This window comes from Saimiri boliviensis, chromosome X (assembly GCF_048565385.1).
Source record: "Saimiri boliviensis isolate mSaiBol1 chromosome X, mSaiBol1.pri, whole genome shotgun sequence".
Classification (NCBI taxonomy): Eukaryota; Metazoa; Chordata; class Mammalia; order Primates; family Cebidae; genus Saimiri; species Saimiri boliviensis.
In genome coordinates, this window is record NC_133470.1 from 90,345,151 (window position 1) to 90,417,239 (window position 72,089).

Sequence of the window (72,089 nt, forward strand, 5' to 3'; positions counted from 1 at the left end):
CTGTTTTGGAAAAAAAAATAGCACATTTCTGAGGTGTATTTAAATGTGCATATCATGCAAAACTTGTAAATAACTTTTTAGTAGTTCTCTAGAAATAAAGAGCAATATATTGGAAATTCACTATTTTATTGTGGCAGAAACTCATAAAATGTGGTTACTAAAAATCCAAAAGCACCGAATTCAGAGGCAGACTGAAGGAAACAAATGAGCAGCCTGTTCAAGGTATGGAGGGGAAGGACTATTTGTGGGAAGGTCAGGAAAGCCTTCCCAGGGAGGGGACACTGAAGCTGAGGTCAGAAGATGGGGGGCCATCCCCATGGAAAGATATAACCGCTATAATTTTGATATAATTTTAAAGAACTTGAAATCAGATCTTGGTTCCAGTCCTAGATTCTCCTCTCATTAACTGTGTGACCTTGAGCTAGTTACTCCCTTTCTCCGTTTTTTGTTTACTTAGCTGTAAAATTCAGAGTTGGACTTGGTGATCTAATGGTATTTACAGACAAAATCCCTGGTACTGGGAAAGATGAAATACAGTTATATATTACTTTCCACTATAGACAACAATATACAGACCATATTCATATTTAGCAATATTCAGAAATAATCAATAAGCTTGAAATCGTTTCATTTTTTGCCTCTTTTCACTCAAAGCTAAATTAATTACCTCAACTTAATTATTCTTTCTTCTATACGTTCTTTACCTCAGTAAATGATACCATCTATTCACCTATGTCTGAAAACTAGGAGTTCCTTTGGACTCCAGCCTGATCCACATCTTCTATATCCAGTTGATCACTGTACCTTGTTAATTCTATCTCTTTTACGTTTTTCATTTTAGAGATGAGGTCTTGCTCATTGCTCACTGCAGCCTTGCCCTCCTGGGCTCAAGTGATCCTCCTGCCTCAGCCTCCCAATTAGCTAGGGCTACAGGAAAACATCACCATGTCTAGATAATTCTATCATTTCAATATATCATGTGAATTAATTTCTCATTCAGCCTCATCAACAACACCATAGTTCAGGCACTCATTTGAGAATGATGTAGCCAATATCTATGTGGCCACCCACTGGAGCTTTATCAAATTTTTGGTATTTTGCCTCTTTTTACTTCATATTTACTATTATTATTTTAGAAAGAAACATTACAAGACATCTAATTCTACTCTACTCCAGAAACAAACATTTTTCAGAGTTTGATGTTTTTCTTTCTTCTACATGTTTTTCTTTCTACTGTCTTTCTTTTAAAATCATATGCGCAAATTACAAATAATACATCTTATGGTTGTAAACATTTTTACATACCTATTCAAGTAATAGAATACTCTACATATTTTTTAACCTGTTACATTCACTTAATATTATGTTCTTGAGATTTTCCTAGGTTGATATGTATAGCTCTTATTTATTAATTTTTATTATATGTAATTCTGTGCTACAATGTATTCCTTTGAAATATATTAGTGTTCTTTGCTAATTTTTTGTGATATTATGGTCTGTGTTGACAAACATTGTCTAGAAAATATTCATGTATATATCTTTTTGTACTCACATATTAGGGATTTTCTTCTAGACAATGTACTTAGAAGTTAACTTGCTGAATTGTAGTGTACAAATCTTTACTAGATGTTTGCTAATTTGTTTTTTAAAGTGGTTACATCAATTTATACTCCTATCAGAAAATAGGAGAATTTCACTTGTTCTGCTTTCTTGCCAACACTAGAAATTGACATAACAGATATTTTTCTCAAATGGTATCTCATTGTAGTTTTAATTTTCATTTTCTCGTTACTCATGGTTTTAAGCACCTTTTCATGTGTTTATTGATCATTTTCCCTCTTATTCTCAGTGTTTGCTTATGTTCTTATTTTTGTAAACATTTCGGTTGCTTGCCGTATTTCTTATTTAGAGCAGACAGTATCTATTCTAAATGCCAAACCTTTGTTGATATTCAGCTGGATGTATTGTAGACATTCTTGCTTATTCTGTGCCCTTTTTATACTCTTTTAAATTATATCTTTTGTTACAGGCTTTTTATTGTCACATTAATAATCTTTTTAAAATTATGTGTACATTCTGTGTCTTGTTCAGAAAATCTTTTCATACACTAAGGTTATAAATATTTTTTGGTAATTACTTATAGATGTTTTAAAACCTTTCCCTTTCTTATTTAGATTTCTAACCCACCTGGAATTGAATGTTGCATGTGGTATGAGGCAGGAACCCAATTTCTTTTTTATTTTATTTCTGAATGCATAACCAATTTTCCAGGACCGTTTTTCCATTGGTCCAACCTTTCCCCATTCATTCATCATTTTCCATTTAGCACAAAAAAACCTTTATTGCACGTTGCTGTAAGTTAGACACCATGTTAAATATGGTGGAATAAAGTTCATTCCTGCCCTAGTGAAGCTTGCATTCTAATGAAGGTGTTATGCCTCTAAAATGAGAAAACAATTCTCTCGTCATTCTTCATCACCTAAGAGATAATATATTTAACATTACAAATGAGTTACTAGCCTCATCCCATGGCACTTACTCCTTCAGCCACAGGGTCCTACTGTAGATTCCCTCCTTTGGTTCATAGGATAGTTTAAGGCAGTGGTTCTTAAATCTTGTTTATCCTAGGAATCACGTAAGACACTTTTAGAAATTCAGATTCTTGAATTCTGTCTTCAGATATTCTGGTACAGAAAGCGGTTCTGATGAAAGTAGCCTGAGGATCACACTTAGAAAATTACATTTTAGGCCTTCTGGAAGAGGATACCTCTATCTTACCAAAATTGTTCAGTTAATTATCCTGTCACTAGTCTGATATTAAAAACTTAACTCTTTCTCTGGACTTTAATGTTTACATTATAAATTGAAAACAAACAAACAAATCCAGAGGCAATAAAGATTTAAGAACTCTAGCAATGAAATAATTGAAAATAACATTTTAAGTCTATGTCAGTCCTGAGAAGGGCAATCCTAAAAGTCTATCAGGGTTTCTGGAATTGATGTGTTTGCATAATTGGAAACTTCTCTGAGTATGTGACACAATTTCTATTTATAGAGAAGTTTAAACATGTTAGCCAAAACTTTAGGACAGATTGTCCTCAAACAGAAGATGCATTTGATGAAAAGGTACATTAGATTAATCTGATTGAAGTGGCAAAGCATAGATTTATGATATTTCTGAGAGGAAAGTATTGTTGATAGTTTAAAAATCCAAATGATATTATAGAAAATGCCCAGAATTCACTTCTTTATAATTGGTAGGCCATTGTAAGGGAAGCCAATGGAGGATTCAAAGCAGGATTCAAACCTTGATGTGAACTACAATGAGATTTGGGGACTGTAGTAGCCGAGGTCACTTCCTTCTTATTTCCCTTCTTCCCAAGTCAGATGAGAGCAGACTACCAGGCCACTTTTATCTGTCTGCTTTTTCCTCAGGATTCCCTGCAGCTTACTGACACTGTAGAGACTTTACACAGTTAGGATGTCTGTTATCTTTTATTTCCATGCAGTCTAAGGATTACTTCCTTTTTTCCTTCCTTGTACAGTTTTTCTTCTACCCTTCAAGTTGTTCATTCTCCACATCCCTTTTCATCTTTCTGATCTCTAAACTTTGAAATTCTCAGGGGTATCCTCCTCTCTCTACTCTCTTAAGATGATCTCAGCTATACCCGTGACTTCTTACAAACTTACATGTAGGTGATTCACATGAGAGGAAAATAAAAGCAGAGAGGAGGAGAAGGGAAGAGAATAGTTAAACAACATTTGAATAATACCTGATAATAATGATTATTGAACAGTCACATTGTGGCAGGTACCGTGTAAGAACCTTCACCATGTTATCTGATTAAGTCATCACAGTAATCCTATACTATGCCATACTGAACTGTACTATCTTGTACTATACTTGGCCTTCTTTTTCGTTGCCCTTCCATTGAGATTCGAGCCTAACCCCTCTACAAGACATTGTATAAGCAATTCACAACCATTATATAACCAATTTTGTCACTATTTAGCTATTTAGCTATTTTGCTAAAATTGTTCTTTTCAAGGTCAGCAAGGAAATTTACATTTCTAAATGCAATGAACAGTTACACACCTTCATATGACTTGACTATAAGTAGTAATTGATAAAGCTGATCACTCATTCTTTGTTGTAACAGTTCCTTGACTTGGATTTCAGTATTTCTCTGGTTTTTCTCCCATCTCCCTGACTGCTCCCTCCCAATCTCTTTTACTGATACTCCTTTTCTTCTTGAACTCTAAAGGTTGCAGTGCTCCAGGATTCAGTTTAGTTCTTGGTCATCTTTTTCCATCCATGCTCATTCATTTGGTTGATGTATTAGTTTGTTATTGTAACAAAGTACTACAGTTCTGGAGGCTGAAAATCTGTGATCAAAGTTTTGACAGGGTTAGTTTCTTCTCAGGGCTATGAGGGAAGATCTGCTCCAAGCCTCTCTCTGTCTTATAGAGGGTATCTTCATGTTGACATGGTATTTGTGTGTGTGTGTGTGTGTGTGTGTGTGTGTGTCCAAATTTCTCCTATCCATAAGGTCACTGGTTATACTAGAATAGGGCCAACCTAATACCTAATTTTAATTCTACCTGCGTAAAGACCCTTTCTTTAAATAAGGTCACATTTTGAGATAGTAGAAATTGAGACTTCAACATATAAATGTTGAAGAGAGCAGAATTCAACTCATAACATTAGATTTTATTAAATATCTTTGCTTTAAATGGCATCCGTATGCTGATGAGTACCCTAATTGTCTCTAGCCTTGGCCCCTGCCTTAAATTCAGCTGCCCATTCTATGAATTCTCTCAGATATCCACTAGACAGCTTAGGTTTAATGTGTCCATACCAAACTCCTGATCTATGCACCTCACCCTCCAAACACGTTCTTGTTCCTTTCAAGCCTTCCTCATTTTAGTAAATGGAAACTTCATGCTTCCAGTTTCTTAGGCCAAAAATATTTGTGTCATCCTTAATGCTTTTCTTTTTTCTCATACTCAACATCTAATCTGTTAGCGAACACTGTCTATTCCACATTCAAAGTTTATTCAGAATTTTACCACTTCCCACTATATCCTCTGCTACCAACCTAATCTGAGTTACCATCCTCTTTCATCTAAATTATTAAAGATGGTCTCTTGATAGGTCACCCTGCTTCATCCCTCACCCCCATGGCATATTCTAATCACAGAAACCAGAGTGACTTTTTAAAACGTAAGTCAGATCATGTCAATTTCCTGCTTTGAATCTTCCATTGGCTTCCCTTACAATGGCCTGCAAATTCCTTCATAATATTGGACCTAAGTTAGTTTTCTAACCCTGTGTCCTACCACACTGCCACCTCCCCACTCTCTTATCTGCTCTAGTTACATAGGCTTTCTTGGTGTTTTTCAGACAGGTTCTGACATGAAGGCATTTGAGTGAGTCCTTGCCTCTGCTTGGAATGCTCTTCTGAGTGACAGTATAGCTTATTAGCTTAATCTGTTACCATCTTCAAATCTTTGCTCAAATATCACTTTTCCAGTAATGCCTTTCTTGATCTCTCTGCTTGAAATTCCAAACCCACTTCGGCCTCCCAAGCACTCTCTGCACCCTTGCACTGCTTTTGTTCCCACAGCATTTATCACCATTTGTGAAACTATGTAGTTCACTTTTCTGTTGTTTCTATACACAACATCACATATCTCTTAGTTTAGAGATTTATATTAAAAAGTCCAGACCTGATTTAAAGAAACATTAGTCCACTCCTTGACTTCTTCTTCCACCACCAGTCATTGCATACTTTCTTTTCTGAGCCAGACCTTGTGCTGAACAGTAGAGACACAAAGATGAGTACATCGAGATCTTTGTCCTTGCCCTTGAGGAAATCACAGTTAAATCACGGAGAAAGACAGAAGTCCCAGTTTTCACAGAGGGGAAGTGACACATGGCCCTGTGAGTGAAACACACCTTTGATCTAGACGGACTGTGCATAACAGAGAAATAAGCACTTACCAAGTCAAACTCAAATGTGCCATTCCCCAAGGCTACTCTGACTTTGCAATTTTTCTGTATTTATAAAAATAACAAATGCATATCTTCACAGCCTCTCCAGTTTATGTGCTTATGAAGTCATAACTGTGATTATGTATGCAAATGAAATTAATTTCAAACTTAATGAGAGTCTTTAGCATTTGGGGGACTAGGACTCTGCACTGCTACTGGGGCCCCTCATTTTCCATAGGAGTAAGGTCTAATTCCAAATGCAGGAGGAGAGCTGCTGTTTAAGGAACCCTGCTGTGAGTTCTTTTTTAAAGCAGCCTTTTTATTTCAAAGTGAATAATCTCCCCCAATTTATCTTCTTTGTATGATTTGAAGAAAGGTCTGATGCATGCACTTCTAATACATGGGAATTTGAGTTTGTGCATGATACAGTTGAAAGAGCCTTGGATTGAGGCTTTGAGCGTTGCAACTGATTGATTCTTTGACTTTAAACAAAGCTTTTTTTTTTTTTCTTTTAACTTTTCAGGTATCTCAGATTCACCCTTTATTAAGCAAAGGACTACACTTCCTGTTCCCTAAAGTTACTTTGCCATTCACAGGACCTGTGATTCTATTAGTCTCTAGTGTCCTTGCTTCTTCCAACTACTTGATTGACGTCTTCATACAGCCTTGGTTAACAGTGAACTCTCTTGAAACCCTATGAGTACTGAATCTAATTTCTGCCCTATGAAAGATATACACCTATTATTCAATTAGAGCCATATTCTACTTTCATTCCATTTAGTTACCTATGCTATCTGGATTTTAGGACCTGCTCATTTGAATGGGGCTTTGTTTTTCTTAAAAAATATCAGGAATATTATTTTTAAAGACTAGTAGGAATATTTTTAACTATTTTAAAATAATATTTTTAAAGGCGATTAGGAATATAATGAATGGTAATATACAGTTAGATGCCCTTAATGCATTTATATCTTTTCTCATAAAACCCATGGGAAGTAGACAGCTTCCACTTTTACAAAATACTATCCACTTCCCATGAGTGTTATATATTTACTCAGCAGACACTTATAAAGCACTTCCTATGCTCCAAGCACAAGTATTTACGAATATTAACTTACTTAATACTCATTTTACCCCATGAGGACACAATGGCAGGAGGATTGAAGCACCTTGCTCAAGATTATAGATCTCTTAATTGGCAAAGCTGGGACTTAGATGTAGGGAAACTAGCTGAAGATCTCTCACTCTACTAAGCAAAAGGCCTTGCGAATTCACACAGCAGCTCCACTGGGAGCCTGAATTTCTATATTTCCTTCATGAAGAGCTCTGTCACCATGCATATCTAAGCAAATCAATGTCCATATCATGTTCCTAGACTGAGGACATTATACATGTGATTTTCTGTGTCGCCAAATGGCATGGTCTCTCTGCCTTTTGCAGTTCCTAATGGGAAGGTAAATTCTGCTTCTTAGTGATAGCCTTGGAAATTAATATTGTCTTGGTTGATGTTTTGTTAGATACTGCTAGTTCTGATGGGGTATCTTAGATACTTCTTGATTTTCTCATCAATAAAATAGTAGGGCTGAGTAAAATCAGTTGGTAAAGTTCATATAAACTGTGAACATCTTTAGATACCTTTTGAGTTTTGAGATAATTCTGCTTTGTAGATTAATAGCTATCCATCATTGGGAAAATGGGCAAATATATGTTAGATGTATACCATGGAATACTATCCAATTGCCACAAGTAATGAGCTAGATGTACATATGGCTACATGGATAGATTTTGAAAAACGTACAGTATTAAATGGAAAATAGTTATTTGTGGTCTATAGAGTGATGTCGTTTATGTAGATAGCACAAAAAATGTCAGAATGTATTTTCACAAATATACATATATAGCCAGGAATATACATAAAATATGAAGTGGACGCCTATGTTGAGAATAAGGGTAGGCAGTGAAGGGCAAAACTACAAATAAAGTAGCACATAGGAACTCTTGACAGTGAGCCAGGTGGTATGTTGTTATGGTGGGAGGAACACCAGTTCTGAATCCAAGTCTTGTACCCATTGATTTTATGTCTTGGGCAGGATTATTAAGGTCACCAAGTCTCAGTCTCTCTATAATGTAAAGTCCTTCTTACAAAAATTAAATAAGATAGATATATGCAGAGACAGAGATACAGAGGTACTCATCAGCTTGGAAATTAATTCTCAGCTTCTCTTCAATGTTTTATTTGCTATAACCCGTGGCTACTTGCTCCTATGGGAGCCGTAGCTCTGATGCTCTCTGTATGTTATTGATACCAGTAACTAACTTTCTAAGCCACATGCACATCTGACAAGCTGCTTGCCTTAACTCATTCCTAATAATTCTGCATATTTATAGACTATTCCTTTAAAGTTTTAATTTCATTATGAATGGCGTTTTTTTTTTTTTTTTTTTTTTTTCAGGGAGGTATTTTAAAACAAGCATTTATGTAGCAATTTCTGCTTTATAAAGCATTTTCCCATCTATTGTTTCATTGAATCCGTGTATTAATGTTCAGATTAGTTGCCAGTGTTCTCATTTTAGTGATAAAAAGACTGACACTCAGAGACTGAGTAGCAAAAATAACAATATGCAGTTTGTAAGTGGCAGGCCCGGAATGGAAGTCCTTGTCCTCCTACTTTCAGTCCCAGGCTTTTCCCATAGCAGCATGCTACATCTCTTTTAAAGACCTTTCATGTTTATCAACCCAGAATATAATCCCTTTGATTTCACCAGTCACAATTAGATCGTGCTGGGACAATAAGCTAATATGATTAGTTTTGCTAATGAGTCAAGATGCATGATTATGAAATTCAAGTCATTTCTTCGGGGTCCTGTACAGAACTCATCATTTTAAACATTAACAGAGCTGCTCTGCCTAAAGATATGTTACTGTTGACAACCCACGTGGCTTCTCTGAATCTTCTGCTTTCTGACCTGCAGAATGAGGAAGGAGGGACTAGATGATCTCTAAGGAAATTTTTAACTCTTGTTCTTTGGTTATTCAGATCCAGAAATGTTACAAAAGGGAATGTAAAATAAATTCAGGAGTTGGGAGCTGAGGCTGTTACTTTGCTATATTCTAAGGAAGTGATTATATGCAAGAGGGTACTTGTGGAATAACTTATATTGGAAGCACACTTAGAGTTAGTATAATCCTGTTTAAAGCTATTAATGGAATTATTGTTCTGACAATAAGCTGTTATTTGATTCTTAGTATATTAATATTCATTGTAGCATAAGATTAACGTCGCGCTAAAATTTAAGCTCTGACTCTAAAGGCCATTTACTACAATAAGAATGCTATGATTAAAAAGAGCATGTCAAGAAAAGGTTTTTGTTGGTTTGTTTGTTTTTTAGAATGGAAGAAAGCATGCTTGTGTGTGATTTTTAAAACTCTGAGAGAAAAATTGTTCTCTGTTTTGATCAAAAACTTTTAATCAGCAATCTAAATTCACTCAGTGAAATCTAAACTCAGTGAACCAGAATCTGCACTTTTGTGATAGGTTACTTGATTAAACCAATTGAATTATAATTATTTCTACAACTTGCTTTTTGTTGTTGTCTTCTTTCTTCATTACTATTTTACCATTTTCAGCCTAAGTACCAATTTGTAAATGTGATGTTCTTTTATTAAAACTTAATATCCTATTTTAATGCCTCAAATGTTTGCTGGCACATCTCAAATAGCCTTTCACTGTTGGACATTGCTGCCTTGGCTATTCTTGGCAACCCTAGTCTGTCACACACGACTTCTGTTGAAGCACTGTGTCATTGGATGTGGCATTCATTGAAATCCTGGTATTCAGGGTGGTTTGGTGATAGCAGCGGGAGGTGAAGATTTGTGTTTTACAGGTCACACCATAGCTTTATCACACTTTGGATTAGGATGGAAATTTTTCATTTATTTCTGTAGTCAATGGTTATTTATTAAGAGTTATAAATACCATTGTTCGTTAAAAATTTTTTATAATACTATTTAACTGTGAGATGCTTTATATTTGATAGAGGAGTTTAATATTCTTTATTTCATTTGATTTTCATGGGAGCCCCACCAAATAAAAAGGGGATATATTACTTACTCCATTTTACAGATGTAGAAACTAAGGCTCAGAACCAAGGCCATACTGCTAGAAAATGACGGAGTCTCGGTGTGCCTTCTCCAACACCCATGCTCTTTCCACTGGACTACATTGTTTATGGAGATAAGCAGATGGCAATTTTGAGTTTGGGAAATGATAATTCATTAATCTATTTCTTATCAATATTGAAATCACTGACTCAAACGTTTTCCAAATAGGTGTACTCTTTAAAAACACTCACAGGGATAGCATTAGGAGAAACACGTAATGTAGATGAAGGGGTGATAGATGCAGCAAACCACCATGGCATGTGTATGCCTATGTAACAATCCTGCACAATCTGCACATGTACCCCAGAACTTCAAGTATGATAATAATTTTAAAATGCTCACAACATTATTTAACTTTTTTATTTTTTATTGTTTAATTTTTTTTTGAGATGGAGTCTTGCTCTTATCACCCAGGCTGATGTACAATGGTGCGATCTCGGCTGACTGCAACCTCCACCTCCCGGGTTCAAGCGCTTCTCCTGCCATAACCTCCCGAGTAGTTGGGACTGCAGCTGCCCACCCACACCCATCTAATTTTTGTATTTTTGGTAAAGACAGGGTTTCACCATGTTGGCCAGGTTGGTCTTGGACTCCTGACCTCAGGTGATCTGCCTGCTTTGGTCTCCCAAAGTGCTGGGGTTATAGGCATGAGCCACTGTGCCCAGCCTAACTTTTAAATTTTGCATGGCATTTTAGCTTTGTAAGAATGGCCTCAATCTCCTTTAAAAGCCTCCTAAGCCAGTTCATAGACAAATTACTAGCCATGGATGTTCTCTTTGAGTTGTCTTCCCAGGATGATGAATTTTCATCTCTATTAGGTTGAATGGATTCTAAATGAAGTGATTAATTTAAAAAAAAATCAATTAGTGAGAAGGACAAATATTTTACTCACAACAACCTCCTGTTTAGAGTACTCTCCTTCATATAGAGGTGGTTATGTGGCAGTCAAAGTGAGCAGTAAAGTACTTAAGTTGGGAAAACAATCCTTGAAGCATTCTCACTGTTCTTTGCCCAGGAGTGGGAGGGAATTTTCTCTGAGCCAACATCTTTTCTTTCCCTGGCCCGCTGAGTAATGAATGCCCTTGACTTTTTCCTTCAGTGTGCTCATGTTCTGATTCTGAGATGAAACATGTATTACATTGAGTACTTCCCGTCTTGTTCTCCTTTTCTAAGTTAGAGGATCAGAAAGTAATATATCATCAAGAGAAACACACTTATCTCTACACTGAGACTTGTTCAAGTTTCTGAATTTAAGCTCTGTCAGCCTCAGGACATTTTAGAAATGAACACAATGTCAAAGTCAATGACATGGAGGTAATTAACTTAGCCTTGTTTTCTTCCAACCTTAACTCATATTTTTACAAGCTAATTGACAGCCATAGTTAAATTAGCCAAATAGCTCTAGTGGAACTAGTGAATCTTGCATGAACTGATAGCAGTTAATAGCAGTGTCTTGGTTGATAGCAGTGGGCTATACACTTGCCCTCCATTGCTGGGGGGACCACAGGTCCTTGTTTACTCTGTACAGTACTATTTTGATGTTTGTTGTCAATCTCGTCTATTTACTAACAATGTCCGTTTTATCCTCAAAATTACCCTGGTTTAGGTGGCAAATTATATAGTTACCCTATTTATTACTTCTGTTTTATGTGGCTATAACTTGAAATAGATGGGGGTATTCTTATTTCCTAAATAGGCTGTAATTATTTTCATATTTCCTCTCTTCTGATATGCCGACCAAAAAGAGATGTATATATGCATTCAGCTTTATTGTAAGTAAATATTGTAGTAGTTTGCTAGAGATGCCTAACGAAATACCACGAAATAATACAGACTGGGTAGCTTAAATAATAGAAATGTATTGTGTCATAGTTTTGGAGGGTACACATTTCAAACAGTGTGTGGAAGCAGGCATGGTCAATTTCTGAGAGATATAAGGAAAGGGTCGGTTTCAAGCCTTTGTCCTTGGCTCTAGATGACTGTCTTCTGTCTGTGTGTTTACATGGCATTCTTCCTGCGTATGTTCTCCCTGTTTCCAAACTCCTTCTTTTTATAAGGATACAAATCATATTATATTAGGAACACCCTGATAACTTAATTTTAAATTGATTATCTCTATAAAGACCAAAACATACCCTGTAAATAGATACACCCACAAGGTACCCACAATTTTTTTTAAAGACCAAATAAGGTCTCTACATCTCCAAGTAAGGTTACTTTCTGAGTTAGCAAGGATTAGGAATGAATTTGAGGGGGAGTCCATTCAAACAATAACAATGATTAATTATTTATAAAACATACACCATGTACCAGGAAAATGTTTTACAAGAACCATACCATTTACATTTAGGAATACACATAAGTAGGTGCCATTACATCCTCAGTTTACAGATGAGAGAACTACAGCTCATTGAAGGTCATTCACCCCAAAATATGCAGCTACCCGAGTTGGGTAGAAGATGCAGGCTGCTGTGCAGTGGTGTTATTCCGGGCTTGGGTAAGGAATCTTAAAGTCTCAAATATTTCTTTTATCTGGGATTCTACTTTTTATATTTATATAATTATTATATTTACTTAGACAGAGTCTTCCATCTCCCCAGTCAAGAGGACCTAGCACTTAAGTTACACATTAAATTAAATGTGCACTAATATTTAAGGGGACAGTAGGGGGGGGTTGGAATCTTTGAAGTTCGAGGTTGGCTAGTAAGAGGAAGTAATCTCCTAAATGTGAAAACAATACAGAAAGAGGGCTGCGTATGCTGCTTATTTTAAAAGTATTTCTGGGGCCTATTCTTTACCGTTGCTGCTTACACTGTTCCGTAGTGTGAGCACATTGTTACAGGTTGAGTGGACAGCGGGGACCTAAAGTCTTATTTCTTGGTGTATGGGCTGAAAGTAAGGGTGCAGAGGATCGGATCAGACTACTACGTCTCTTCAGTGGTGTGGGCAGTTGGCCAATGATCAAACCTGTTACCTTAATTCCTATGTGGGCTATAGAAATACATGTAAATTGAAATAGTTTTCTCTTGTGGTTTAGGATAGTTTTGTTGCTGTTGTCGGGGTACTCTGAGGATGCTATTTCCTGCCATGCTTATTTTCTTCATAGTGTCCTCTCGTTCCTGTGGAAACAAATCCCTTCTCTAGCACTGAGAGACATTGTTCAGTGGTGAAAAGTCTTTATTTTGGCTGGCAGACTTTAGCAATACAGTGAAGAAAGAGAAATGTAAAATATGGAAATTGTTATGGTTTTGTACTGACAAGAGCACCTGAGGAAGATCACAAGATTCTGGCTGAGAGACAGATGATCTGATATCTGTTCCCATGTTTCTGCAGTGCTTTTCTGACTTACATGGTTCTGGTTTTCCTCTGCCTTTCCAGTTGCCACCAACATTTCATAAGTTGGAGAAATATGTATAAATTAGGAAAGTCAGCATCGCTATGGTGACCTTTTCAAAACTCTGCCTTTTGATTTTCCAGGCCGTTCTTCTCCTTGATGGAGAGGCAGAGCATGCAGACAACTTTCAGTGGAGTTTGAGGAAACATGTTTATACAGTCTTTCATAAAACTATGTGCCGATCTTGAGGGGAGGCAGAAAAGATGGCAAGTAAATCTTTTCTTGAAAGATAGAAAAGGGAAGTCTAAAAACAAAAAGTGATGAAATTCACCATCCTCCAAGCATACAGCTTCTCTTTGAAGGAACTGGAGAGGAACATGACTTTAACAACTGTATGTAAACCTTCAGATGAAGTACTAGCATTTGACTACATCTTTACCATTTTCAAAGCATTTTCCTATATATCGTTTTGTTTGATGCTTTTAAAAGCCTCGTAGGGTAGGAAGACCCGATGCTGTCATTACTTGACTGCTTTGGAGATAAGGCATGTTCGAATCTCAGCAATACTGAGTGGCAGGGAAGTAGAGGAAGTCAGTATGAATTGGAATATAGTCTAGCATGGTATTGGATGTAACTAATCTATACAGTGCTGTCCCCAACAGTACTGATGCTTGTCATGGGAACTCTATCTGGTCAACAGGCCATAGTGGTAGATGTTTTAGGTGTCAGGCAGAATCCAGAGTCAATACAGTCCTGAGTTATCAGCAAGGATGCTTGGTGAAATGTGGGAAAGAGGGTTAGTTTGGGAGGGAATATGGACAGGGCCATGGCATAGTGGGCTGATTCATAATGCCGACATCACCACAGTAGGTTGCTTGACAGATAAAATGAGACAGAAGCCTGCTCATAAACGCTGAGTCACACAGTGCTTAAAGTTCATCTCTGGCTCACTGAGCCCTGAATGAATACAGGGGCTACTTTCCAAGTTCCACCAGTAGACAGGTCTGAGGCTATCCACGCACATGGGCTTGGCCTACATTAGGCCAGGAATTGATGTGATTTTAAGCTCATAGGTAGGGTTCAACTACAACTCTACTTAAAGGGGGCTGTGGAAAGAAAATTCAGGGAAAATGGGGCAGTACGTGGCAGCCATTATTCTCCCTATTTTAGAAACAGAGACATATAATAATTACGATCACAGAAAAAGAGGACGAGCTGGACTAAGAACAAATTTGTGGTGACTCCCAACGAGCGCTCCTTCTTCTGGATGCTATGGAAGGGCCGAAGGCAAAGCAGAAATGTTTTATTGCTGTTTTACGCATTAAGTAACAGGAACAGTTTCAGCGTTAGAACGTCAGGCTCAATGATGAAGTAGAAGACTGAAACTGAAAGAAAACTGAAATAAAGTATGCCACAGAAATAGGACAGCCAGTGGGATGCTAAGAACTCAGAAGCTTTGTGTGAAAACCTTTGCCCCAGTTGGTTGTTTCAATGAAATGACGTGACGTAGGCGCCCGTTTCAGATTTTCCAGTCGTTTTCCTTATCTTAGCACACTGCTACTAAGATTGATGGCATATATGATATTTTTGTTCTCTATGTAGACTTTTTCTTTGTATATATTAGATCACTGTCAGATTTATTGCATACATATAAATTATTTGTACAAAGTAGAGAAGATCTAATATACCCTTCTCAAGAACTGGAAATCTTAATAGTTATGAATTAAAGAGTGTTGATGGAATAGAGAATCAGTGACATAGGACTAAATTCTGAGAATGTGCCTAATGTGTTGTAGGCAGAGATGTGATGGGCAGACATGCACTCAGTGTCATTATGATCATTTTATATTGCGTTCTCATGCATTTTTAGATGAAGAATATCATGAGACAATTACAAGTATTTAAAACCAACAAAAAATTCTATGTGCTCAAGAATAGGTAACATGATAGATTCCAAAACATACAATGTCTTCAGGTAATCAGAATGCCTGTGCTCCCATAGCGTTTGTTTTCTTTATGCCTTACATTTGTTCTTTACATGTCTCCTTCCTTCACTGGAGTAAAAGCTTATCAAAGGTAGGGATGATTGGGTCTCATTTTCCCCCAATTATATAAAGCACACAGCACAGTATTCTGAACATGATAGAGGCCAATCAAATGTATGTATTTGGAATTAAGGTAAGCTGGGGAAATGGAAATAGCTACTATAGTCCTTTAATTTCACAGATGGTTGTATTTTAATCTTAAAAGAGACCAGTATTCAAATCAGATTATCAGAAAGAAGGAATATAATTGAGTATGTGGTACAGAAAAAAGATGACTAAATTAGTAGTCAGAACACTACAGATCTTGTTCTAACTCTGCTGACAACTTAGTATATGATTCTGGGTGAAAGCCTCTGTTATGAGCCTCTCTTATCATTGTCTTTAAAATGAGCCCATTTAGTTCATAGTTCCTTTGGCTCTATCCTACTCAACATTTTGAATCCAAAACAGAAAGCAAGGTAAAAATGGCACCCAAGATGTTGAGATTCTGTGAGTTCTATTGGACATGTATGGGAGCAGGCAGAAAGACAGTTTGCAAGTTTAGAATTATTTTCTGATTACTAGGCAATATAAATTCATTTCAGAGAATAAAGTATAACATAAAGAATATAAAATTCCGTAATAATCCTACTATCCAGGGGTAACCACAATGGGCATGTGAAGGTATTTCCCTGTAGTTATTGCTCTATGTGGCGGTGGGCAGGGGCGGGGGGAGGGGAGGGGCGGACAGTGGGTGGTGTAGAGGAAGGAAGAGAAGATGGGAAGAGAGAAGAAGAAAGATTTACATTTATGGCATTGTGCTCCCTAAACTGCTTGGAATCATGCATTAGCCACTTGGCATTAAATTTTGAAGATTTTATGTCATTAAATATAATAGGAAAAATGATTTTAGTAGCTGAATTACATTTCATTGGTATGCATCATAAATTATTACACCAATCTCCTGTTGTTATAATGTGATGCACATCTTTTAACATAGATCCTTACAAGTCTTGGCCTATATTTTAAGATAAATTTGTAAGACATGTACATTTTAAAGACTTGATATTTATTGCCAAGTTGCTCTGTAAGAAGTGGTACAATTTATGCTGCCACCAGTAGCACATGAGAAGATCCATCTCAATATACTGCCTGTATGGTGGTTATCTTTATTTTTTTCATAACTTTGAAAATTTGGTAAGTACAAATGTTTTATTATTTTAATCTAATTATTTTCCTGAATTATTGCTGAGATATATTATTTTCTACTATGTTTATGATCGCTTTGCCTGTTTGAGGGGAGTAAATTTTTTTCCTGGTGATTTGTATAATTAAAGATATTAATTCTTAGTATGTCATATATTGCAAATGTTTTTCCATTTTGTCATTTGCCTGCTGTTTTTATTGCTTTCTTTTTGTCATGCAGAAGCTTTACATTTTCAGGTAGCAGTATCTAGTAATCTTTTTCTTTAAGTTTCCTACTTTGGTTTCTACTTAGAAATGTCTTTCTCATTCCAAGATTATACAGAAATGAAACCATTGTCTTCTCCTTTGGTGCAGGGCGTGTGGGAGAAAGAGATTAGATATCCATACTTATTTGTTACTGCGGAAGTATTTATGTAAAAACATGTTTTATTGTGCTTAATCAAGTAATCATTTTCTTTATTGTCCTTGTTTTATAGACACAGTTGCAAGATGGAACCTTTTAAAAGTGTTTTAATAAAAAATGTGTAAGCCTATTTTATTCTAGTTCAAGTATAATCCCTCAGGCATTTTATTTTTTTTTTTCAACACTTTTAACTATTTTATCTTCTTTTCCATAAAACGTTTAAATGTGGGACTTAGGTTGAATTTCTTTAAATTCACTTTTTTCTTATAGAAAAATTTTAAATACAGATAACTTCTCTTGCATTCCAGACCCCAACTTTTAAATGGCTCCTGAGCCTCTCTACTTCGATACCTCATAGGCATCTTAGAATCAAAATGTTGAAAAGTGAATTAATGATCCTTGTCCTCTATAAAAAGGAAACAATTATCTTCCATTTTCTATGTTTTCTGAATTGGTTAATAGCTTCATCATTGGCATAGCAGTATAAGACCACAATTTTAGCATCAGCTTTAAAGCCTCCCTCTTTTTCTGCCATCATATTAAATGATTTACTGAGTCCTATTGAGTTTTTTTCCTTATGAGACTTCTAAATAATATGTCACCTGTCTATTCCACTTGTGACATAATTTTAGACTTTTTCTCTTCTATTGGAAGATGGTCATCACTACCTAACGGGTCTCCTCCACTTCCAGTGTCTCACCTTTGTAATCAGTCTTCCGGTATCATTTCTCTCAAAGTGAATTCTGATTGTGGCCCAAAGTTATTGCTGGCTACGGCTTGTCTGTGGTGGGAGTTATGGAGTTCTATAATGGGAAGAGAATGATTCCTTCTTTCAGGAGATTCTCCTAAAGTGGTACTTATGGTAGCTAGTTGATGGGGTATAAGGAAAAGATTTGAGATATGACAGTGGAAAGCCAGATGATAGGACACATGGAGAAGATAGACAAAGGCTATGTGCTGGTTCCCTCATCCACTAATGACATATCCTGCTTCATGTACTGTTCAAACCCCTTCATGATTGTAGAAATACAAATTTTAAAAAACTTGGTGAAACCCCATCTCTACTGAAAATACAAAACTTAGCTGGGTGTCTTTGTAAGCGCCTGTAATCCCAGCTACCCGGGAGGCTGAGGCAGAAGAATTGCTTCAACCCGGGAGGAAGAGGTTGCGGTGAGCTGAGATCACGCCACTGCACTCAGCCTGGGTGGCAGAGTGAGAGTCCGTCTCAAAAACAAAACAAAACAAAATAAAACACCTAGATTCTACTCCTTACTTGTATTGCCAAAGATAGAATAACAATAATAACAATATAATATGTGATGGAATACATGGCGAGAAAGGCATGCTGTTAAAGTATTAAAGATGTGATTGGTATATACCTTTCTTTGGTGACTGTGACTCAGTAATACCTATCAAAATAAAATGAGATTCACCCGTTCTTTGACCTGACACCATTTCTTCTAGGGATTTATATTATAGATGTATTTGCATACACATGTAAATAACTTTGTTGGGATGTTTAGTGCGCATGATTTTTAGTGTAATAAAAAGGAAATTTTGTTTCCTCATGATAAGAGGCCAGGGAAATGGATGACATATCCACACATTGGAATATTACACAGTTGATAAAATATACACATGTACATATATACATAAGTAGGAAATAGTATCTAAGATACGCTGTTGAAGGAATTGAAGAAAAAATATATGCACACCTATATATGCTTCTGTTTGTATGAAAGGCATACATACATGTATGTATCAGTCAAAATAAATTATCTACTAACTTCTTTTTCCTTACTTCCTTTTACCTTGTCACCTTTTCTCTCATTCAGCCAAAAGCTAAGGCATTTTGCATTTCTTACCTAAAGAAAGGAATAGTGCAGGAGACAAAAATAATCAGTTTCCTGGCCATTGTGTTTCAGAAGCCTAGGTCCTCATAGAGAAACAGGGCAAATACAGGTGTATGAACAAATCAGTAGCACTGTGTAATATCAGATGATCTAAGAGTGGGGCTTCTAATCAACTCAAGGCACTGTTTCCTGGACTAGGTGGGAGGGAAGGAGGGTAGAAGGGGAAACTCGGCAAAAAAAGATCTTGCAAGTTCCTTGTGAGTTTCTGTAATATGGTTAATGGGAGTTAAAAACTGATAGGGGATGTGTATATTGTTTCTAAATTGGAACTTGCAGAAGATGCAAAAAGAGTAGAATAGAAGAAATTATGAGTTATGTTTATGACAGAAGTTAAAAACTTAAATTCCTATAGGTACCAGGCTAGGAATGTAAATGAATGCAATGGGCCTTTGAGGGACAATCCAGTTGCAAAACTCAGGCTGTGATTAACCACATCAGCCAATTTTTGCCAAGTGAGAATATAGACCCAGTGCTGCCAGATCTGATTTCGTAAGAGAAGCTAGAAATCTAGACTTCATGTGAAACTTTCTGATGTTCACATGTTGCCAACTAATTTACGTTTAAAGTAAACAAACAAACAAGAACATTTTATGTAGCTACATGAAATACATTTGCAAGTCACCTCTCTGTAATTCTGGGATAGGCTGTTGGACCTGAGCTGGCATCATGGTCTTTTCCGTGAACTGTAGGAAATACGATTCATTGTTCCTCACAGCAGCACAGAAGTGGCAAAAATCCTGAGCCTCTGAATTTCCTGACGGCTTAGCAAGGTTCAGGAGCATCTGCCTTCCGATTCTTGCATCTAGAAGAGAGAGAGAGTGCGTGTGTGTGTGTGTGTGTGTGTGAGTGTGAATGTGTGTATGTGTGTGAGAGAGAGAGATTGAGAGAGAATATCTGGGATCAGAAGTAAACAACAGCAAACCAGCCACCAGTAGGAGCAGGAAGAAAGGACTGAAAATGAGATGGCCTTGAACAATTTCTGTTGACTACCGGAGTTGACAGTAACACAGACCAAATCTCCTCATTGTCCTCTTCCTTAAAGACTTGAGACCAAGTAAATTTAAATCCCAGGAACTTGAATGCTATATTAGTCCATTCTCACACTGCTAAGAAAGACATAACCGAGACAGGGTAACTTATAAAGGAAAGAGGTTTAATTGACTCACAGATCTGCATGGCTGGAGGGGCCTCAGAAAACTTATAATCATGGCAAAATGGGGAGCAAACTGATCCTTCTTCACATGGCAGCAGGAGAGAAAAGTGCAGAGTGAAGAGGGGAAAGTCCCCTTATAAGATCATCAGATCTTATGAGCACTTACTAACATGAGGACAGCATGTGGTAATGGCTTCCATGATCTAATCACCTCCCATGAGGTCCCTCCCCCAACACGTGGGGATTACAATTTGGATTACAATTCAAGATGAGGTTGGGATGGGGACACAGAGCCAGACCATACCAGATGCTATCTAGAAAGACTCTGTGTGTGTGTGTGTGTGTGTGTGTGTGTGTGTGTGTGTGCGCCTATATGTATGTTAGGAAATTGTTTAGGTGAGACAAGATTGCCTCTCCCTAATGGAACAGAGGCTAACATGAAAATTAAGTACAGGTATGGAAAAACTACAATTTGGTATTTTAAACTGTCTGTAGACTGAGATTTGAGTCCACTAAGTATGTACCTGCATAAAATAACCGTAGAAACAATATGCCGGAAACTATCAACAGTGATGTGGAGATGAGAAATTAGGAATTGAGCACTTTTATCTAATGGAGATTTAAATGATGTGATTTTTTCCCACCATAGAAACCTAATATTTAAAATCATAAATAAATGAACCTACTTCTTTTAGACCAGCTTTTTTCTTGCTATGTAAATCCTCCCTGTGATTTAGCCATATTAAATTACTCCCTTCTTTTCTCCCCATCTCATTTTCTTCTTGACATGCTTTTGCTTTTGCAACCTCTACGCCCCACATATTAAAGGGTCATTCTACCCTTAACCTGGCAACTCTGACTTATCTTCCAGAGAGCAGCTCAGCAATCACCTTCTTTTTGGATTTTCCCTAACTTCTCTCAGTATCCAAACAAAATACTTGCTCTATAAAATGGATACCATTTGGTTCATACTGTAAATATATGTACGAAATCACCATATGGTTACTGGAATGTGTGCCTGTCTCTTTCACTTGTTTATGAATTGTCTGAGCATTAAGAAATTACTACACCTTTAATTCCGTAAGAGAGATAATAAAGTTCTTGGTTCTAGGGTTTACTGTGGTACTCTAGGCCAGTGTTTCCTAAACAGCTACCCATTATTGTCCCCTTGGCGGCTTTCAGAAATTCTGATGTCCGGGCTTTTACCCAGGGCAAAGTTGGAATCAACAGAAGTTGAAACCAGTCATCAGCATTTTCTGACAACTCCACAGTGATTCTAATCTGCCGGCAAGTTTGAAAGTCAGTATTCCAAAATTTTAAAGTCTGATTGGACACCATGAAGCATTTTAGAGAACACGCCTTGATTCCTGTTGCTTTTGTGCATTTTTTTGCTTCATTTATTTGCCTTTAAGGCTCTTTGGAGTCTTGAACTAGCCGAAAACTCTGAGCCCAGTTGTTTTCTAAAAACTGGAGCTAATAGTTGTTTTGCTTCTTTTACAGGAATGTCCTGAGGATTCAATGAGATGATCCAGGACAAAACGCTTTGTGACTTCTAAAGCACCGTGAAAGTATTTGTTCTTACTCTTCCCAGACCCATATTTTCTTTCAGTACATACTTTATTTCTCTCTTGTAAATGACTTTGCTTCCAAAGATTGTAAAATTTATTACCAAGATGACTTAAGACCATTCTGCTTTTTCAGTTGACTTTGCTTTGTTCCTTTTCCTCTTGAACATCTATAGCTACTGCTTCTACCTTCTGTCTTACTGAATGAGTTTGCATTGATCCAAACCATAGACTGCTTAAAACTATTTTTTACACGTTTTGAGAAAAATCTTTCCTAGGTATTAAGATCATTCATAAAATCTCAAGCGAACTTGCAGAGTTTGTGTATGTGTGTGTGTGTGTGTGTGTGTGCATGTGTGATGCACGCACAGCACATTTTTTCTTTACCTTTGAAAAATTGCTGCGATGTCTGATGAGATATCATCTTTGCTAAGTTCCCCATCAATTTGCATGACAGATACTTCATCGAATAATTTTAGTCCAGTGCTGATCACTGAGTCATTGTCACTTTGATTTGGTATCTTTCTTTTGAAATATATAAACTAGAGTGGCATTTCAAATGGAATGAACACCATTCTGGGCAAGGAAACCAAGTAATAAATTTCTTATGTCTTTACAACTTTGAGCTTTCTCAAGGTAGCTTACCCTCAAATTCAAACATATTGGCAGTGTAATTTTATATTCTCTAACAATGTATTGTTTATACTCATCTTTAAATTTTTTTTGGACTTCAGAGGAAATATAAGTATAATTGAGGGCTCTCTAGTCCTTCATGTCATATGTACAGTAAATACTTGTAGTCACTGTCTTGAGCCAATTTTTTAAAGCTAAAACTGGTTAGATGTAAATTGCCATCAGAGTATAATGTCCTTTATAAAATAAGCATGGTAGCTCCAGAAGGTGCATTACTGTGATGCTTGTAGAAAGGCCCCCAGAGGTAGGAGACCATGGATAGAACACAGATTCAGCCATGCATGCTTCTCAGGTTGGAGCAAGTTAAAACTTTCTGTGTCTCAGTTTTTTCATCTATAAAAGGGTATTAATACCAGACGTCCAAATCACACTGAACGGTTTTATGAAGAATATTGAATCTCTGGAAATGACATTATAATGTAATAATACATGATTGAATAGAACTTTTCAGGCTATGGACAGAGTCCTTACAGACAACTCTATATCTTGACTTACTAAGGTTTAGTGAGTCGGGGATGGTAACACTATGAGGAAAGTGAAGATCAGAAAGGTCATGTGGCTAGTCATTGATAGAGCCTGAATCTGAGCCTCTTCCTAACCAAGTCCCTTGTACTTTTTACTATACCTTGTTGCAAGAAAGTATGTGTGCATGTATAACATGTAAGCATATGAGCATGTCTCTGAGTGTACATAGCCATACATGTATGTGTTAGTGTGCATATGCACATGTCTTTACATGGGCACTACATGTCTTTGAGTCTGCATGTGGAATATGTGTACATGGTCGCCTACATACTTGTATGTAATATGTGCATGTTTATGTGAGTATACTCACGTGTGTTTGCTTCTGTGTGTGTGTGTGTGTGTGTGTATGTCTATATGTATGTTAGGAAATTGTTTAGGTGAGACAAGATTGCCTCTCCCTGATGGAATAGAGGCTAACATGAAAATTAGGTACACGTATGGAAGAACTAGAATTTGATATTTTGAAGAACTGTCTTGTAGACTGAGATTTGAGTCCACTAAGTATGTACCTGCATAAAATAGCCATAGAAACAATATGCCAGAGACTATCAACAGTGATGTGGAGATGAGAAATTAGGAATTGAGCACTTTTATCTAATGGAGATTTAAATGATGTGATTTTTTTCCCACCATAGAAACCTAATATTTAAAATCATAAATAAATGAACCTACTTCTTTTAGACCAGCTTTTTTCTTGCTCTGTAAATCCTCCCTGTGATTTAGCCATATTTAATTACTCCCTTTTTTTCTCCCCATCTCATTTTCTTCTTGACATGCTTTTGCTTTTGCAACCTCTACGCCCCACATATTAAAGGTCATTCTACCCTTAACCTGGCAACTCTGACTTATCTTCCAGAGACCAGCTCAGCAATCACCTTCTTTTTGGATTTTCCCTAACTTCTCTCAGTATCCAAACAAAATGCTTGCTCTCTGAAATGGATACCATTTGGTTCATACTGTAAATATATGTACCAAATCGCTATATGGTTACTGGAATGCGTGCCTGTCTCTTTCACCTGTCTATGAATTGTCTGAGCATTAAGAAATTACTACACCTTTAATTCCGTGAGAGAGATAATAAAGTTCTTGGTTCTAGGGTTTCCTGTGGTACTCTAGGCCAGTGTTTCCTAAACAGCTACCCATTATTCTCCTCTTGGCGGCTTTCAGAAATTCTGATGTCCGGGCTTTTACCCAGGGCAAAGTTGGAATCAACAGAAGTTGAAACCAGTCATCAGCATTTTCTGACAACTCCACAGTGATTCTAATCTGCCGGCAAGTTTGAAAGTCTGTATTCCAAAGATTTTAAAGTCTGTTTGGACACCACGAAGCATTTTAGAGAACACGCCTTGATTCCTGTTGCTTTTGTGCATTTTCTTGCTTCATTTATTTGCCTTTAAGGCTCTTTGGAGTCTTGAACTAGCCGACAACTCAGAGCCCAGTTGTTTTCTAAAAACTGGAGCTAATAGTTGTTTTGCTTCTTTTACAGGAATGTCCTGAGGATTCAATGAGATGATACAGGACAAAACGCTTTGTGACTTCTAAAGTACCATGAAAGTATTTGTTCTTACTCTTCCCAGACCCATATTTTCTTTCAGTACATACTTTATTTCTCTCTTGTAAATGACTTTGCTTCCAAAGATTGTACAGTTTATTTCCAGCATGACTTAAGACCGTTCTGCTTTTTCAATTGACTTTGCTTTGTTGCTTTTCCTCTTGAACATCTATAGCTACTGCTTCTACCTTCTGTCTTATTGAATGAGCTTTGCATTAATCCACAACATAGACTGTTTAAAACTATTTTTTACACGTTGTGAGAAAAATCTTTCCTAGGTATTAAGATCATTCATAAAATCTCAAGTGAACTTGCAGAGTGTGTGTGTGTGTGTGTGTGTGTGTGCATGCGTGGTGCACGCACAGCACATTTTTTCTTTACCTTTGAAAAATTGCTGTGATGTCTGATGAGATATCATCTTTGCTAAGTTCCCCATCAATTTTCATGACAGATACTTCATCGAATAATATCAGTCCAGTGCTGATCACTGAGTCGTTTAATTTGGTATCTTTCTTTTGACATATATACACTAGAGTGGCATTTCAAATGGAATGAACACTATTCTGGGCAAGGGAACCAAGTAATAAATTTCTTATGTCTTTGCAACTTTGAGCTTTCTCAAGGTAGCATACCCTCTAATTCAAACATATGGGCAGTGTAATTTTATATTCTCTAGCAATGTATTGTTTATACTCATCTTTATTTTTTTGGACTTCAGAGTAAATATAATTGAGAGCTCTCTAGTCCTCCAGGTCATATGTATAGTAAATATTTGTAGTCACTGTCTTGAGCCAATTTTTTAAAGCTAAAACTGGTGAGATGTAAATTGCCATCAGAATACAATGTCCTTTATAAAATAAGCATGGTAGCTCCAGAAGGTGCATTACTGTGATGCTTGTAGAAAGGCTCCCAGAGGTAGGAGACCATGGATAGAACACAGATTCAGCCATACTTGCTTCACAGGTTGGAGCAAGTTAAAACTTTCTGTGCCTCAGTACTTTCATCTATAAAAGTGTATTAATACCAGACATCCAAATCACACTGAACGGTTTTATGAAGAATATTGAATCTCTGGAAATGACATTATAATGTAGTAATACATGATTGACTAGAACTCTTCAGGCTATGGACGGAGTCCTTACAGACAACTCTATATCTTGACTTACTAAGGTTTAATGAGTCGGGGATGGAAACACTATGAGCAAAGTGAAGGTCAGAAAGGTCATATGGCTAGTCATTGATAGAGCCTGAATTTGAGCCTCTTCCTAACCAAGACCCTTGTACTTTATACTATACCTTGTTGCAAGAAAGTATGTGTGCATGTATAACATGTAAGCATATGAGCATGTATCTGAGTGTACATAGCCATACATGTATGTGTTAGTGTGCATATGCACATGTCTTTACATGGGCACTACATGTCTTTGAGTCTGCATGTGGAATGTGTGTACGTGGTCGCCTACATACTTGTATGTAATATGTGCATGTTTATGTGAGCATACTCACGTGTGTTTGCTTCTGTGTGTGTGTGTGTGTGTGTGTGTGTGTGTGTCTGTCTATATGTATGTTAGGAAATTGTTTAGGTGAGGCAAGATTGCCTCTCCCTGATGGAATAGAGGCTAACATGAAAATTAGGTACAGGTATGGAAGAACTACAATTTGATATTTTGAAGAACTGTCTTGTAGACTGAGATTTGAGTCCACTAAGTATGTACCTGCATAAAATAGCCATAGAAACAATATGCCAGAGACTATCAACAGTGATGTGGAGATGAGAAATTAGGAATTGAGCACTTTTATCTAATGGAGATTTAAATGATGTGATTTTTTCCCACCATAGAAACCTAATATTTAAAATCATAAATAAATGAACCTACTTCTTTTAGACCAGCTCTTTTCTTGCTATGTAAATCCTCCCTTTGATTTAGCCATATTAAATTACTCCCTTTTTTTCTCCCCATCTCATTTTCTTCTTGACATGCTTTTGCTTTTGCAACCTCTACGCCCCACATATTAAAGGCCATTCTACCCTTAACCTGGCAACTCTGACTTATCTTCCAGAGACCAGCTCAGCAATCACCTTCTTTTTGGATTTTCCCTAACTTCTCTCAGTATCCAAACAAAATACTTGCTCTCTAAAATGGATACCATTTGGTTCATACTGTATGTATATGTACCAAATCGCTATACGGTTACTGGAATGCGTGCCTGTCTCTTTCACCTGTCTATGAATTGTCTGAGCATTAAGACATTACTACACCTTTAATTCCGTGAGAGAAATAATAAAGTTCTTGGTTCTAGGGTTTCCTGTGGTACTCTAGGCCAGTGTTTCCTAAACAGCTACCCATTATTGTCCCCTTGGCGGCTTTCAGAAACTCTGATGTCCGGGCTTTTACCCAGGGCAAAGTTGGAATCAACAGAAGTTGAAACCAGTCATCAGCATTTTCTGACAACTCCACAGTGATTCTAATCTGCCGGCAAGTTTGAAAGTCAGTATTCCAAAATTTTAAAGTCTGATTGGACACCACGAAGCATTTTAGAGAACACGCCTTGATTCCTGTTGCTTTTGTGCATTTTCTTGCTTCATTTATTTGCCTTTAAGGCTCTTTGGAGTCTTGAACTAGCCGACAACTCAGAGCCCAGTTGTTTTCTAAAAACTGGAGCTAATAGTTGTTTTGCTTCTTTTACAGGAATGTCCTGAGGATTCAATGAGATGACACAGGACAAAACGCTTTGTGACTTCTAAAGTATCGTGAAAGTATTTGTTCTTACTCTTCCCAGACCCATATTTTCTTTCAGTACATACTTTATTTCTCTCTTGTAAATGACTTTGCTTCCAAAGATTGTACAATTTATTTCCAGCATGACTTAAGACCGTTCTGCTTTTTCAATTGACTTTGCTTTGTTGCTTTTCCTCTTGAACATCTATAGCTACTGCTTCTGCCTTCTGTCTTATTGAATGAGCTTCGCATTAATCCACAACATAGACTGTTTAAAACTATTTTTTACACGTTGTGAGAAAAATCTTTCCTAGGTATTAAGATCATTCATAAAATCTCAAGTGAACTTGCAGAGTGTGTGTGTGTGTGTGTGTGTGTGTGTGCATGCGTGGTGCACGCACAGCACATTTTTTCTTTACCTTTGAAAAATTGCTGCGATGTCTGATGAGATATCATCTTTGCTAAGTTCCCCATCAATTTGCATGACAGATACTTCATCGAATAATATCAGTCCAGTGCTGATCACTGAGTCGTTTGATTTGGTATCTTTCTTTTGACATATGTACACTAGAGTGGCATTTCAAATGGAATGAACACTATTCTGGGCAAGGGAACCAAGTAATAAATTTCTTATGTCTTTGCAACTTTGAGCTTTCTCAAGGTAGCATACCCTCAAATTCAAACATATGGGCAGTGTAATTTTATATTCTCTAGCAATGTATTGTTTATACTCATCTTTATTTTTTTGGACTTCAGAGTAAATATAATTGAGAGCTCTCTAGTCCTCCAGGTCATATGTATAGTAAATATTTGTAGTCACTGTCTTGAACCAATTTTTTAAAGCTAAAACTGGTGAGATGTAAATTGCCATCAGAATACAATGTCCTTTATAAAATAAGCATGGTAGCTCCAGAAGGTGCATTACTGTGATGCTTGTAGAAAGGCTCCCAGAGGTAGGAGACCATGGATAGAACACAGATTCAGCCATACTTGCTTCACAGGTTGGAGCAAGTTAAAACTTTCTGTGCCTCAGTACTTTCATCTATAAAAGGGTATTAATACCAGACATCCAAATCACACTGAACGGTTTTATGAAGAATATTGAATCTCTGGAAATGACATTATAATGTAGTAATACATGATTGACTAGAACTCTTCAGGCTATGGACGGAGTCCTTACAGACAACTCTATATCTTGACTTACTAAGGTTTAATGAGTCGGGGATGGAAACACTATGAGCAAAGTGAAGGTCAGAAAGGTCATATGGCTACTCATTGATAGAGCCTGAATTTGAGCCTCTTCCTAACCAAGACCCTTGTACTTTATACTATACCTTGTTGCAAGAAAGTATGTGTGCATGTATAACATGTAAGCATATGAGCATGTATCTGAGTGTACATAGCCATACATGTATGTGTTAGTGTGCATATGCACATGTCTTTACATGGGCACTACATGTCTTTGAGTCTGCATGTGGAATGTGTGTACGTGGTCGCCTACATACTTGTATGTAATATGTGCATGTTTATGTGAGCATACTCACGTGTGTTTGCTTCTGTGTGTGTGTGTGTGTGTGTGTGTGTGTGTGTGTGTCTGTCTATATGTATGTTAGGAAATTGTTTAGGTGAGGCAAGATTGCCTCTCCCTGATGGAATAGAGGCTAACATGAAAATTAGGTACAGGTATGGAAGAACTACAATTTGATATTTTGAAGAACTGTCTTGTAGACTGAGATTTGAGTCCACTAAGTATGTACCTGCATAAAATAGCCATAGAAACAATATGCCAGAGACTATCAACAGTGATGTGGAGATGAGAAATTAGGAATTGAGCACTTTTATCTAATGGAGATTTAAATGATGTGATTTTTTCCCACCATAGAAACCTAATATTTAAAATCATAAATAAATGAACCTACTTCTTTTAGACCAGCTCTTTTCTTGCTATGTAAATCCTCCCTTTGATTTAGCCATATTAAATTACTCCCTTTTTTTCTCCCCATCTCATTTTCTTCTTGACATGCTTTTGCTTTTGCAACCTCTACGCCCCACATATTAAAGGCCATTCTACCCTTAACCTGGCAACTCTGACTTATCTTCCAGAGACCAGCTCAGCAACCACCTTCTTTTTGGATTTTCCCTAACTTCTCTCAGTATCCAAACAAAATACTTGCTCTCTAAAATGGATACCATTTGGTTCTTACTGTATATGTACCAAATCGCTATACGGTTACTGGAATGCATGCCTGTCTCTTTCACCTGTCTATGAATTGTCTGAGCATTAAGACATTACTACACCTTTAATTCCGTGAGAGAGATAATAAAGTTCTTGGTTCTAGGGTTTACTGTGGTACTCTAGGCCAGTGTTTCCTAAACAGCTACCCATTATTGTCCTCTTGGCGGCTTTAAGAAATTCTGATGTCCGGGCTTTTACCCAGGGCAAAGTTGGAATCAACAGAAGTTGAAACCAGTCATCAGCATTTTCTGACAACTCCACAGTGATTCTAATCTGCCGGCAAGTTTGAAAGTCAGTATTCCAAAGATTTTAAAGTCTGTTTGGACACCACGAAGCATCTTAGAGAACACGCCTTGATTCCTGTTGTTTTTGTGCATTTTCTTGCTTCATTTATTTGCCTTTAAGGCTCTTTGGAGTCTTGAACTAGCCGACAACTCAGAGCCCAGTTGTTTTCTAAAAACTGGAGCTAATAGTTGTTTTGCTTCTTTTACAGGAATGTCCTGAGGATTCAATGAGATGACACAGGACTAAACGCTTTGTGACTTCTAAAGTACCGTGAAAGTATTTGTTCTTACTCTTCCCAGACCCATATTTTCTTTCAGTACATACTTTATTTCTCTCTTGTAAATGACTTTGCTTCCAAAGATTGTACAATTTATTTCCAGCATGACTTAAGACCGTTCTGCTTTTTCAATTGACTTTGCTTTGTTGCTTTTCCTCTTGAACATCTATAGCTACTGCTTCTACCTTCTGTCTTATTGAATGAGCTTTGCATTAATCCACAACATAGACTGTTTAAAACTATTTTTTACACGTTGTGAGAAAAATCTTTCCTAGGTATTAAGATCATTCATAAAATCTCAAGTGAACTTGCAGTGTGTGTGTGTGTGTGTGTGTGTGTGTGTGTGTGTGTGCATGCGTGGTGCATGCACAACACATTTTTTCTTTACCTTTGAAGAATTGCTGTGATGTCTGATGAGATATCATCTTTGCTAAGTTCCCCATCCATTTGCATGACAGATACTTTATCGAATAATATCAGTCCAGTGCTGATCACTGAGTCGTTTGATTTGGTATCTTTGATTTGGTATCTTTCTTTTGACATATATACACTAGAGTGGCATTTCAAATGGAATGAACACTATTCTGGGCAAGGGAACCAAGTAATAAATTTCTTATGTCTTTGCAACTTTGAGCTTTCTCAAGGTAGCATACCCTCAAATTCAAACATATGGGCAGTGTAATTTTATATTCTCTAACAATGTATTGTTTATACTCATCTTTAATTTTTTTTTTGGACTTCAGAGGAAATATAAGTATAATTGAGAGCTCTCTAGTCCTCCAGGTAATATGTATAGTAAATATTTGTAGTCACTGTCTTCAGCCAATTTTTTAAAGCTATAACTGGTGAGATATAAATTGCCATTAGAATACAATGTACTTTATAAAATAAGCATGGTAGCTCCAGAAGGTGCGTTATAACACTGTGATGCTTGCAGAAAGGCTCTCAGAGGTAGGAGACCAGGGATAGAACACAGATTCAGCCATACTTGCTTCACAGGTTGGAGCAAGTTAAAACTTTCTGTGCCTCAGTATTTTCATCTATAAAAGGGTATTAATACCAGACGTCCAAATCACACTGAACAGTTTTATGAAGAATATTGAATCTCTGTTAATGACATTATAATGTTGTAATACATGATTGAATAGAACTCTTCAGGCTATGGACGGAGTCCTTACAGACAACTCTATATCTTGACTTACTAAGGTTTAGTGAGTCGGGGATGGTAACACTATGAGCAAAGTGAAGGTCGGAAAGGTCATATGGCTAGTCATTGATAGAGCCTGAATTTGAGCCTCTTCCTAACCAAGACCCTTGTACTTTATACTATACCTTGTTGCAAGAAACTATGTTTGCATGTATAACATGTAAGCATATGAGCATGTCTCTGAGTGTACATAGCCATACATGTATGTGTTAGTGTGCATATGCACATGTCTTTACATGGGCACTACGTGTCTTTGAGTCTGCATGTGGAATGTGTGTACATGGTCGCCTACATACTTGTATGTAATGTGTGCACGTCTATGTGAGTATACTCGTTTGTGTTTGCTTGTGTGTGTGTGTGTGTGTGTGTGTGTCTTTGATGGAATAGAGGAGGGAGAAAAGAAATGATTTCAAGTTAGTACAATTCTTTGACAAATTTTTCTATATATCTTATGATCTGAACATTAAAATGGTATCAATGGGCAAAAGTTACTAAAATGTTTCATAGACTCAGCTGATGACTTCTCTGGCACTAGGTGTTCCATTTTTTAAAAAAATAACGTATTTAGAAGTTGTAAGATTAAATATGCTTGGGCAGCATAGCAAGACCCCATCTCTACAAAAACTTTAAAAAAATTAGCCAGGTATAGTGTCATGCAACTGTGGTTCTAGCTACCTGGGAGGCTAAAGTAGGAAGATCACCTGAGCCCAGGAGTTCGAGGCTGCAGTGCGTTATGATAGTGTCACTGCGCTCTGGCCTAGTTAACAAAGTAAAACCCTGTCTCCAAATAAAAATAAAGTTGAATACCAGATCTGGAAGAAAAATTGGAGATCTTGTTGACAAGTATGCCAGAATTTCATGAGAATCTTGTTAAAACTAAAAAACCTGGGATTCTCTCCAGCCTGACTAAATAGTAATCTCTGGGAGTGGGACTTACATGTAAGTATTTTGGGAAAGCTCCAGAGAAGAAAGTGATGTACACTCATGAGTCAGATCTTTTATGGAGAATATTTGTCATAAAAGAACTAGATAATGTCCTTTTCAGGGACATAGATAGAGCAGGAGGCTGTTATTGTTAGCAAATTAATTCAGAAGCATAAAACCAAATACCACATTTCTCATTTATATTTGTGAGATAAACATTGGGTACTCATGGACATAAAGATGACAAAGGTAGACACTGGGGACTACTAGGGGGGTTATGGAGGGGTTTGTATATGGGTCAAAAACTAACTTTTGGTTACTATACTCAGCACCTGGGTGACAGGATCAATCATAGTCGAATTCTCAGCATCACACAGTGTATCAGTGCTGCATTTGTACCCCTCGAATCTGAAATATGATGTGAAATAATTTTTAGAAATCTTAATGGATCAAAGTCCTGAGTATAAGAGCTTAAACTATAAAGCTCCCACTTGAATCATAAACCTACGTATTTATGACTTGGATTAGCCATTGCTTTCTTAGATGAGACACCAAAAGCACAAGCAACAAAATAGTTAATTACAGTTGGGTATGGTGGCTCACGCCTGTAATCCCAGCACTTTGGGAGGCCGAGGCGGGTGGATCATGAGGTCAAGAGACGGAGACCATCCTGGTGAACATGGTGAAACCCTGTCTCTACTAAAAATACAAAAATTAGCTGGGTATAGTTGCATACGCCTGTAGTCCCAGCTACTCGGGAGGCTGAGGCAGGAGAATAGCTTGAACCCAGAAGGCAGAGGTTGAGGTGAGCCGAGATCATGCCATTGCACTCCAGCCTGGGTAACAAGAGCGAAACTCCGTCTCAAAAAAAGAAAAGAAAAGAAAAGAAAAAGTTAATTACACTTAATCTTAATAATTAATTTACAATTCTAAAATTCATATGAAACCATAAAAACCCCTGAGTACCTCAGGCAATCTTTATCAAACGGAGCAAAACTGTATGCATCACACCAACTGATTTCAAACTATATTTAAAAGTACAGTAATATGAACAAAATGGCACTGGCACTAAAGTAGATACATCAACCAATGGAACAGAACAGGGAACCCGGAAACACATCCATTCATTTACAGCCATCTGATCTTTGATGAGGTGTCAAGAGCACATGATGGGGAAAAGACAGTCTCAATAAAAGATGTTGTGAGAACTGGTTATAGACATGTCTAATAATGAATTTAGAATCTTATCTCACACTATACATGAAAATCCTTAGTGAGTGGATTAAAGACTTAACCATGAGACCTAAAAGTGTGAAATTACTAGAAGAAATCATCGGAAAAAAGCTATGCAACGTTGGTCTCGGCAATACACTTTTTGATTAGACCACAAAAGCTTAGGTGAAAAAGGTATTCTTTAGCTTGATATAAACCCACAAAGCAAGATTCCACAGAGCAAACAAACCATTGAACAGAGTGAAGAGCCAACCTACAGAATGGAAGAAGATGTATTGTCAGCCATACATCTGATAAGTGGTGTGAGTATCCAAAACATCTAAAGGACTCAATGCAATAGCGAGGAAACAAATATCATGATTAACAAATAGGCAAAGACCTAAAAACACATTTTCCGAAAGATATAAAATGGAATCGTATTCAGACATGAAAAGGACTGATGCAACAACTTGAATGAATCCTGATAACATGCTAAGTGAAAGAACTCGGATACAAAATATCACCGGTTATATAATTCAACTTTAATAAAATTTTCACAGAAAGCAAATCTGTAGGGACAAAGTAAAAAGTGTACTTGTGTGTGCCAGGATCTGAGGGAGTTGGGAGTGGAGAATGACTACTAATGAGTATTGGCTATATTTTGGGGATGCTGAAAATGATCTCAAATTAGATAGTGGTGATATTGCACCACTGTATGAATGTGCTAAAAAACGCTCAATTATGTACTTTAAGTGAGTGAATTTTATGGAATGTAAATTATATCTCCATAAAAATAAAGCACATGAAGAGATCATTGACAGGTAGAGCAGTGTATAAACATGTGAAATGGTACTAAGTGCTATGCAGAATAAAAATGTGAATAAAAGAATCATTTCTACCTATCAGAATTGAACAATACAAAGAAGCTCAATATTTCGCTGTATTGTTAGAGGTGTAGGGAAAATGACATTATTATTTCCTCCTGGTGAAATGTATATTGATGCAACCATGTTGGAGGGCAATTTGTCAGTATCTATCACAATTTTACTGCATATAAATTTGCTTATATATACAAAGCAGTATGTTCAACGTTACTCACTGAAATAGTTAACAAGGAAAGAGAAAGTAATGGAATACCTTGTTGGTAGGAAATTAGACAGTAATAAATGGACTAAATGTTAGTCTGCTTTTATTAGCTTCACATGGATCTAATTCTAAATTAAGCCAGTGTTAAAATACCACCTGTCAAGGTTTCCTCATTCTTCCCACTGTCCCATCTTATGTTTGGTATGCTACTGCACTGTAGCATTGTTTATAATAGCAAAAGAGTAGAAGCAACTTAATTGTCCACAGAGTACATTAAAAGGAGACATGTTGAATTATAATATATCCATATGATGTAATATTACGCAGCTATTAATATGAGTCCAATGACTTATGATATGAAGATATATTTTAAGTGAGAAAATTCAAAGTGAAAAATAAGTGTATAGTGGGCTTCAGTATATTATTAATTTGCATAGAAAATCCCAGGAATATGCAGAAGAAACTTACTAGTTGCCCCCGTGGAGTTGAATTAGGAGAGTTACAGTCTGGAGGGTGGGAAGAAGACTGAGCTTTTACTGTACACCTTTTACAAATTATTTGGATTGTGTATCATGTTCAAATATGAAGCAGGCTTTCAAAAATCATGTACACATTTGGATTTTTTTTTAATTAAAATGTGTATGTTTAGGAAAAACCCTTGTTCTGGATGACATCTTTATATTACTAAAGTGATTGTATTTAGCTGGATATAGGAAACCACATCTCACATGCAAAACAAAAATCATAGCACTTAATGGCTTTAGATTTTCTTCATATAACAAATAATCTGGAGGTAGGCACTCCAGGCTTGGCGAAGCTTTTTTGGAAACCGTGTTACTTCTGTCTTTGTTCTCTGCTGTCCCTAACAAATGAATATAGGAATGGTTCAAAAAGGAAAAATTTCTTGGATTTTAGAAAATGTAAGGTGATTACATAGCTTACCATCTGAAGTGATTGGTGGATAGCATAAGGATTTCTTATTAATCTTCCTACTAGGAGAAATACAGTAAGCATTTTCAAATGAATGAGTAATATATATTTTATAGTAATCTATAATCTAAGTAGTTATAAATATGTTATAACTTATAATTTATAATTATATTTATGAATCTTAAAGTTTCATCCGTCATTTTACAGAGATTTAAATTTCACAAATGAAACCTATATTCCAGTGAAGGCATTCATGTGTCAGTTTTCTATTTGATCTTCCATTATAACCAGAAGAAGAGGAACCCTGGGCTTTTTTTCCTGGTAGCCACCTTTTCAGGCTGGACAGTAAGAGTATATGGTAAACTTGCTAGTTTTAAATGGTCCTGAAGAAGCCTCAGAGTTGCAAGTGCCTCAACAGACAAAGGCCTGACAAGTCCCCACCGCAGTCCTTTCTGGAGATCACAATACAAGTTTCAAAAGTCAAAGGATATGGAGCAATAAATACACACTTTTCTTTTTCTTACCTGGGTTGAACATTTCCCCTTTTCTATATGCTCAACATTGTACCTAACCAGTACATAGATACACTTCATTTAGCAGCACATACTGTATTTGAAACGTCTCTCTAAAGAGAAGTGTATATTAAAATAATCATCACTGATTTTAATTGAAAAAGTTAACCTCCGTGCTGAAAATGCCTAATCTTTATTTGATGATAACAAGTTGGCTAAGTATTGGGAATAAGTCTGCAAAGCTCTTTTAAACAGATTTGCTGTTACTATAAGGAAGAGTGGATATACAGTGAGTATTGAAAACAAACAGTGGCAATGCATACATCTCTCCTTTACAATTTAACAAGGTAACACGTATTTATAATCCATACCTTGATATAAGTTTCTCAAAATAAAAAAAATATACAAATGAAATCATGGGAATGTAAATTTAACAGGTTATTTATTTGGTTAAAAGCTCTGTGATGCCAGAAATGAATCTATTTTTTAATACTCTATCCTTGCTATCTGGCCTAGTAGGTGGCATATGGCAGTCAGGGTTCAATAAATATATATTAGTTGAATGAATAAATAACCCAAACTTGGTAGGTGAAAACATCAGATCTTACTAAGAGAGCATATATGTTGACTTCCATATAAAGAGCAAATCATGTTTATCATCAATTAACAACTGATTGCGTCTTAGTTCTTGGTTCATTTATCTGTCTTGGCAGAGGATCAGTCTTTATTGTACCTCAGACATTCTGCACTGCAAGACAATCCAAGACAATTTTAAGTTACTTTTTTTTTTAATTGATGCATAATCATTGTACATATTTGTGGATCACAGTGTGACATTTCCAGACCTGTATACAATGTGTAATGATCAAATCAGGATAATTAGCATATTCATCACCTCAAACAATTAGTATTTACTTCTTCCTGTTGAGAACATTCAAAATTCTCTCTTCTAGCTATTTGAAAATTCAGAGTAAATTACTGTTAACTGTAATTACCCTACAGGGCTATAGAATCTCAGAAATTATTCCTCCTATTTACCTGTAATTTTGTAGCTATTAACCAGCTTCTCCTTTTCCTTTCCTTCCTTCTACCCTTCCCAGGCTGGAGTAATCACTATTCTACTATCTACCTCTATGTGATCAACTTTTTAGCTTCTACATATGAGTGGGACCTCACCATATTATATTTCTGTGCCTGACTTATTTCACTTAGCATAATATCCTCCAGGCTCATCCACGTTGCTGCAAATGACAGAATCTTATTCTTTTTGTGGCAAAATAGTATTCTATTGTGCATATACACCGTGTTTTGTTTATCTGTGTGTCCATTAATAGACACTTATGTTAATTCCATATCTTGACTATTCTGAATAGTGCTGCAATAAACATGGGGGTGCAGTTATCCTTTCAGTTACTGATTTCCTTCCTTTTGAATAAATACCCAGTAGTGAGATTGCAGGATTGTATAGTTGATTTATTCCTAGTGATTTTGAGAAACCTCTGTATTGTTTTCCATAATGGCTGTTTCTTTTCTTCATTTCCTGTATTTTAAAAATCACTGAGTCTTCTAATTGCACTTTAGAAAAGTCTTTATTGTATAACACCTTCTGTCCATCCTGTTTGCCACTGCCTTAGTCCAGACCATTATAATTTTACACTTAAATATATATTTGAAAATGTGAATAAATGAATACACAGCATTCTAGACAGTCTCTGCCTACAGGATCTCTCTTATTTTATTTTATTTTTTTGAGATGGAGTCTCACTCTGTCACCAGGCCAGAGTGCAGTGGCACAATCTTGGCTCACTGCAACCTCTGCCACCCAGGTTCAAGGGATTCTCCTGCCTCAGCCTCCTGAGGAGCTGGAATTACAGGCACGTGCCATCACACCTGGCTAAAGTTGATATTTTCAGTAAAGCTGGGGTTTCACCATATTGGCCAGGACGGTCTCGATCTCTTGACCTCATGATCTGTCTGCTTCAGCCTCTGAAAGTGCTGGGAATACAGGTGTGAGCCACTGAGCCTGGCCCAGGCTCTCTTTATTCTAATTTATAATCAATGAAGCAGATTTTATGTTGATGCTTGAATAAATTATTTTCAATAGATGCAGATTTTTCCCAAATAAAATTCTAATGTGTTATCATTAGTAATCATTTTCCAATAGTCTACCTCTAAATTTCTTTTCTAATGACAGTTCTTGTTCATTCTAGTCTTCTTTCTTATCTTTGAATACATCGTCAATATGACATATCATCAACTTTCTAGTCTTTTCTTGTCTTTGAATTGTCTCTGAATAGCATGTGTCAGGACTCTTTGCTGTCTAGAGTCCTGACACATGCTATTTCATTTTTTTTTTTTTTTTTTTTTGAGATGGAGTCTTGTTCTTTCACCCAGGCTGGAGGACAGTAGTGGGATCTCAGCTTACTGCAATTTCCGCCTTCTGAGTTGAAGCCATTCTTCTGCCTCAGCCTCTTGATTAGCTGGGATTACAGGTACCTGCCACCATGCCCAGCTAATCTTTGCATTTCTGGTAGAGACAAGGTTTACCCATGTTGGCCAGGCTGGTCTTGAACAGCAGACCTCAGATGTCAGGTGATCCACTTGTCTTGGTATTTCATCTTCTTTATTCATTCTTCTCCTCCATGCTTCAGTTAGCTATTACTTACTATTAAGGCCTCAGCTTTAAAAAATAATTATTCTGTTAAGTCTTCTTTTAAGCCTCCCAGACTAGATCAGAACATCCTGCTATGTAATCACATAATTCCCTGTATTTCTCCTTCTTAATACTAATAACTATTTTAATTACTTATTTAGTGTCTGTCTTGTTTGATAAATTATAAGGGGTGAGGCTACATCTGTCTTGTACATCTCATTGCGCCATACAAAATGCAATTGTTACGTAGTAGGGACTCAAAAATACTTGTTGAACGAAAGACTCTTAACTGATACATTAATATATCATGCACTGCCATGATTTGATACCTTTTTCTAAGTTATCCATTCCACCAAAAATGTCATTGCCCAATTTTCCACTGAAATTTGTAATCCTAGGAGGAGTCATTGTACCCTATAGTGGGCCAGTAACTGTGCTATATTTTGGGGATATAAAGACATGCAAGATACAGATTCTCGCATGAAGAAAGCACAAGGTCTAATTAAGAGATACAGGCAGATAAAGAAATAATATGATACTTTGTTATTACTGTATTGACAGAATTTTCTAGTTTTCTATAAAACATAATGGAAGCACAAAAGAAGGATTATGTAATTATGAACTGCACTGGTTGGGGTGGAGTGAAGGAGAAAATTCAAGGAAAGGGTAACAGAAGTTATGCTTGTTTTGATTCTTAGGGGATCATGAGGTGTTTACCAGGAGGATAGGTCAAAGAAAGAGCAGGCTGTCTCAAAGAAATAATCAGTATGATGGTGTCACAGGTTGGATTTTCTTGGAAGCAGACTCTGAATTAGAGTTCAGTGTGCAGGTTACTTACTAAGGAGTTCCATACTTGGGGTCAATACTTATGGAAGGAAGGAGAAAGAAGAAGACCTAGTCAGAGGAAGAAACCCAGTTGTGATACACATCTAGGAGGATATGCAAGGAGCTCTGAAGATGGAATGGCCTTGCAGAGTTGTAAGTTGACACTCTTGAGCCAAAGTGTACAGATTTTTATGTGTCTACGTTGATCATTAGATGTGAGTTTCATCTAGGAAGGGATGTGACCTTGAACGAAGCAGCTCTCTGTAGCTGAGGCGTTCCTTGAAGGGGCTTCCAGTTGAGGACTGTCCACTCATAGAATTCCTGGCAGCTGGGGCAGCAAGTCCTTCCTTGAGCAGGATCTGGGTGGTGCATCATAGACGGCAAGAAAGAACAAAATAGCTTTCCAAGGCCGGGTGCTGTGGCTCACGCTTGTAATCCCAGCACTTTGGTAGGCTGAGGTGGATAGATCACCTGAGGTCAGGAGTTCAAGATTAGTCTGGCCAAAAAGGCAAAACCCTGGCTCTACTAAAAATACAAAAATTATCTGGCCTGATGGTAGGTACCTGTAATCCCAGTTACGCGGTAGAGTGAGGTGGAAAAAACCCTTGAACACGGGAGGTGGAGGTTGCAGTGAGCTGAGATTGTGCCATTGCACTCCAGCCTGGGTGACAGAGTAAGACTCCATCTTAAAAATAGCTTTCCAAGTTTAGAAACCAGCATATTACACACACACACACACGTATATATGTACATATGCACACATATATATGTATATATGTATATACATGTGTACTCACATATATATAGTTTGGAGCATAAGGTGCTGGTATTAGGCTGAAGGCAAGAGATAATGCTAGTGAGACAAGTAGAAAAGTAGACACTAGTGAAAGTAGAAAAGTAGACACTAGTGATATCCTTTGCATTTTGGACAACTAGAGAGACAAGCAAGTATAAATCTGCAAAATAGGATTGAGTTTCTCATTTGTTAGGGCAAGTAAGGGAATTTCAGAAAAAGATGATGGCATTAGAGTAGTGGCAATGGGGATGGAGGAGGAGAAGGAGTGGAATTGAGACATTGTAAATGGGTAGAAATGAAGGGGTATGGTGAATAATTGAATATGTGTGTATTGGGGGTCTTGATAATGAGAAAGGAATGAATGAGCATGATGTGCGGTTTATAACTAGGAATATTAGGTAGATGGTAGAAAAAGAACAAATCCCAGTAGGGAGCAAAGGAGACAATGAGCTTAGTTTTGAACAGGTGGACATGGAGACACCTGTGGAACATCCAGGGAAATCATTAATTAGGCAGATGAATATGAGGCCTAGAAATGTAGAAGATATGAAGAAACAAATTTGGCATCCTTAGCACATAGAATGATAACTGATGCTATGGTACCATAGGAGAAAGAAGATCTTAGAGTTGAGGACTTTAAGATAAGAATTCTGACTTCCCAGATGATGGCAGGACTAAACCTGTTACTGTGGTTGCCTTGACCTACTGAGTTGCCTATGTAACTAGACACAGAAACAACTTACTATCAAGAGACTGATAAGCCTTGCTGGTTGGCATCGTCAGCAAGAACTTGCAGGGATGCTCAGGGACCGTGGAGGACTGCCTCTTTCGAAAAGAATGTGATTTCATTTGACCCTCACAAACACAAGCAGGTAGTCAGAATATGAATTTATGTCCCACTTTACAAAATAGGAAATTGCTCCTTATAAAGAAAAACTTTCTTCTCCAGCATATGAAAAAAAAAAAAGCCCAACACTGACATCTTGTTCTTCTGACTTTTGTACATGATTTTATTGGTACTTAAGAAGATAATCATAATTCACAATTAGAGATTCAATACCATATCCAAGTTTGAAGCAGTCTGAAGTATGTCATATCTAAATGGCAATGATCATGCAGGATTTTTGTATAGATTGAAATTCATTCCAGTGGAATTTCCCAGCAAATGATGCTCCCAAGGCTGCTTTAAAATCCTGTGGGTACAATGCCCAAGGTCAGTAAGTGGTGAAACAAAAACATTGTACTTTACTAACTTGTATATACTTGCCCTCCCAATTTCTCAGCATTTTCACTGCCGTGATTTCCAGTAATTGTAGAAAGAAACACCACATAGTTTCACACTGAATGCAATTAATGATTTAATGAAACTTGGATTCATTAACTTTTGTAGAGTTTTACAAAATCACCTTGCTGAAGCCTGCAGAGTGTGCCCTAATGACCCATGAACAAGCCACACATAGTCTTAAAATTCTACAATGAGCTTTTAAAACAAACTCTGTAGTAAATGCAGTGGCTAAGCTAAAGTATATCATCTTGCTCTTTTTTAAAAGCCTTTTAATTTTTTAATGGAAAGTACAATTCAGTTGACAGTCGCCTCTTTGCTGTTACATTACAATAAAGTAAATTCGAAGGCATAGGAATGAACTATGCAAATCATGTTTTTAGGCCGGGTGCAGTGGCTCAAGCCTATAATCCCAGCACTTTGGGAGGCCGAGGTGGGTGGATCACAAGGTCAAGAGATAGAGACCATACTGGTCAACATGATGAAACCCTGTCTCTACTAAAAATACAAAAATTAGCTGGGCATGGTGGCACAGCCTGTAGTCCCAGCTACTCAGGAGGTTGAGGCAGGAGAATTGCCTGAACCCAGGAGGCAGAGGTTGTGGTGAGCCGAGATAGCGCCATTGCACTCCAGCCTGGGTAACAAGAGCAAAACTCTGTCTCAAAAAAGAGAAAAGAAAAGAAAAGAAAAGCATGTCTTTATGCAGAAAAGCGTAAATTATAAAATGTAAGGAACACACAGTATTGATAATTTCATTCTGAATACTGGTGAAGATGTTTCAGTATTGACATTTTTTCATTACCATTAAAAGATGTTGGTAACAAAGAAAAAGAAATTAAGTAGGAAAAGCAGTTCCGGGAAAATGGAAATATCTTATTGGAAAAAGACATCAAAAAGAGATCTATAAAGACCAAATAAGGTCACACAAACTTTTCTGTGTTGGAATTGATACCTGATTGGTATTAGAAAACTGGGTAAGAACAGCAGCTAAATTATGTAAGCCTAATTGATCTACTGATGCAGACTAAAGGAAATACCAAAACAGCCTATAGCAAAAGTTTTGGAAAGTACGCTGAATGTCAGTCATTAGAACGCATGAAGGCGAGCATCACTATCAAGCTGGTGCTACCAGAGGTAGGTGGTACTGGAGTGTGGTCAAAAAAAGATACAAACTCATTATAAGAGCCAGCATACAAGGCTGTAATTAATTATAAGAGCCAGCATACAAAGGAGTAATTATTAATATTAAGGTTTATTTGATATTTAGCTGGTAAGTGATATCTGATACTTGATATTTAGCTGGTAGCTTATATACCCTAAGTAGGAATGGGTTGAGGGTGGAGAACAAGCGTTTCTCTATCTGGGAACTGGAAGAACTTAGCCAGAGCTGCTAATCATATTCCTAGTCATTTTCTAGCATGGCCTCACAGGAGCATTTGCAACTGCGGACCATTACTTTATTCTTGAAATGTCCCCTTTATTAGTTTTTATTACACCATACTTTCTTGTTTATCCCCTTACCATTGTAGCTGCTCCTTCTCATTTCCACTGTTTCAGTTCTGAATGCTAACAGCCCTCAAGGTTCAGTAATAGGCTTTTTCATTTCTATACTTATCCTCAGTGCTAGCCTCATGGCTTTAATATCATCAACAAATATTTGATTTCCAAAGATCTCTATCATTATCAATGTATCTTCGATTTAAATCTGTCTTGAACTTTAATCTTCAGGCATTTGGTTTGTGAACTTGAGTAATATATCAATTCCTTTTAGAGGAAAAAAATTCATATAGATGCCCAAGTGCTATAACTTTTATTTGTCTATTATACTTATAAGATACTTTAAAGATATAAATCCTATATGTGTGCATATTTATGTGCTTTTTGTAATTAATGCAAACAAAAAATTCCAATTAAATATAATGAAAACTACAGTCACAGGATGATGCAAGAGATAATTAAAAAAAAAACAAAAAACAAAACTCAGTTTCTTCACTGTGGATATGGGGCTGACTGCTAAAGGCCAGATTCTTTTGAATTCATCATGCCTACTGTGTGCCCTATGATGACTCAATTCTGCCACATTTCTCTTTTTAAATCATGATGAAACTTTTTTATATATACGTAATGAACTGCTACAATATCACTTGGCTTTCATTTGGCTTGAATGTATCATTTATCATTTAATTACTTTCACTAAATGATCTCAAAAATGGTTATTTATTTCTATAGTTTGCCATCACAGTAAAAAACAGAGAATTGAAAGAATTAAAGATTTCTGCAAATGTCTGTGTATGCCATTTTGCGATACAGTACTTCACTTTGATGTCCTATGGTCAACTAAAACTGGGAAGGCCTAAACTAAACTCATCACTTTCTTCAACCTCAACGATCTGCTCTTTCTGTGTTGTGTATCTGAGCAGTTACTACCATCTGATCTATCTGATTATGCAAGTAAGAAAACTGAATTCATCCTTGATCTCTTCCTTGTCTCTGTGATCTTATTTTTTAATTACTGTTATTATTTTGAGACAGAATCTTGCTCTGTCACAAGGCTAGAGTGCAGTGGTGTGATCTTGGCTTGCTACAACCTCTGCCTCCTGGGTTCAAGTGATTCTCCTGCCTCAGCCTCCTGAGTAGCTGGGACTACAGGCATATGCCACCATGCCAGGCTAATTTTTATATGTTTGTAGAGATCGGGTTTTGCCATGTTGGCCAGGCCAGTCTTGAACTCCTGACCTCAAGTGATCAACCCTCCTAGGCCTCCCAGAGTGCTTGGGTTACAGGTGTGAGTCACTGCACCTAGCACTATGTAATCTATAATCAATAAAATATCAAGTTTTGCTGAGTTTGCATTTGAAATATCTCTAAAAATTACCTAACTGCTTCTGCCATATTTCATGCCATCAATATCTCTAACCTTACAATAACTACCTTCTGCGTGGTTTCCTTGTTTGTAGAAAAACTATGGTGGGAAATTTGGGTCTTGAACCCAGATCTTCATCAAAATTGATAGACTAGTTGGGGAACTTGCTTTTAAAACATATTTTTAGTTGACACAGTAGTTGCACATATTTATAGGGTACAAATTGATATTCCCATACATGTAAACAATGTGTAATGATCAAATCAGTGTAACTAGCATATTCATCACCTCAAACATTTATTTCTTCATGCTGAGAACATTCAAAATCCTCTCTTCTAGCTATTAAAAACATGCAATTATTATTAACTATGGTCACCCTCTATTGCTATAGAACACTGGAACTTATTCTATCGATCTGTAATTCTTTATTATATTAGTCTGTTTTCATGCTGCTGATAAAGACATCAGAGGCTGGGTAATTTACAAAAGAAAAGAGGTTTAATGGATTTACAGTTCCACATGGCTAGGAGGCCTCATGATCATGGTAGAAGGCAAGAAGAAGCAAGCCACATTTTACATGGATGGCATCAGGCAAAGAGATAGAGCTTGTGCAGGGGAACTCCTTTTTATAAAACCATCAGATCTTTTGAGACTTACTATTGTGAGAATAGCACAGGAAAGATTTGCCCTCATTATTCAATTACCTCCCACCAGGTCCCTCCCACAACACATGAGAATTCAAGATGAGATTTGGGTGGGGACACAGCAAGACTTTATCACCTGCCTCCTCCCTACCTTTCCCATTCTCTAGCATCTATTATTTTATTCTCTACAGGCATACTTCAGAGATACTGGAGGTTTTGTTCCAGACCACTGCAATAAAGTAAGTCACTAAAACTTTTTGGTTTTCCAGTAAATATGAAAATTATATTTCTACTATACTGTAGTCTGTTGAGTGTGCAATAGCATTGTATCTAAAAACTGTATGAACCTTCATTTTAAAATGCTTTATTGTTACAAAAGGATAATAACCATCTAAGCCTTCAGTGAGTTGTAATCTATTTTGGCTGGTGAAGGGTTTTGACTTGATAATGGTGGCTAATGATTGACTGATTGGTATAGCAGTTGATGAAGGTTGGGGTGGCTGTGGCAATTACTTAAAATAAGACAACAATGAAGTTTGTCACATGGATGGATTCTTTCTTTCATAAAATATTTCTCCATATAATGCAAGGGGGTTTGATAGCATTTTGCCTACAGTAGATTTTTTTTTCAAAATTAGAATCAGTCCTCTAAAACCCTGCCACTGCTTTTTCAACTAAGTTAATGGAATATTCTAAATCTTTTTTTGTCATTAAAACAATCACTACAGAATCCTCAACAGGAACAGATTTCATTTCAAGAAACCAATTTATTTGCTCATCCATAGAAGCAACACATCATCCATTCAAGTTTTATCATGAAACTACAGCAATTCAGTCATATCTGCAGGCTCCACTTCTAATTCTAGTTCTCTTAGTATTTCCACCACATCTGCAGTACTTCCTCCATGGAAGTCCTGACTCTCCCAAAGTCATTCCTAAGGATTACAATCACTTCTTCCCAACTCTGGTTAATGTTGATATTTTGACCTCTTTCCATTAATCACAAATGTTCTTAATGGCTTTGAGAATTGTGAATACTTTCCAGAAGATTTTTAATTTGCTTAGCTCAGATCCATTAAAGGAATCACTATCTATGTCAGCTTTTGAAACACTTTTCCTAAAGATGAACTGAAAGTTGTAATTGCTTCTTGATCCATGGGCTGCAGAATAAATGTTATGTTAGCAGGTATGAAGACAACATTCATCTCCATCAGAACTCTTAAGTGACTAGATTCCTTGTCAATGAGCAGTAATATTTTGAAAGGAATCTTTTTTTCTGAGGAGTAGGTCTTGACCATGGACTCAAAATATTCAGTAAACCATGCTATAAACAGATATGCTGTCATGCAAGCTTTGTTATTTCATTTATAATGCATAGTCAGGGTGTATTTAGCATAATTCTCAAGGACTCCAGGATTTTCAGAATGGTAAATGAGCACTGACTTCAATTTAAAATCACAAATGCATTATCCCTTAACAAGAGAGTAAGTCTATCTTTTGAAACATTAATGCCAGGCATTGGTTTCTCTTTAGCTATGAAAATCCCAGATGGAATCTTATTCCAATAGAAGGCTGTTTTGTATACATTGAACATCTGTTGTATAATGTAGCCACCTTCATCGATTGCCTTAACTATATCTTCTGCATAACTTGCTGCATTTTCTACATCAGCACATGCTGCTTCACCTTGCACTTTCATATTATAAAAACAGCTTCTTTGTTTTAGCCTCAAGAACCAACCTTTACTACTTTTAAACTTCTGCAACTTTCTCATCTCTCTCATTCTTCATAGAATTGAAGAGAATTTAGGGTCTTGATCTAGAATAGGCTTCAGCTTAAAGAAATGTTATATCTGGTTTTATCTTCTATCCAGATCACTAAAACTTTCTCTACATCAGCAATACGGCTGTTTTACTTGTCATTCTTCTGTTCACTGGAGTAGCACTTTGAATTTTCTTCAAGAACTTTTCTTTTGCATTCACAACTTGGCTGTTTGGTGCAAGTAGCCTAGCTTTCAGTCTACCCTGGCATTAGACATGCTTTCCTCACTAAACTTAATTATTTCTACCTTTTGATTTAAAATGACAGACATGCAACTCTTTCTTTCAGTTGAATAGTTAGGCTATTGCAGGATTATAAATTGGCCTAACTACAATGTTGTTGAATCTCAGAAAATAGGAATACTTGAGCAGAGAGAGAGAGAGAGAGATGGAGGACCACCTGGTCAGTGAAGCAGTCAGAACACATAACGTTTATTAAGTTCACTACCTTATATGGGCAGAATTCATGGTGCCCCCAAACAATCACAATAGCAACATTAAAGATTCCTGATTATAGATCACCAAAACAGATATAACAATACAAATGTTTGAAATATTGTGAAAATAACCAAAATGTTACACGGAAACATGGAGTGAGCAAATGCTGATAGAAAAATGGTGCTGATAGACTTGTTCTATACAGGGTTGCCACAAACCTTCAGTTTGTTTAAAAAGAAAACATAATATCTGCAAGGTGCAATAAAGCAAAGATCAATAAAACAATATATTACTGTATGTCTACGAGGTCAACTTGTTTGGCTTCCACGTATGAGTGAGGAAGCGCATGGTATTTATCTTTCTGTGCCTGGCTTATTTCGCTTAACATAATGTCCTCTGGGCTCATCCACATGGCCGCAAATTAAGGAATTTCATTCTTTTTAATTGTCACATAGTATTCCATCGCATATATGCACCACATTTTTTTTAATCCATTCACCCATTGATGGGTACTTAGATTGATCTTTGGTTATCGTGAATAGTGTTGCAATAAATATGGGGTTATGGATATCTCTTTGAAATTCTGATTTTCTTTCCTTCAGATAATATCCTCAATAGTGGGATTGCTGGAACATATGGTAGTATTGTTTTTAGTTTTCTGAGGAATCTTCATACCATTTTTCATGACTGTATAAATTTACATTCCCACAAAGAGTATATAAGAGTACCCTTTTCCTCACATTCTTGTCAGCATTTGTTATTTTTTGTCTCTTAAAATAGTCATTCTAACTGTGGTGAAACGATATCTTATTGTGGTTTTGATTTGCATTTTTCTGATACTTAGGTCTCTTGAGCATTTTCATGTATTTTTTGGCCATTTATACATTTTCTTTAGAGAAATGTCTACTCAGGTCATTCACTCATTCTTAAATTGAATTATTACTGATTATTATTATTATTTTGGTGTTGAGATGTTTGAGTTCCTTGTATATTCTAGATGTTAATCCCCTTTTGAACTAATGCATTGCAAATATTTTCTCCCATTCTGCAGTTGTCCTTTCACTCCATCGATTGTCTCCTTTGTTGTACAGATGCTTTTTATTTTGATGTAATCCTGTTGGTCTGTTTCTGCTTTTGTTCCCTGTGTTTCTGAGGTAATATCTAAAAATGTCATTGCTCAAAACAATGTCATGGAACTTTTTTCCTGTTTTCTTCTGGGAGTTTCACAGTTTCATGTTTTAGATATAAGTCTTTAATCCATTTGAAGTTGATTTTTGTATGTGTTGAGAAATCAGAGCATAGTTTTATTTTTCTTCATATGAATATTCAGTTTCCCCACCATAAATTATTGAAGAGGGTATCATTTCCATAATGTATGTTCTTGGCACCTTTGTTGAAAATCAGATGGCTGTAAGTATGGGGATTTGTCTCTGTATTCTGTGTTCTTTTCTATTGTTCCATTGGGGCATGTGTCTTTTCTTTTTAAAACCAGTGTCATGATGTTTTAGCTGTTATACATTTGTAGTATATTTTGAAGTGAGATAGTGTGATGCCACCAGGTTTGTTCTTTTTACTTATGATTGAACTGGCTATTAAAGATTTTTTGTGATTCCATAGAAATTTTAGAATTTATTTTCTATTTCTGTGAAGAATGTCATTGGTATTTTGATAAGAATTGCACTGAAAGGGTAGATTGCTTTGTGTGATCTGATGACTTTAACAATATTCTTCTAATCTGTGAACATGGAGGGTCTTTCCATTTTTGTGTCTTCTTCAATTTATTTCATCGGTGGTTTGTAATTTAACTGTTCCTGTTTACTTATGACATAATCTTTTTTTTTTTTATTGTATTTTACGTTCTGGGATACATGTGCAGATCATGCAGGATTGTTTCATAGCTACATACCTGGCTAGGTGATTTGCTGCCTCCATCCCTCAGTCATCTATATCTGGCATTTCTCTCCATGTTATCCCTCCCTTAGCCATCCCCCAACAGACCCCAGTGTGTGATGCTTCCTTCCTTGGGCTCATGTGTTCTCATTGTTTGACACCCACCTATGAGCGAGAATGTGGTATTTGGTTTTCTGTTCTTGTGTCAGTTTGCTGAGAATGATGGTTTCCAGAATCATCCATGTCTCTACAAAGAACATGAGCTCATCCTTTTTTATGGCTGCAAAGAATTCCATGGTGTATATGTGCCACATTTTCTTTGTCTAGTTTATCATCAATGGGCATTTGGATTGGTTTCAGGTCTTTGCTATTGTAAATAGTACCACAATGAACATATGTGTGCATGTGTCTTTATAATAGATTGATTTATAATCCTTTGGCTATATACCCAGTAATGGGATTGCTGGGTCAAATAGAATTTCTGTTTCTAAGTCCTTGAGGAATTGCCACACTGTCTTCTACAATGGTTGAACTAATTTACGTTCCCACCAACAGTGTAAAAGTGTTCCTTTTTCTCCACATTCTCTCCTGAATCTGTAGTCTCCTGATTTTTTAATGATCGCCATTCTAATTGGTGTGATATGGTATCTCAATGTGGTTTTGATTTGTATTTCTCTGATGACCAGTGATGATGAACATTTTTCTCATATGTTTGTTGGCCTCATAAAATGACATAATCTTATATACACAAAAACTTAAAGCCTCCACCTAAGAACTTTTAGAACTGATAAATTCAACAAAGTGTCAGGAGAAGAAAGTCACACAAAAATCAGTAATGTTTCAGTACAGTAATAGCCAACAAGTTGAAAAGAAATCAAGAAAGTAATCTCATTTGTAATAGATACAAAAAAATAAAAATTTCTAGGAATAAATGAAACCAAGGAGATGAATGTTTTCAACAATTGACACTTTTTAGCCTAGCATTTTATTTTCTAAATAGGTCAAGTAATGTACATTGAATAATCTTTGTAAGCCAATGAATTTCTTGAGTTATTTGTGATTGCTTTTTAGTGTAAGTGAAATTGGCTTCACTCTAATAAATAAAATAACAAGGAAACTACCATAGATTATCTGATAGTAATATTTAGATTACTTGTTTCATTGTTGAAAATCTTTGGGCAAAAGAACTTTTTAAGTAGTAGCGATTACTCCTGTAATGGAAATAATATAATACACTAATTTACTAGGTTCTACAATACAGAAAGGTTATAATATTTTTCTTATACATATTTAGATGTAATCTCTTGGTTTGAAGAAGTTGGGGGTTGGTAAAGGGAGAATAGAAGAAGGCTTGAGAGAATGGCTTAGGAAATCAACTGGACTGGATCTTGGAATATCCATGCCTTTTTCATGCTGTTTGTCCTTTGATGTGACATAGTACCTAGAATACAGAGACACTTAACATTTGTTGAGTAAATGAGCTTGCCATCTATATGATTGCCTATTCATGACCTCACTGATCTTGTAAATGACAAAATCATAAAGTCATAGAATATTGAAGATTGCAGAGATTTTCTTACACTGTGGTCTGTTGATTTTGTGAGGAGGCTGACCAGGCAGGGATCTGGGCCCTCAGGCCTTCACTTCTAACAGAGCAGAAATTCCCCAGTTTATGTTATATACTTGGGTCTCTAGGTAGATTTGGAAGGAACACCTCATGTGTTCTCACTCCTAAGTGGGAGTTGAGCAATGCGATCATATAGACACAAGGAGGGGAACAACACACACCAGGGCCTGTTGGGGGTGGGGGACAAGGGGAGGGAGAGCGTTAGGACAAATAGCTAATGCATGCAGGGCTTAAAATCTTGATGACAAGTTGATTGGTACAGCAAACCACCATGGCACATGTATACCTATGTAAAAAACCTGCATGTTCTGCACATGTATCCAGGAACTTAAAAAAAGAAAAGGGAATTTGTTCTGATTTGTGAAAATTCTGATGTTCACAAATCAGAACAAATTAAAAGTAAGCCACAGCATTAATCAAGATATTTCTGAGAAGATGGCATTTGAAATTTGACTTCAAGGATGAAAAGGAGTCCATGTGATTATTTGCATTTGAAGTAGAAAGAATAGCAAGAATGTGTCTGGCTGTCTTCTAGTTGAGAGTGTGCATGGTGTATTTGAGGAATAAGAAACAGACTAGTGTGGCTGGAATAGAATACATGAAGTGGCGAGGAAGAAGAGGAGAGAAAGGTAGTGAAGTAATCAGGGCCAGACTGGTGAAGCATTCCAAGCCATTATAAATATGTTGTCTTTTCCTTTGAGTTGGGTAAGATGTTATTGGAGTGTTATCATTGCTTCTCTGATTGAAATACCTACCACCAGTGGCATGCTGCTAAATGTTTAACAACTCACTATCTGGTTGCAGATTTCTGTGATGTAAATACTCCCATTATGGGCGATTTTACATTACTTAATGTGGAGTTGAGAACAGATGTTAACAATTGGCATTAGGTAGTGTGAGCAAATTGCAGCAACTCATTTTGCAGATACAAAACCTGCAGAGATCAATAATGATCAGATCAAGGAGGACTCAGTTTACCAAGCTAACAAGTATTGTCTTCATCTTGTATGCATCCCGAAGCCACTGGTGGATTTTAAGTGGAAATAGCATGGTTCAATTTGTGTTTTACAAAGTGTTTGATGTAAATTGAATGTAGTAAATGTGTTATATTCATTTTATAAATACAGAAATGAGCATACGTCTGTTAAATATCTTATTCTAGCAAGGGAATCTCAAGAGAAAAATTGGCAAAACCAAAACACGTGAGTTAGTGGCAAAACTAAAATTTGAGCTCAGGGTATTCAAATATCCCATTTGATAAAACATCACTAAAAGGAAAATAGTTGAGGAAGACTTACTTCATTTGAGATTTTTAATAGAATAACAGTAAAAGAGCATATGAAAGGACTGCACTGGCAACCAAAAAGAATGTCTTGTCAGTAGTCCAGTGAAAATGTCACTACTGAAAATGGGTAACTCTAAAAAGCTGAAGCATCTCCAAGAATTTTGGAACAGTAGAAAAGTTGGAATTAAAACCGAATTAGTAATTGCACCTCTTTGTCTCCTTACTAAAGGATAAACAAATGGCTGAGGTTTCCTATTCATAATACAGATCCACTAATAAATTATTTAATTTCAACACTAAAATGATTCTTAATTGTATAAACTTTAAGTGTATGATCAACCTGACAGAGAAAATAGAGGTAGACTTTAGTAATAAACTAATTATTTTAAATAAATCAAGGCTGAAAATCAGACTCTAGTCAACTTACTGAAATATTAGTGTACTATTTCCAAATTATTTTACTACTTCTATATTTCGTTATGTTAACAATGGAATACCAGGGTTCCAAGTTGTGTGTGGCTAACTGATGTTAATCACTAGAAGAATGCTTGTATACAATGTTAGTTTCTTCTCATGGGGAAAATATATGAGTTTAAAATTATATATGGTTTTTTCGGTTGGCTGAAACCAGTATCAAGAGGCATCTTAAGCAAAGTGAAATTTGTCATTTCTGTTGGAATACAACCAAGGAGAACTAATTAGCATGAAAAGTTTTCCCCTGCAGGCTGCAAAATTAGTCTTGAGGTCAAAATAAATGATAATGAGAAAGTTGGGCTATTAAGTCTAAGCATAGTTTCCAAAGGATAAATATAAAAGGTCATCGAACAGAATGTTATCATAGAGAAGCTTTCAAGCTTGCAGATTGAGATTTAGTTAATACAAGTTGCTGAATTTTTAACAAATTTGCTTCACATACATTTCCTTCATCTCTACTGAATCATTAAATTAGAAAATATAAGCTCCCAAGACATTTTAATGCGAGTATTGAATTTGCAATGTTCTGGTGTCTTAATTTTTCAGTAGCAGAGTGAGCTTAATTGTCAAGGAACCACATCCTGGTTTAAACAGAATTGGAACACTCCCTATAATTTTTAACAGTGAGTAGGAAATTCGTAATTCTTTTTACCTTCTGCTTGTCTTTCATTCATATACTACACATTGATTGAACATTTTTTTCAGTCCATTTTCTGTTGCTCTAACTAAATGCCAGAGACTGGGTAATTTACAAAGAAAGGAAAGTTATTTACTTCTGTTCTGGAGACAGGGAAGTCCAAGATTGAGAGGCCAGCATCTGGTGAAGGCCTTTTTGCTGCAGCCTAACAGGTTAGAAGGCATCAAATTCTGAGAAAGGAAGAGTATGTGTCAGCTCAGGTCTCTCTCTTCTTATAAACCAACCGGTGCCATCCTGGAGTCCTCACCCTGATAACCTTAACTAATCCTAATTACATTCTAAGGTCCTCATCTCCAAACAAAATCAATATGTGAATTTAGTAATTAAGTTTCTGAAATTTGGGGGACATATTTACACATGAAATTTGGGGAACATATTTAAAGCATAGAAACATCTATTTTGTGCAGGGGATTGTGATAGGTGCTGTGTTCAGTGCGGCAATGAATTCATTAAGGATCCTAAATTCATTAAGGGTGTAGTTTAGTTGGGAAATATAACACGTTGTTCAATTTGCATAACAAGTATTATATGAGAAGTACAAATAAAACATTCTAGAGGAGCTGAGGAGGAAGATGTTACTTCTACTGGGGACAAAAGAGAAGGCTATTAGGTAAAGGTAAGAAAATATGGAAAGGAGTGGTGGGAGGGCATTCCAGGTTGAAGAAATAAGTTTGAACAAAGGCTTGAAACTGGAAAGGTATAGAATGTATATGAGGAGAATGTAATTCAATGAGGCTGAACTCTGGAATGTGTATCAAGAAGAGTAATGGTGAATGGGATAGAAATGTAGGTTTGTTAACTAATCCATTAATCAACAACAATATAGAGGGTGCCACATATGTGCCAGGGACTGGTCTAGATAGTGGGGATGGAATAATGGACAAGACAGTCTAAATCTCATGTAATGTTGAGAAATGTTTTAGATGCTAAATACAGAGTTTTGATAATCTATAGACAGGAGAATCATCAAAAATAATATGACAGCTAAATGATCATCACTGTTCAGAAGCAACATGCTCTCAGTAGTAGAAACTTGAATTACTAGAAAACCTGTACTATTCTCAGTTATCATGTGTAGAAATCAAAATAACTGGCATAATAAAATAAATAACATCTGTGTACAATTTCACATTGTAAAGAGTTAATTTCACATCTATTATCTCATTTGTTCCTTCTGTCAACTCCATGAGGACAAATTCTACCTTATATATGAGTCTTAAGAGACTAAGTGACTTGCTGATGGGCACACAGCTTTAAATAGCTGAGCCAAGATTTGATCCCAACTTTGTTGTCACTTCAAATCCCCTAGTATTTTTCTACAATTTTTAGCCTCTACAGAATCAAAGACTCAGAAAACAATCTCCCTGTGCATATTTTTTCTTATTTGATTATTACAATACTAGATTGAATGCAACACTAAATAAATTATTGTGGGTATAGATTTCTGAAGGTCTTTTTGATTGTAAATTTATATTTAAAATAAAAACATCATGGAAATTACATGAACATATCACAAGGTTACATCTCAAGTGTATCATAAATGCTAATTGTTTGACTTCTGGGGGGTTATCTGTATAATGTTATACAACATTTGTGGATTGGTCTGTGTGAGTCTAACAAAATCCATTGTTGGTATTCTTTTTTTTTTTTTAATCCCAATGCCTGTCCCCACATACTGATTTAGTAGATCTTTCATAAAGGTAATTTCTTTCAATGGCTACAGCAGTATTTGTCTTTCATGGACTGCAAGAGCAGCATTTCCCTCGAGAGGAGCACTACTGATTATTTATTATAGTTTTATTCCAGTGATGCTGAGGTAGTAAGAGACTACAAAGGGAGAATGAGGATTTAGATAAGCATTTGGAAGGTTTAGAAGATAGCAGTAATGTACTCATGAATTCTTCCAGCTGACGCAACAGCTGCATTAAATAGCACTGAGGCATCTAGGCAATTGCATGCCAATTTCATCAAACAGGTCTTTCAGCAACATACAGAGTAAGCCATCTATAACAAATGTCCATTTAGTTCCCACTGCAACTATGGGGAGCCACTCCACACTGCTCAGACGCGTGATCTTGTTGAATTCTCATAACCATTTTACAAGAGAACTGGTATTATACTTCTGTATTGCAGACATGTGACTCTTGCTAAACACGCCCGGTGCTTTTGTAGGAGGTGATTTCTGTATGTCTGGAAATAACCCTACTCTGTGAAGCTTTCTGTTGTTGTACTTTTTCCACCCATTCTTTGCACAACATGAAGGGCTAGCATTATACTGGCCCTGTGCTAGGCATTGGGATATAATAGAGCAGTGAAGAAGGCAGACAACGGTCGTGCCCTAACTGAGATATTTTTCTGGTGAGGAGATAGAGACAATAAATAAAACAAAAAATGCAATAATTTTCTATTGTTCTATATGCCATGGAGAAAAGAAAACAGGGTTCTGTGATAGGGAATATGAAGGGGGTGGTGAGTGTCTGATCAGGGTGGTCTCCTCCATGCTATCACTTCTCTACCTTTCACTTGCATTGTTCCATTCACTGCACTCTACTGGACCTGTTGGTTTCCTTGCCTTCTCTTCCTAATCGTCTGTAGACTTCCTGGCCAAATAGATCCTGTTTTCTTTTCCTGAATCCACTGGTGCAGAGGAGGTACTTCAAAAATGTTTGTTCAACTAACTTGAGAAAATTTAGTTCTGGACAATTAAGTGACTTGCCTAAAGTCATACCTCTAGAACAGGTATAGGTTAGGATTTAAACCTGGACTTTCTGATATCAGGTATAATATTCTTTCCCCTGTACTACAACTTCCTTTCAATGTCTTTTTCATGATCCCCTAGGGCCTACATAATATACACCACTATCACCCTCATTCTCCAACCTCTAACTTCCTCTCCTACTCTCCATACCTCAGCTGCAGCTCAGTGGCTTCCTTGCTATTTCTTGAGCAGGCCAGGCATGCTTCCCACTCAGGACCTGGCTCTACCTGTTTTCTCTGCCAGGAATGCCGTTTCCCTAGTGCTCCTTGGTCAACTCTCTCCCACATAGCTCCTTGGTCAACTCCTTTGTCTGCTTCATGTCCTCACTAATACATACATCCTCTTCTCAGTGAGAGCTACCCTGTCCTTCCTTAAAGCTCTAACCTTCCCCCTCATTACTCTGATTCCCCTTAACCAGTCTGAATACCCTGCTCCGTGGCACGTATCTTCTTTATTATTAAGTAGCTGCTTTATTCCTTCTATTTATTGTTTATTGTTTCTCTCCCAAGCTAAATGATAGGTTCCAGAAGGGCATGATCTTGTTCTATTTTGTTTACAATTATATATTAAGGTCCAGAACAGGGCCTGGGTCATAATAGACACCCCATAACTATTTGCTAATAAAATTTATGTTTAATCAGACATGCCTCATATATGATTGAAAAGCAGTCTCTTCACATCAAAATTGAATGCAGGTAGCAAGGAAAGGTCATTCTGTATTACCACTGGATGCTTGGATGCTGTTCTTTTGATGCCAAGTATAGCATAGTGCTGGGACTTGAATGGAGAACAGAAAACATGACACATCCTTCAGGGTAAAACACTACATCATTCATTATTTGTTGAATGTCTTTCTACTTGATCATCAGGGCAGGGGTCACATGTCTTAGCCCACATCTATCTATTCTGCTCCTAGCAGTTTGCTAGGCACAATAGAAAGAGGTTTTAAGGAATGTTTGGTGAATGGTCTTATACATATAAGCAATTGGCCATTTGTTGTGTTCTCTTTTAATATCTCCCAAGGTGTTCTGTCTAAAAGCATAGTAGTACATAGTGCTCCAACTGGCTCATGGATTTGATGTGGGCTACTTTGCATGAGACATGGGAAGATAATGGGAATGATGGAATCTTTATAAAATGACCCTTTCTATGCCTATTAATTTTTCTTTTCTATTTATCTGTGGAAGTCCTGCATCTAATAGCAAAGCAGCTATCAAGATAGACTCTCTAAAACTTGGCAAGCATAGCCATCTCCCTCAGCCAAATTGTATTTAGATAAATAGATCCTGACTTCTTAGCTGTTTGCTCATCATACTTCATTTGTTTTGCAGGGCATTTTTAGAGGGCATCAAAATTTTGTTTAAATGCTGCTGCAGCATAAACATTACTACAAAATAAAATTTTGAAACATAAGTCATTTTTTGGTATGAGCTTTTGGTGAATATATTCTGTAATCTTCATTTACTTTTGAGAATTGGTCCTAGAACAAAGAGTTTTAAGGACATGGTCACTGAATTCAAATTAGGTACAACAGAATCTCATTGCTATAAAAGTTTAGAATCTGAAGCCCCATCTGCTCATTGTTATCACCCTGCCTAGTTTCCCCTCTCCTCACCTGCCATTTCCACACAACTACTTCATGGCATCATAGCTAACCGTCTCACATAAATCCACAGAAGTATAGTTCCCTTGCACAAGACTCATATCCATATAGAAGGCCCCATAAGTAATAAATCTAAATTTATTTAGCCATAGTAAATCCCATTTCCTCAGATATGTAACTATACATGAGACTTAGACATGTGGCTATGCTACAGTTTGATACACATGTGAGTATAATAAACACACCAGTACACCCACATATTCATGCCCACACATACTGCAGCCCAGCCCAATTTTCCCCACACTGAAACAAATACGTGAACTCACTAGTACTTGAATCTTTTCTCTTTCCTTTGTAAGAGTCTTATCCGTGGTAAAAGGTGCAAGCCATTTTTCAGATCAACAGTGTAGGAAATGATGGACATAAGAAAAATGAGTTGAGCATTTTAGAGAGATACTAAAATAATAGAATAAATTATGTGTTTACTAGATTAACTTCTACAGCATATAATAATTACCATTAAAATACTCAGAATCTGAGCGGTTAAGTAAGCATTTACCTTGTTTACTACATGTATTTATGAGATAATAGTATTTGGTCTTAAAAAAGGAATTTAATTGTTATCAAGTAGTAATCAAAACTCTCTTCAGCAGCAAGTGCCTTTAAGGCATATGCCACATTTATATAGCAATAAAGAAATAACAGTAACAATTATTCTTAGATCTACACAGATAACTCTGGAGTTCTGTGGTGAGTCTTCCTTGAGTACTCAATATAGTATTCATAAGCACTTGTGTGTGAAATTACCTGAGTCCAAGAAAGAATCATCCAATGGCATGAAGTATAATAGTTTCTGAGTCTCATGTGGGCTGTTAATAGTGCCTGTTCTCACCATCCAGACAGGAAAATCTTAAGATTCACAGGCCATTGGGTAGCATACTCAGAAGGGTTTTGCCTGAATAATGGGAAATAACGAGCTACAAACACTTCTTTTTACCAAATATTTAAAAGACCTGAAAAGATGAAACTGTTTCCAAGTAAATTAATCACAACTGAGAAGAATCTCAAAAATATGTATAAGAATACAAACGTGTAAAACCAAACAAGGTACAATTCGCAACGACTGGCAACCAATAAAAACTTTTCAGGTACACAAAAAAGCAGGAAAATATAACCCAGAATAAACAGATCTGACAGATGTTAGGATTAACAGAAAAGGATATTAAAAGGGTTATTATAACTGTATTGAATATGTGAAAAAATAAAGTAGTGACATGAAGAATACAAAATGGGCCAAAATTGAACTAATAAAGATGAAAACTAAAATGTCTGCAATAGAAAAATAGACTGGATGGGATTAACAGAAAATAGCACAGAAGGAAAGATCAATTAACTTGAAAATAGCAATAAAAAGGGAATATTCTGAACTATAAGACAACTTCAAGCAGCCTAATATACATATAATTGGAGTCCCTGGTTTGGGGTGCAATCAGGAGAATATTTGAAGTAGTAATAGCCAGATATTTTCTAAATTTGATAAAACTTAGAAAGTCGTGAATCCAAGATTCTTAATGAACCCTAAGCATAAGAAACAAAAAAATGAACTCAAGGCAGATTACAACTAAATTGCTCAAAGCCAGTGATAAAGAAATCTTAAAATCAGCTGATGAAGGATCACACATTACGTACAGTAGAACATAGATAATAGTGACAACAGGTTTCACACTGGAAACAATGCAAGCAGGAAAACAGTGGAGTTTATAGAAATCAATATCCAACAAAAATAATTTTAAAAGATGAAGTCCAAATAAAGACTTTTCCAAGTATATAAAACATGAAAAAATTTAGCATCAACATACTTGCACTACACGAAATTTTAAAGGAAGTTTTTCAGATAGAAGAAAAATGACACCAGGTGGAAATATGGACTTACGCAAAGGTAGTAAGAGCAATAAAAAAATGGTAATTACATGGACTTCTGCTTTCTGATGCTTGTCTGAAGCCTCTGTTATAGACTATAGACCAGAATTTGTCTCAACAAGGAAACTCAAGACTCAGACAGTAGCAGAAAGAAACATACCGGGTACTTTATACCATTGATATTTCCAAGAATAGATGGTTGGCTTCTGAGCTAACATCTCTTAGACATGTTTCAGCTTGTTTAAGTGAACTGAGTAGGGATTTCTAGGACACTTTGTAGTCTCCAAGAAGACATACTTTATTAAAACATGCTGTTGACCTAAGATCTAGAGAATTACATGGGAAGAAGTGAATAAAGTCAGAAGGACTGTTTATTTGTGGCTATTTGTTTGGAATATAGTTGGCATTATTTTTAATGCTATTTTATGAGTATATAAGGAAGCTTTTTTTAAGACTCTTTCTAACCACAATTTAGTGGATAATGTTTTATAAACTGACATGAATCATTTTTAAACAACTGATTGTTAATGACCTCTGAGAATTCAGAAACAATTACATTTGCTGAGTCTTTACATTTCATGGCAATATCATTATTTGCCTTGGTTCATTAAGAATATGTTCTCCTTTTACCAGGTTATAATTGGCCCACTTAATTGTGCAACCAAGGCCCTTAGGGTTTTCCAGAAAAACACATCGAATAGGTTTTATATACGTATGTATTCCTCCATATATATATATATATATATATATATATATATATATATATATATGTATATGTATATATGTATATATGCGTGTGTGTGTGTGTGTGTGTGTGTATTCATTCCTCAATAGATTGGATAATGTCTACTCATATTGGTGCAGGTGATCTTATTTAGTCTATTGATTCAAATGCTGACCTCTTCTTAAAACACTCTTAAGGACACACCCAGAAATAATGTTTTGACAGCTATCTGTCTAGGCATCCCTTAGCCCAGTCAGATTGATGCATAAAAGTAACCATTATATCTGGAATAATATATTTGAGAATGATCATCTTTTAATCAGATGTGAAAAACTCTGTATTAAAAAACATATATGGGTTTAATGCCTACAAAATCTTTCCAGGAAACTGCTCTTGTACCTGTCTATAGGATGCCAGCCTCACAGGTAATAATGATGCTCACTTCCTGACAGGACAGGGACATTATCAGTATTGGAAGACTTCAACAAGAGAATATTTCACCTACATTTACAGGTGCTGTGCATGAGATCTGCTGGAGCATGTATCTTGGGCTTGGTTTCTTAGCCATGGCTAGGAGAACAACAATAAGCATTTTAAGTCCAATTTAAGATTTCTTACATAAATTTGTGGACAGAAGTTAATTTGGGCCTTACTAGTTGCTCAATATTGTGTAGTATTACACTTGCAGACAAAACTCAAGAGGGCCTATGTGAGTAATTAACATTCTTATTGCACTTGTAGAAATAAACAGGCCAAAGCTGATGAGATAAACGTTTTAAAAATAGACTTTGGAGATTGATTATGATAACAAGAGTGGGTACTTTTAGAAAAAAAAAATTGAGACTTGGAAATAAGACACATCTTTTCAATATCAGATGGGAACAAAGAACACTCATCTCAGTGATTCTCTCATTAATTATTGGATTAAGTAAGGTCTTTTTCATATGTTAAAAAGAAAGAAAAAAAAAAGTAAGGAAAAGAAAAAAAAGTGAAAAGAAGAGGATAAACCAGGTGACTCCTACAATCCCTTCTAGCTCTCATCAGTTTGGAATTCTATATCCTGAGTGTACTACTGAGAGTCTATCATTTACTTTGTGGAATCTCAGAAGAAATTGAAAGATGAAGGCAGACACAGGCTTTTCTATTTGCTGCCTCCCAGGATACCAGTTCCTATTACCTTCTGGTTTGGTGTGAGGTATATACAGAGAACAGTGAAGCCTTCATTAACATTACAAATTCTTAAATGTGGACACTAAAGAATAGTGTGAAAATTACTTGGATATATAAGTTGCCATGTCTCGGACAAATACACTAATTTATTCTGCTCTTCAACACCCCACTGAAAGTATTAGACAGATTATCCATGCAGGAAACTAACAAAGATATCTGAGATCTAAAGTCAGCACTTGACCAAATAGATCTAACTAACATCTGACAGAACACTCCACCCAAAAACAACAGAATGTATATTCTTCAAATTTTCACATGTTACATACTCAAAAATTGACCATAAGCCCAGCTATAAAGGAATTTTCAACAATTTAAAAAAAAATCATAACAAACACACACTTGGACCACAGCACAATAAGAATGTAAATCACTACCAAGAAGGTATGTTAAAACCGTTAAACAGTCGGCTTCCGGGTGACCTTTGGGTACACAATGCAATTAAGACAGAAATCAAGAAATTCTTTGAAAATAATGAAAACAAAGAGAAAACATACCAGAATCTCTGGGACACAGGTAAAGCAGTGTTAAGAGGAAAGCTTATAGCACTAAAGGCCCACATCAAATAAAATGACCTGACATTAACAACCTAACAACATACCTAGAGGAATTAGGAAAACAAAAGCAAACCAACTGCAGAGATAACAGAAGAAAAGAAATAACCAAAGCGGGCTGAACTGAAAGAAAATGACGTGAAAAATCACACAAATGATTAACAAAAAGGTTTTCAATATTACTTCATGTTAAAATCCCTCAACATTTTGACATTAAAGGAACAACCTTAAAACATTAAAAGCCATCTATGACAAACCCACCATCAATATCATGCTGAATAGGAAAAAACTAGAAACATTCCCCTTGAGAACAGAACAACATAATGATGCCTGATCTTGCCATTCCTATTCAACATAGTACTGGAAGTAATACCCAGAGCAATCAGGCAAGAGAAAAAAATAAAAGGCCTCCAAATAGTAAGAGAGGAAGTCAAACAATCCCTCTTTACAGATTGTATGATTTTATACCCAGAAAACCCCATGGTCTCTGCCCAAAGGCTCCTAGATTTAATAAATGACTTCAGCAAAGTTTCAGAAAACAAAATCAATGTACAAAATCAAGTAGCATTACTGTACACCAAAAATGTGCAAGCTGAGAGCAAAATCAAAAATGCATCCCATTCACAATTGCCACAAAAAGAATAAAATACCTAGGAATCCAGTTAACCAGGAAGTTCCGTTTCATGCTCCTTGATAGGTAAAAGCAATATTTTTTAAATGGCCATACTATTCAAAGCAATTTGAACAGTATTCTTATCAAACTACCAACAGTATGTTTTACAGAATTAGAAGAAACTATTCTAAAATTCATATGGAACCTAAAAAGAGCCTGAATGTCCAAAACTATCCTAAGTAAAAAGAACAAAGCTGGAGTTACTAACTTCAAACTATAATACAAGGATACATTAACCAAAACAGCATGGTACTGGCACAAAAACACACATAGGCCAATGGAGCAGGATAGACAACCCCAAAATAAACCACACACCTAAAACCATCTAACCTTTGACAAAATAGACAATAACAAGCAATAGGAAAAGACTACTTATTAAATAAATGGTGCTTGAATAACTGGCTAGCCATATGCAGAAGAATGAAACTGGACCCCTTCCTTTCACCATACACAAAAATCAACTCAAGATGGATTACTTAAATGTAACACCTGAAACTATAAAAACCTAAGAAACAAATAATTTATGATCAAGTCCTCAAAAGCAATGGTAAGAATAAGAAAAATTGATGCCTGACACATTATTAAAGAGTTTCTGCACTGCAAAAGAAACTATCAACAGAGTAAGCAGACAACCTACAGAATAGGAGCAAATAATCACAAACTGTGTATATGACAAAGGTGTAAATTCAGAATCCATAAAGAGCTTAAACAACTTAAATAACCCCATTAGAAAAATGGACAACTGACATGCACAGATACTGCTCAAAGAAGATATACAAGTGGCAAAAAGATGTATTTAAAAATGCTCAACATCGCTAATCATTTGAGATACGCAAATCAAAAACATGAGATACCATCTTACACCAGTCAGAATGGCTATTATTAAAAAGTCAAAAAATAACAGATACTGATGAGTTTGTGGAGAAAAGGGAATACTTATGCATTGCAGGTGTGAACGTAAACTAGTTCAGCCATTGTGGAAAGCAGTTTGATGATCTCTCAAAGAACTTAAAACTACCATTCAACCCAGCAATCCCATTAATGGGTATATACCTGAAGGAATATAAATTGTTCTACCATGAAGACACATGAATATGTATGTTTATCAGAATGCTATTCACAGAAGTAAAAACAATCAGCCTAGATGCTCATTGACAGTGGACTGGATAAAGAAAATGTGGTACCTATACATGACGGAATAATACACAGCCAAAGAAAGGCTGAAATCGTGTCCTGCAGCAATACGGATGCAGCTAGAGGCCATCACCCTAAGTGAATTAATGCAGGAACCAAAAATCAAATATTGCGTGTTGTTACTTACCAGTGGAAGCAAATCACTGAGTACTCATGGATGCAAAAAAGGAACAACAGACACCTGGGCCTACTTGAGAGTGGCTAGTGGGAAGAATATAAAGATGCAAAAACTACCTATCAGGTGCTATGTTTGTTGGTTGAGTGACAACATAATCTGTACACTAAACCCTCGTGACACACTATTTACACATGTCACAAACCTGCATATGTACCCTTGAATGTATAATAAAATTTGGAAGAAAATAACAAAAATACCGAAATATACACTCAAATGTATAACGGCTTGGTCAGAGTATAGATTTATTTCTTGCTCATTTAAAAGTGAAAGATGGACGTTTCTGGTCATGGAGGTTTGTTCTCCTCCACACAGTCATTCAGTGGTCTGGGCTGCCAAAGACTTGCCGTCTTTGTACCTGACCTCCTTGGTCTCTCCATAGTAATTTCCATCCAAATAAGCCAGAAAGGGGAAAGAACATAAATATACTGAAGAGATTCTAATGGATCTGAGGTGTATTTGGCGCACATCATTTCTTCTCACATTTTGTTGGCTAGATCTTATTCTTATAACCACACAATGCAAGTGAGGCTGGGAAATGCGGTCTACCATTCTGCAAATTGTTAGTGGTTTCTGTCACATGTTCCCTTCTGGCTAAAGTATTATTTCACTTCTTTCTCATATGTAACACATATCTGACATCTCTTTAAATGAGATATCCCCAAATCTCATGCAGTCATTGAATCCAGCTCAATCAGATCTTGGCATGGTTTTTTAGGTTTTGGCTACTCATAACCTCAAATGATAAGCTGAATTATCAGTACCTCCTTCCCAGCATTCCCAATGTACAATGATGGAGTAGGGCAGATTGATCACATTTAAAAAAAGAAATCCCATTCACAAAGGGAGACCTAGGATACATGTAGCCATCACTGATCCAGAGCAATGATGGAATTCTGCTGGACAGGCATCATGAGACTTCTTTGCCACGACAGTGAGAAAAGCTCTATGATTAGCTCCTGATTCTTCTGATTTGGAGGAAGTCCTTTGTTCATTATTCAGTGGCCCCTGGCTACACATTCTGGGATGTTCTTCACTGTTCATTATCTTCATTGCCACATCTGAAGCGGGTGATAAAGAAACAGCCCTAACAGCTGACAGCTGGTAGCAAGCCTGGTAACTAAATTTAGGCCTAGTGTTTACTTGCTAAATAGCTAGTCCATGGTGTTCCCTGCTGAAATAAACAATTCCACACAATATCAACAAGATTTGAAAAGAGATCACTCCATGACCTTGATGAAACAAGACAAAAACAAGACCACTGAGTAATCATGACTAAATGCAGACACAAAACAAGGATGCCATGCACAAAAATATAACCAAATATCTTCCATCCCTGGCAAAGTGATTACTTCACCAATGGTAACTCTAGCCCCACTTCATTTATTTTACCACCTAAATAAAACATAAAATACTAAATCACATAAGGTCCCCTCTTTTCTGACAGAATTCAATCCAGAACAGAGCCCCACTCCTTTAAAGGCATGAACTCAAACATTTCCATCAGTTATGGAATGAGTACTTGTCTCATCTCAAATTCATTTGTTGTAGTAATCCCTTGTACCTAGTCCTAATCCATAGCACCTCAGAATGTAACTGTATTTGGATATAAAGTCTTTATAAGAGTGATTAGTAAAAATGAGATGTTTTTGTTTTTCTAGGTCCTGATCAATATGACTGGTGTCCTTATAAAAAGAGATTAGGACACGTAGACATCAGACATTTGTACACAGAAGAAAGTCCATGTAAGGACACAGAAAGAAGGCGTCTATCTGCAAGCCAAGGAGAGAGAGCACAGAAGAAACCAGCCCTGATGACACCTTGATCTTTGACTTCTAGTCTCCAGAATAGTGAGTAAATACATTTCTGTTGTTTAAATCACTCAGTCTATGGTATTTGTTATTGCAGCATGAAAAAACTACTATCCTAACTTCCTCTTCATGAGACACCTTCAGAATGTGCAGTCTTGCTTGTTGCAGCAAATTTAAAACCTAATTTATTATAGGAGTTTCTCTGGTGGTCTTTGGTACTTGGCTTTATCATGGATGTCGGGGGAACCTTCTCTTTCATGGGAGATGCACAGATTTTGAAATATGCTTTTTGCTGGTGCCAATTTAGGACCCAATACTATTTCAATTATAATACCCAATATTATAATACTATATTATAATACTATAATACTATACTTGGGTATTATAATACTATAATACCCAATATTATAATACTATAATTAGATAAATAAATATGTAACTTTTGGAAAATTTGCAATTCTTTTCTGAGATCCTAGTTTTCTTGTAACACTGAGCTAAACATATCAAGTTATTATCACCTTGCCAAACATAAGAAACAGCCATGAATACACACTAATGCTTTTAAAACAATTTTTCTCCAAAAGCTACCAGTTTAATAGCTATATGTTGTGTCTTACGAGTTATGATAGGCAATAGTTTTGCTCAGTGTTTTGTTCTGGAATGATACACCACTCCAGTTTGTTTAGTTTCCTATATCTATTTCCTTATCACCTGCTACGTGTTATTCATCCACTAAACCAATGCCAAATATCTTAAGATTTTGTTATGGAATGACCCTACTTCAAAGTGCTAAATTTTCTATTAGGGTTACAGTAGTTACTGTAACAGCAGGTAAAGTTTGTGGGAAATAGCGGTTTAACAAACCAAATTGATTCTTCCAATTCTTGTATGGTTTAAGAAAGTAACTCTAGAATCTTAGGCTCAGAACTGATCTCAATAACTCTTACCTTGACCTGTTCTTTATCTAGTATTACCTGTCTCAGTAAATGAATCTATCTACCAAGTTCCCCAATCCAGAAACCTTGCTCTCTCACTTCTACACCATACACAAAGCCCTAAGTAACTTGCTGGTCTAGCCCTCCTCATCAGCTATACTTTCACTAGCCTGGATCATGCAGAAACATCTAAGAGATTTTTCATTCTCTTACTCTTACAATTAATTCTACACACAGAACTTCAGTACTAGTCTTAAAACATAAATAATATGCCACTTTCTGCTATAGTCTCAATATTTATCTCCACCCAACTCATATGTTGAAATTCTATCCTCCAAGATGATGGCATTAGCAGGTGGGCCCTTTGGGAGCCATGATCAGGTCATGAAGGTGGAGCGCTCATGAATCGGATTAATATCCTTATAAAAGAGGCCCAAGAAGGAGCTCTTTTTCTCCCTTCACCATGCAAGGACATAGCAAAAAGTGCCATCTATGAACCAGAATGTGGAACCTCAGCAGATGTTAAACCTAACAGCACCTTGATCTTGGACTGCTCAGCCTCCAGAACTGTGAGAAATAAATTTCTCTTGTTTAAAAGACACCTCGTTTATGATATTTGTTATAGAATACTCTGAATGAACTTAGACGCTTTCTTCTCCAAAACCCAATGGCTTAGTATCACCATTATGCTACAACTCAAACTCTTTACTATGGACTACAAGGATTTAATCATCTAGCCCCTGCCCACCCCTCTGACTTTGTCTTCTCTAACTCTTCTGATGACATTCACATGAGCCACAAAGACTTGTTCATTTCTCATAATGGAGGCCATGCCCACTCTCGTGTGTCAGCCTTTGCACATGATGACTTTTCCACTTAGAATTTCCCTTTCCTTTAACTCCTTTCATTTTCTGGACTACCAGTCATCTTTTGGGCCTTACTTTAACTCTTTTTCTCTTAATCTCTTACCCTCATAAAAAATTCTGAGTTAGATCTCCCTGTTATGTGCTCCCATATTACTTGAATTCTACCATTTTAGCACATATTAGCCCTCCAAAATATTTGTAAAGCTGTAATAATGAGTGATGATAAAAATAACAACAGTAATAGTAATACTAGCTGACATGTATTGCTTATACCATATGAGGTACCGTACTATATCCTCAGAATATAATTGTGAGCAAAATAGATATGACCTTTGTCTTAAGGACAAAGGACAATAAAAACAAGTAAACACATGCATGAAAGTATAATTAGTTAAAAATATATTAGGGTGAATCGTGAAATTACTGACATTTGACCATTTTTGATGTATAAAAATGTCAATTTCACATAGTTGGCCTAATAAATACAAATTTTGATAACTGCTAAGTCACAAAAGAACATAAGAAAAAGGAAAGCACAGGAGGGATGTAGTTGACTTATTTTGTGGTGGATGATCAAAGAAAATCTCTTAAGCAATTAATATGTGAGGTGAAAATAATGAAGTAGACCCAGCTGTGTTAAGGTTGAGGGATAAAAAATTTTCTAGACGTAGGAAATATAGTTCTCTTTGAAGAGGTCCTTCACTTCCCTTGTTAGTGTATTCCCTGGTACTTTATTCTCTTTGTATCAGTTGTGAAGGAGAGTTCTCTCATGATTTGACTTTCTGTTTGTCTGTTATTGGTGTATAGAAATGCTTGTGATTTTTGCTCATTGAATTTGTATCCGGAGACTCTGCTGAAGTTGCTTATCAGCTTAAGGCAATTTGGGGCTAAGACGATGGGGTCTTCTAAATAAAATATACAATCATGTCATCTGCAAATAGAGACAATTTGACTTCATCTTTTCCTAATTGAATACCCTTTATTTCTTTTTCTTGCCTGATTACCCTGGCCAGAACTTCCAATACTATGTTGAATAGGAGTGGTGTGAGAGGACATCCTTGTCTCGTGCCAGTTTTCCAAGGGAACGCTTCTAGTTTTAGCCCATTCAGTATGATACTGGCTATGGGTTTGTCATAAATAGCTCTTATTATTTTGAGGTATGTTCCATTGATACCTAGTTTGTTGAGAGTTTTTAGCATAAAGAGCTGTTTAATTTTGTCAAAGGCCTTCTCTGCATCTATAGAGATAATCATGTGGTTTTTGTCTTTGGTTCTGTTTGTGTGACGGATTACATTTTTGCATCTTTTGAACCAGCCTTGCATCCTGGGGATGAAGTTGACTTGATCATGATGAATAAGCTTTTTGATGTGCTATTGGATTCGGTTTGCCAGTATTTTATTGAGGATTTTCGCATCCATGTTAATCAGGGATATTGGCCTGAAATTTTCTTTTTTAGTTGTGCTGTTTGATAACTACCTGTTTTAATTATTTCCACTAAATTGTAAGCATTGTAATGCCAGGGGATGAGACTATTTGATTCCTTTTTGTGAAATAGGAGGTATGCAATTACAAGTTTATTTAATGAATAAAGGGATGCAGGAAAAAATGAATTAATGGATCTGGACTCCTAGCGCATCTCCAATATTGTAGCCCATCTTTTTTTTCTTTCTCAAGCTATATCATCTTGTGGTTCTAAGATGCTTTTTTCCCTGTAATCAAAGTATTCATTCCTACTTTTCTACCTTTTCCCACTGAAACTCCTTTTGCCTGGATAGCTCTCACTTACCTGGCTTATTTTTACCCTTCAATAGTCATATTTTGTGTCTCTTCCTTTAGGAAGATTTCTCAAACCACTTTACTTTCACCAAATCCATCATAAAACTTCACAAAACCCAAGGGACTTCTCTCTGTTCTCTCTAGCATCTCTAGCTTCCCATTGTCATGGCAAGTACCACATTTACAAAAAATGAATCAACATATACATTTCTCTTCCATACAAGATAGTAAAATACTCTGGAGCAGGGCCCATTTTTTTTTCCATTCTTTTTACACGTAGTAAGTGCTCAAAAATGATTGTTGATTGTTGATTGTTGCACTGAGAGTACCATATTAAAAGTATATAGAGAACTAAATGTATACTCTGTAATGCATTTATCTTCAGTAACAACTGACAAACTTTTTCTATATAGAAATGAACCTGGGGAAAACCTCCTCAGATATAACGGTTTTTGAAATTGGTTTTTGAGGTACGACCTGGCGTGCTGGCTCATGCCTGCAATCCCAGCAACTTTGGGAGGCCAAGGTGGGTGGATTGCTGGATTGCTTGAGCTCAGGAGCTTAAGACCAGCCTGGCCAACATGTCAAAACCCTGTGTGTGTGTGTGTGTGGGGGGGGGGGGGGGGGGTGTGTGTGTGTATAAATTTTATAAAGGAAAAATTAATGTCAGACTAAATTCAAATAAGTCATTGTATTTCAATATTTCAGAACCACTTTATTTCATTTATCTTCCTTAACTCTAGAAAAATACATATATTCTGAATATAATCACGATAACCTTGAATGAACAATTATGAGTTGGAAAGTGAAGAAGACAGCTAATATAAATAATCTGAAAATTCCAACTTTATTATTTTGAACATGACTAGGCAGCATTTTATTGTAGAAAATTTCGGACTGAATTGATACTGGGGATTTTTGTGTGCCCATCCAAGCAGATGAGAACCCAAAGCAAAGCTGCCGTTCACATGCAGGCAGGTGATGGCGTATAAATATATAAATAGCGCCGAGAGAGTACATAGGAACCAGTTAATTCTTATACCATTATTACTGCATCTTGCTCCAAAGAGAACATTTGAAGGCCTTCATCTGGTTTCTGGGTCTTGCCCTTGTGTTTGTTAAGATTACAAGACCCTGAGCTAACCCTGGGTTAGCACCAGATAGTTTGGACTGTACGCACAAGAAACTTGGTGTCTATGTTAGTCTCATTCTGTCATTGAAGTGATGGCAAGGAAGAACACTGCTATCATATTATCCTCGTCTTTTGTATGTTGTTCCTGAATGTATTCCCCATTAGAACTGACATCGATCGTCGATTTCTTTAGATCCGGTCAGGCACTTTTTTTCTTTTTAAAGTCTGTTCATATTTTGCTTTTAGATTAGCTATCATGGCCTTTACCATTCTGCTCTTTTACGTGATTCTTTTTTAGATAATTATGGTGATAATAGCCACATATTTTTGAGGACTTACTGCATTCCAAGTTCTCTGTAAGATATTTATGTATAAGATATTATTACATCTTTGAAAGGCAGGCATGAATGCTGGTTAGGAACACAAGCTCTAGAGTCAAACTGCTTGGGGCAGCATCCTAGATCCATCACTTACAAGCTTTGTGGACTCTGTGCCTCAGTTTCCAAACACTGTAGAGGCACTGGGATTAACAAGATGCATAAAACATAATCATTGACCTTATGGTGTTCACAGACTCGTAGAAGTGCTCAGTCTAGTACAGGGATTGGCAGACTACGGGCACAGAGGCCAAGTCTCACCTATCACCTGTTTTTGTAAGTAAGATTTTATTGGCACATGGCCATATACATTCATTTATTGTTCATGTATTGTTCATGTTTGTTTTCAAGCAACAGGGAGAGAGTTGAGTAATTATCAGACAATTGTGTGGCCTGAAAGGCCTAAAACATTTATTATATGACCCTCTATAGAAAATGCCAACACCTGCTCTAGTGCAGTGGCTTCAGGTAATTAAAACCCAATGCATAATGGTGAAGAGCACGGTCTTTAGTGTCAGATTTGGGTTCAAACACTAGCTCAGCAACTTACTGACCTGTGTGATCTTGAACTAGTTAGTACCTGTACTTCAGTTTCCTCATCTACAAAATGAAGAAGACAGTAATGCCTATCTCATTGGTCAGTGTAAGTATGTGAGGATTAAATGAGGTAGTCCTTATAAGTAGTTCAGTACAATGTCAGACACATAGTAAGTGCTCATTTATTTTATCCGTTATTTTGTTGCTGTTTCAGTGGTGGTGGTGCTAAGCTCCTTCTTGAAACCTCACTGGCTTTACTAGAGCAGAAACTTGTATAAGGGGTATAATAGAGGATAAGGATGAAAAAGAAGGGGTCGTGGAATCCTGAGTGTGGGACAGATAACAGAAACCACTGACAGACTAAAAGCTTGCTTTTAAACATATGGAGAATAGGGAGGCATCGAAGGCTGATAAATAGGGGAAAGGAGAAAATAGCATGATGAAAATGTTACTGAGGAAAGATCATATGCGTTTTCCTCTTCTTTTTTTCTTTATAGCACTTATAACACAGTATGATTTATTATTTATTATGTATATCTTTATTATATATCTCCTACTCTTAGTATATCAGTTCCATGGGGTCAGGAATCTTTGTTTTGATCCCAAGAACATAGGATGC